The sequence below is a fragment of the Pseudophryne corroboree genome, chromosome 4, assembly GCF_028390025.1.
Source record: "Pseudophryne corroboree isolate aPseCor3 chromosome 4, aPseCor3.hap2, whole genome shotgun sequence".
In the NCBI taxonomy this organism is placed as follows: domain Eukaryota; kingdom Metazoa; phylum Chordata; class Amphibia; order Anura; family Myobatrachidae; genus Pseudophryne; species Pseudophryne corroboree.
Window position 1 is genome coordinate 786,226,374 of NC_086447.1, and position 72,089 is coordinate 786,298,462.

The following is a 72,089-nucleotide window of genomic DNA, read 5'->3' on the forward strand; positions in this document are numbered from 1 at the left end:
CGCTGCTGTTCTTGCGGCGGGAGTCCATACATCTACCCAGTGGGCTGTCACAGTCATATAGTCCTGACCCTGCCCTGCTCCACTTGTCCACATGTCCGTGGTTAAGTGGACATTGGGTACAACTGCATTTTTTAGGACACTGGTGAGTCTTTTTCTGACGTCCGTGTACATTCTCGGTATCGCCTGCCTAGAGAAGTGGAACCTAGATGGTATTTGGTAACGGGGGCACACTGCCTCAATAAATTGTCTAGTTCCCTGTGAACTAACGGCGGATACCGGACGCACGTCTAACACCAACATAGTTGTCAAGGACTCAGTTATCCGCTTTGCAGTAGGATGACTGCTGTGATATTTCATCTTCCTCGCAAAGGACTGTTGAACAGTCAATTGCTTACTGGAAGTAGTACAAGTGGGCTTACGACTTCCCCTCTGGGATGACCATCGACTCCCAGCGGCAACAACAGCAGTGCCAGCAGCAGTAGGCGTTACACGCAAGGATGCATCGGAGGAATCCCAGGCAGGAGAGGACTCGTCAGACTTGCCAGTGACATGGCCTGCAGGACTATTGGCATTCCTGGGGAAGGAGGAAATTGACACTGAAGGAGTTGGTGGGGTGGTTTGCGTGAGCTTGGTTACAAGAGGAAGGGATTTACTGGTCAGTGGACTGCTTCCGCTGTCACCCAAAGTTTTTGAACTTGTCACTGACTTATTATGAATGCGCTGCAGGTGACGTATAAGGGAGGATGTTCCGAGGTGGTTAACGTCCTTACCCCTACTTATTACAGCTTGACAAAGGGAACACACGGCTTGACACCTGTTGTCCGCATTTCTGGTGAAATACCTCCACACCGAAGAGCTGATTTTTTTGGTATTTTCACCTGGCATGTCAACGGCCATATTCCTCCCACGGACAACAGGTGTCTCCCCGGGTGCCTGACTTAAACAAACCACCTCACCATCAGAATCCTCCTGGTCAATTTCCTCCCCAGCGCCAGCAACACCCATATCCTCCTCATCCTGGTGTACTTCAACACTGACATCTTCAATCTGACTATCAGGAACTGGACTGCGGGTGCTCCTTCCAGCACTTGCAGGGGGCATGCAAATAGTGGAAGGCGCATGCTCTTCACGTCCAGTGTTGGGAAGGTCAGGCATCGCAAACGACACAATTGGACTCTCCTTGTGGATTTGGGATTTCAAAGAACGCACAGTTCTTTGCGGTGCTTTTGCCAGCTTGAGTCTTTTCAGTTTTCTAGCGAGAGGCTGAGTGCTTCCATCCTCATGTGAAGCTGAACCACTAGCCATGAACATAGGCCAGGGCCTCAGCCGTTCCTTGCCACTCCGTGTGGTAAATGGCATATTGGCAAGTTTACGCTTCTCCTCCGACAATTTTATTTTAGGTTTTGGAGTCCTTTTTTTTCTGATATTTGGTGTTTTGGATTTGACATGCTCTGTACTATGACATTGGGCATCGGCCTTGGCAGACGACGTTGCTGGCATTTCATCGTCTCGGCCATGACTAGTGGCAGCAGCTTCAGCACGAGGTGGAAGTGGATCTTGATCTTTCCCTAATTTTGGAACCTCAACTTTTTTGTTCTCCATATTTTATAGGCAGAACTAAAAGGCACCTCAGGTAAACAATGGAGATGGATGGATTGGATACTAGTATACAATTATGGACGGACTGCCACGGTTAGGTGGTATAAAAAAACCACGGTTAGGTGGTATATATTATAATAATAATACAATTATGGATGGACGGACTGCCTGCCGACTGCCGACACAGAGGTAGCCACAGCCGTGAACTACCGCACTGTACACTGGTTGATAAAGAGATAGTAGTATACTCGTAACAACTAGTATGACACTATGACGACGGTATAAAGAATGAAAAAAAAACCACGGTTAGGTGGTATATATTATAATAATAATACAATTATGGATGGACGGACTGCCTGCCGACTGCCGACACAGAGGTAGCCACAGCCGTGAACTACCGCACTGTACACTGGTTGATAAAGAGATAGTAGTATACTCGTAACAACTAGTATGACACTATGACGACGGTATAAAGAATGAAAAAAAAACCACGGTTAGGTGGTATATATTATAATAATAATACAATTATGGATGGACGGACTGCCTGCCGACTGCCGACACAGAGGTAGCCACAGCCGTGAACTACCGCACTGTACACTGGTTGATAAAGAGATAGTAGTATACTCGTAACAACTAGTATGACACTATGACGACGGTATAAAGAATGAAAAAAAAACCACGGTTAGGTGGTATATATTATAATAATAATACAATTATGGATGGACGGACTGCCTGCCGACTGCCGACACAGAGGTAGCCACAGCCGTGAACTACCGCACTGTACACTGGTTGATAAAGAGATAGTAGTATACTCGTAACAACTAGTATGACACTATGACGACGGTATAAAGAATGAAAAAAAAACCACGGTTAGGTGGTATATATTATAATAATAATACAATTATGGATGGACGGACTGCCTGCCGACTGCCGACACAGAGGTAGCCACAGCCGTGAACTACCGCACTGTACACTGGTTGATAAAGAGATAGTAGTATACTCGTAACAACTAGTATGACACTATGACGACGGTATAAAGAATGAAAAAAAAACCACGGTTAGGTGGTATATATTATAATAATAATACAATTATGGATGGACGGACTGCCTGCCGACTGCCGACACAGAGGTAGCCACAGCCGTGAACTACCGCACTGTACACTGGTTGATAAAGAGATAGTAGTATACTCGTAACAACTAGTATGACACTATGACGACGGTATAAAGAAAGAAAAAAAAATACCACAGTTAGGTGGTATATATTATAATAATAATACAATTATGGATGGACGGACTGCCTGCCGACTGCCGACACAGAGGTAGCCACAGCCGTGAACTACCGCACTGTACACTGGTTGATAAAGAGATAGTAGTATACTCGTAACAACTAGTATGACACTATGACGACGGTATAAAGAATGAAAAAAAAACCACGGTTAGGTGGTATATATTATAATAATAATACAATTATGGATGGACGGACTGCCTGCCGACTGCCGACACAGAGGTAGCCACAGCCGTGAACTACCGCACTGTACACTGGTTGATAAAGAGATAGTAGTATACTCGTAACAACTAGTATGACACTATGACGACGGTATAAAGAATGAAAAAAAAACCACGGTTAGGTGGTATATATTATAATAATAATACAATTATGGATGGACGGACTGCCTGCCGACTGCCGACACAGAGGTAGCCACAGCCGTGAACTACCGCACTGTACACTGGTTGATAAAGAGATAGTAGTATACTCGTAACAACTAGTATGACACTATGACGACGGTATAAAGAATGAAAAAAAAACCACGGTTAGGTGGTATATATTATAATAATAATACAATTATGGATGGACGGACTGCCTGCCGACTGCCGACACAGAGGTAGCCACAGCCGTGAACTACCGCACTGTACACTGGTTGATAAAGAGATAGTAGTATACTCGTAACAACTAGTATGACACTATGACGGTATAAAGAATGAAAAAAAAACCACGGTTAGGTGGTATATATTATAATAATAATACAATTATGGATGGACGGACTGCCTGCCGACTGCCGACACAGAGGTAGCCACAGCCGTGAACTACCGCACTGTACACTGGTTGATAAAGAGATAGTAGTATACTCGTAACAACTAGTATGACACTATGACGACGGTATAAAGAAAGAAAAAAAAATACCACGGTTAGGTGGTATATATTGTAATACAATTATGGATGGACGGACTGCCTGCCGAGTTCCGACTGCCGACACAGAGGTAGCCACAGCCGTGAACTACCGCACTGTACTGTGTCTGCTGCTAATATAGACTGGTTGATAAAGAGATAGTATACAATACATACAACAATATACTACTATACTGGTGGTCAGGCACTGGTCACCACTAGTCACACTGGCAGTGGCACTCCTGCAGCAAAAGTGTGCACTGTTTAATTTTAAATTAATATAATATTATGTACTCCTGGGGGCTCCTGCTATAACAACCTGCAGTGCTCCCCAGTCTCCCCCACAATTATTATAAGCTTTGCCTTTTATACATTGATGTGCAGCACACTGGGCTGAGCTGAGTGCACACAGACTGAGTCACACTGTGTGACTGGCTGCTGCTGTGTATCGTTTTTTTTCAGGCAGAGAACGGATATAGCAGAGAACGGATATATTATATTAAAATAAATAAAAGTTAACTAACAACAACTGCACTGGTCACTGTGGTAAACTCTGTCTGACTCTGCACAATCTCTCTCTCTCTTCTAATCTAATTTCTAATGGAGAGGACGCCAGCCACGTCCTCTCCCTATCAATCTCAATGCACGTGTGAAAATGGCGGCGACGCGCGGCTCCTTATATAGAATCCGAGTCTCGCGAGAATCCGACAGCGTCATGATGACGTTCGGGCGCGCTCGGGTTAACCGAGCAAGGCGGGAGGATCCGAGTCTGCTCGGACCCGTGAAAAAAACATGAAGTTCGTGCGGGTTCGGTTTCAGAGAAACCGAACCCGCTCATCTCTACCAAATATACACATACAGAAATCCACCGCACTCGCCATTCCCAGGTTGGGGTGCAGTGGCCTGTAATCACATTGTTTAAATAAATAATAAACAGAGAGCTCAGCACTCAACATAGTAAGCTCACTCACCTTCATACATAAAATAGGATTTTAATACCTACCGGTAAATCCTTTTCTCTTAGTCCGTAGAGGATGCTGTGGACTCCGAAAGGACCATGGGGTATAGACGGGATCCGCAGGAGACATGGGCACACTATAAGACTTTGAATGGGTGTGAACTGGCTCCTCCCTCTATGCCCCTCCTCCAGACCTCAGTTAGAAAACTGTGCCCAGGGAGATGGACATTTCGAGGAAAGAATTTATTGTTTGAACACGGTGAGTGTCATACCAGCTCACACCTCGAACATGCCGCAGAACGTGGCATTCAATAGAACACCAGCTGACGGCATGGAAAAAACATACAGCAATATGCTGACCAAAATGTAACACAACCTGTGTGTAAACACGACCAATAATCACATATCGCATGCCATGGCATGAATAACAGAGGCAACAGACTTGACTAAAAAGAAACACCACTTGAGTGTAACGACAACCAATAGCTGCAGATATAGTACGCACTGGGACGGGCGCCCATAATCCTCTACGGACTAAGAGAAAAGCATTTACCGGTAGGTATTAAATCCTATTTTCTCATACATCCTAGAGGATGCTGGGGACTCCAAAAGGACCATGGGGTCTATACCAAAGCTCCAGACTGGGCGGGAGAGTGCGGCTGACTCTGAAGCACCGATTGAGCAAACATGAGGTCCTCATCAGCCAGGGTATCAAACTTGTAGAACTTATCAAAAGCGTTTGAACCCGACCAAGTAGCCGCTCGGCAAAGTTGAACTGCAGAGACTCCTCGGGTATCTGCCCCAAGAAGAGCCCACCAACCTGGTAGAATGGGCCATCAACGACTTCGGCAGCGGCAATCCAGCCGTAGAATGAGCATGCCGAATCGTATCACAGATCCAGCGTGTAACAGACTGCTTAGATGCAGGGGCCCCACTACTGTTGGGAACATACAGGATACACAGCGACTGTTTCCCCAATCTGAGCCGTTCTGGCGACATAAATATTCAAAGCTCTGACTACATCGAGAGACTTCGAATCAGCCAAGGCTTTAGTAGCCACAGGCACCACAATAGGTTGGTTCATGTGAAAAGCAGAAACCAATTTTGGCAGAAATTGTTGCCGAGTTCTCAATTCCGCTCTATCTACATGGAAGATCAAATAGGGGCTCTTGTGAGACAAAGCCGCTTATTCCGACACCCGCCTTGCGGACGCCAAGGCCAATAGCATGACCACTTTCCAAGTGAGAAATTTTAGCTCAACCTTTCATAAAGGTTCCAACCAGTGCGGCATAAGAAACTGCAACACCACGTTAAGGTCCCATGGCGCCACTGGGGGCACAAATGGAGGTTGGATGTGCAGAACTCCTTTCACGAAAGTCTGAACTTCTGGAAGGGTGTCCAATTCTTTTGAAAGAAAATTGATAAGGCCGAAATCTGCACTTTAATGGAGCCTAACTTTAGGCCTGCATCCACACCTGCTTGCAAAATAAAAATAAAAATGGAGAAACGACCCAGCTGAAATTCTTCCGTAGGAGCCTTCATGGAAGTTTCATGTTGAGGCGAGACGCCAGCATGTCTAATCGAGGAATTCCCCAAAGACTTGTCACTTCTGTGAAAACTTCTTGATGAAGACCCCATTCTCCTGGATGGAGATCATGTCTGCTGAGGAAGTCTATTTCTCCGTTGTCTTCACCCGGAACGACAACCTCTAATAGAGCGTTTACATGCCTTTCCGCTCCTCGGAAACTTTTTCGCTTTGCTCCTCGTTCCGCCCTAGCAGCTTACTTACGCCACTGCTGTTTAGTCGACAGAAATAAGACGGGCAGAACATGAAGAAGATGTTCCGTTGTGAATAGCTTCTAATCCAAGAATGCTTATTGCAGACAAGCTTCCCGGCTTGATCCTTTCCCCCTGGAAACTCATCCCCTGGAAAGACTGCTCCCCAGCCTCGGAGACTTGTATCCATGGACACCAGGATCTAATCCTGGATCCCGAACTTTCGTCCCTCTAGGAGGTGAGAACTGAGAAGCCACCACAGGAGATATATCCTGGTCCTGGAAAATAGGATTATTTTCCGGTGCATGTGCAGGTAAGACCCGGACCACCTGTACAACTGGTCCCGCAAAACAACTCTGGCATTTGACCTACTCACTGAATGGCCTCGTAGGCCGCAACCATCTTCTGCATCAACGGAACGTATTGACGGGTTTACCCTGTTGCAAATCTGATCCGACTCTGGATCATCAGATCTCTTTCCACAGGAAAAAAGAAACTCTTAACAGATCAGTATCTAATCTTATTCTCAACTCCGAACTCTGCGTCGGAGGGATCAACAGCGATTTTTTTTTCTTGTTAAAGAACTGTCAGAGAGAAACAACGAATTTTACCACTTGTTTCTTGACCTCGCTGTAGTCAGGAGAGCGTCCCAGTACAGGATAATAATGGTTCTTACTATAGAAGGAAAACCATCATACTGCTATCACTCCGGTGAAATGGCAATGACAATCCTGAATAGCAAAACTAGGTAAGCTTAATGCGGATGACCGCATTTAAACCATCTTTCTTCTTTTACAGGATGGAGATCCCTGCCTTGAGAGATTCCATCTTGTAGTTCATTTTCTTGAGTAGAAATCTTTTATCGAATTGTTCTGACCGAGCTGTCCTTGTTCAGAAGCACGAAAAAGCTTGAATAACAGCTTTTTTTTTTGTGACAGGGACAGCAGGACAATGTCCTGATCCTGACCCAACACTTGTAAGGCGTCGCATACTACCTCTTCCGAGGAGAATCGGTAAGATCAATTTGAAAATTCAGTGAGGGGAATTATTTGGACAACTTGAGTATGTCCCCCCTTGGACTCAATTCTTAACTCACTGTGTCAAGTCCATTCTAGGACTGACTGAAGAGTATTAGTCGAGTTCCCACCGGTGTGGGCTCTAGCAAGACACACCCAGCGACCTGCGGTGGATGTGGTAGACACACTAGACACAGGACGATATCAGGTTCTGCAAAGTTGAAAAGGCTGCTTACCTTTCCACCTCCCTCTCCCTACAAAGAAGGGGAATAATAACGGTATCCAACCGGTCAAAATGACTGCATCCCACAACAAATGCGTCACCAACCGTCGTGATGGAACATAGCACAAGAAGGTAGACTTACCAGTGGTATCTGCCAAGATCAACTTAACCAAGTCATCCCCAAACCAGATTATCCCTGCATAGGGAAGATACCCCCGTATTTCTCGGAGTCAGCGCATACCTCTTGTAGTCGCACGGCAGCAAGCTGCAATGTACTAGATAAGACCCAAGGAATATTCCATTTCTTCCCAGGGTAATTATATCGGATAAAAGGCAACCGACCATCCCTGAATAAAAGCACTCCCCCATGCGTATGTAATGCAAATATCATCAAAGCATATAATTAAAATATCACTTAGCTTCCTGTATACGATCCGTTGTGACAGGGCCCCGTGCAGACCAGGGATTGACTTTCACTTTATCCTATCCACGGCGGGAAAAGAATAAACGCTCGGACTCCTCGTGAGGATTCGAGACCATCTTGTCACGGCTGACCTAGAGCTTCATCAACACAGCGACCAGCACATGAGAAGGAATAACTTTACTTCAGCATTCATAATAAACTGTAATATAAATGTACACATTTAAATACACATATAGCTATATATACATCTCATATATATATATATATATATATATAATCTGTCAGGAACATCAGAGTCCCTAGTGACATTAATGTGTATGAACATGTACTGGATGCCAATGTTGCGGATCTAATCAGGAAACATTATGGCCGACATAGAACACAGTATTCGTGTCGACAACAGGGAGTAGTAACTGGGCAAAGTAACATTTTTGTGACCCCGAGGGGTCTGAGGGAAACATATACCTAAGTTCACTAGGACGCCCCCATATACTATTGTACTCGAGCTACAGCTCAATGCAAACGTACCATACATATATAAATATACAGGTATAGGTTTTTACATTATTGTACACCCAGTCCTAATAGTTGGTGCCGACAGGGTCACCCACATACGTCTTTGTCTCCCAAACAGTGTGTACTTTAGAAAAGCTTACACTACTGACCTACTGACACTTAACCACATGAATCAAGTACCATCTGAAGTCGGCAAAGCCGACAGAGGGATTCCCCTATCTGTTTGTTGTAGAGCACTCACACATGTCGACACACGTGTACTAAACCCCCACCAACATTGTTAAAAAGGCAGATTTCTGACAGGGAAAACAGAAATTTTAAGCAACTCACTTTACACACGCCCCTTATATATATATATAGTGCGTCATGCCTATTACTGCACTAAATAACTGTGCCCCCCTCCTTTTACACTGGTAACTGTTTTAGCAGTGTTTTGGCGGGACCAGCATCTCTGTGAGGAGAAAATGGCGCTGTATAGAGTTGTAAGGGCTAAGCCACGCTCCCTTATCGGCGCGCTTCAGTCCCTATATTCCTGTATATTTTTATACTGGCGGGGGTCATTATACAGTGCCTAAGCACTGTATAATACTTTGCCAGGTCAGAGCCAAGAGGTATATTGCTGCCCAGGCCCCCCTGCGCCCTGCACCCATATAGTGCTGCCTGTGTGTGTGGGAGCTATGGCGTGCAGCGCGACCGCTGCTTAGTACCTCCAAGATCTGATGTCTTCTGCCTTCACTGAAGTCTTCTGATCTTCTTTATACTCCCCCGGCTTCTTTCTTCTGGCTCTGTGAGGGGGTTGACGGCGCGGCTCCGGGAACAAGCAGCTAGGCGCACCAAGTGATCGAACCCTCTGGAGCTAATGGTGTCCAGTAGCCTAAGATTGACTTCTCTCCCCTCACTCCCACGAAGCAGAGAGCCTGTAGCCAGCAGGTCTCTCTGAAAATAAAAAATCTTACATAAAGTCTTTTCAGAGAAACTCAGTAGAGCTCCCCTAGTGTGTGTCCAGTCTCTTCTGGGCACAGAATCTAACTGAGGTCTGGAGGAGGGGTATAGAGGGAGGAGCCAGTTCACACCCATTCAAAGTCTTATAGTGTGCCCATGTCTCCTGCAGATCCCATCTATACCCCATGGTCCTTTTGGAGTCCCCAGCATCCTCTAGGACGTATAAGAAATAATGTTGTTTAATTTGTTCATGGATTCTGTTTTGTGTTTTGTTAAGCAATGTGGTCACAGGCCATTGCAGTCGCATACACATATACAAGTGTCACATATCAATTTATTCAGTGAAGTCTACAGGTGTGTGCTAGTTGCATCACATTGTGACTGACACACATTTCTGGGCAAAAAAGACGCATAATAGAGGTTTGGGAATAGCAGAGTCGCACAGGACCTGGCACACCAAGAGAAGCTGTTTGGCGCAACTGCAACAATAGTGTATAAGGACAAATTTGGTACAAATATATTCTCATTTATTTAACTGTCTCCGCTGAATTTCAACTAAAAGGGAACTTTAAATACTAGCAATGAAAATAGTTGAATACAAGCAAAACAAAAATATTCATGCCTCCATTTTTTACACATATTTTTGTTTCAACACTTTCTTGTTAGTACACATGGGGTGGATGAGTGCTGTCTAGTCTTGCCTTTGGCAATACTTTATTCACAGGTTGCATTCCTCTAGGGCTTGACACATTCTAGAATCTCTCATCTCGGAGATTAAAAAGTAACCGCTTTATTACATCACATGTAGACATCTAACAGATGCGTGTTCAGACTAATCAATCATCTGTTAGACCAATTTATTCTCCCTTGTGCTTATTTTCTTCTAGTTCTAGAATGTTTGCATCTTTATTAACAACATTGGCATTTATTAAACAATTGCCCTGGGTCAACCGACATATGCAGCTAACCACAAAAATACCTTTACAAGTTCTTATTCAAATCCATGTAAAGGTATTTATTTACACTGTAGATGCTGAGTAACTGAGTATATGCAAATTTAAAAAAGCTGTTGGCCGAGAACTTTCATACAGGACAAGCAAATCCAAAGTGACGTCTAATATACTGCAATTATTGTATGTTTTGACTAAGTATTTGTAATAAACATTAAAGAGACAGCATCATTACTTTGTAGAGATGTAATAGTTCAATAGTTAGTGTTTATACTCATACTAGTATCATGGACCCATCATTTGCCAGGACATGAGATTTTGTGTCCAGCACTGCAGATCTTTTTTCTGTCTCCTCTGCATCCACCTTTTACCCTTTGACTCTCTCTCCCCATCTCCTATTACATCTTTTCTCAGCCTACATCTTCACCTCTCTCTCTTTCTCTCTCAATCTCTATCTCTTTTTACCGTCTCCTCATTCCCTGTCTTTCTCCGCCTCTTCTCACCATCTCTCTGCCTCCAACTGTCTCTCTGCTTCTACACTTTAAGAATTCAATGAATTGACAGGCGGCAGTAAATATAAAGGCAAAATATGGCTTTATGATATTTGGGTTTCCTACTTCTGTTTCTGGGGGTGTATAATGGGGGTCATTCCGAGTTGTTCGCTCGCAAGCTGCTTTTAGCAGCTTTGCACACGCTAAGCCGCCGCCCTCTGGGAGTGTATCTTAGCTTATCAAAATTGCGAACGAAAGAATTGCGAATAGAAAATTCTTAGCAGTTTCTGAGTAGCTCCAGACTTACTTGGCATCTGCGATCAGTTCAGTCAGTTTCGTTCCTGGTTTGACGTCACAAACACACCCAGCGTTCGCCCAGACACTCCTCCGTTTCTCCAGCCACTCCCGTGTTTTTCCCAGAAACGGTAGCGTTTTTTCGCACACACCCATAAAACGGCCTGTTTCCGCCCAGAAACACCCACTTCCTGTCAATCACATTACGATCACCAGAACGAAGAAAAAACCTCGTAATGCCGTGAGTAAAATACCTAACTGCATAGCAAATTTACTTGGCGCAGTCGCACTGCGGGCATTGCGCATGCGCATTAGCGACTAATCGCTCCGTTGCGAGAAAAAAATACAGAGCGAACAACTCGGAATGACCCCCAATATGTGACTGTTTGAGGAGCTATTTGCTCTCACCATATACAGTACATTATAGACACTCAAAGCTGTATTCTCTATACTTTATAGGGAATGTTAGTTTCAATTATTGCAACATTTGTTAAACTGACCAACTGCGCCAACTTCTCCATCTGGTCAGTCTCACTCTATCACTCAGAGGTAAAAACTAGAGATGAGCGGGTTCGGTTTCTCTGAAACCGAACCCGCACGAACTTCATGTTTTTTTCACGGGTCCGAGCAGACTCGGATCCTCCCGCCTTGCTCGGTTAACCCGAGCGCGCCCGAACGTCATCATGACGCTGTCGGATTCTCGCGAGACTCGGATTCTATATAAGGAGCCGCGCGTCGCCGCCATTTTCACACGTGCATTGAGATTGATAGGGAGAGGACGTGGCTGGCGTCCTCTCCATTAGAAATTAGATTAGAAGAGAGAGAGAGATTGTGCAGAGTCAGACAGAGTTTACCACAGTGACCAGTGCAGTTGTTGTTAGTTAACTTTTATTTAATTTAATATAATATATCCGTTCTCTGCTATATCCGTTCTCTGCCTGAAAAAAAACGATACACAGCAGCAGCCAGTCACACAGTGTGACTCAGTCTGTGTGCACTCAGCTCAGCCCAGTGTGCTGCACATCAATGTATAAAAGGCAAAGCTTATAATAATTGTGGGGGAGACTGGGGAGCACTGCAGGTTGTTATAGCAGGAGCCCCCAGGAGTACATAATATTATATTAATTTAAAATTAAACAGTGCACACTTTTGCTGCAGGAGTGCCACTGCCAGTGTGACTAGTGGTGACCAGTGCCTGACCACCAGTATAGTAGTATATTGTTGTATGTATTGTATACTATCTCTTTATCAACCAGTCTATATTAGCAGCAGACACAGTACAGTGCGGTAGTTCACGGCTGTGGCTACCTCTGTGTCGGCAGTCGGAACTCGGCAGGCAGTCCGTCCATCCATAATTGTATTACAATATATACCACCTAACCGTGGTATTTTTTTTTCTTTCTTTATACCGTCGTCATAGTGTCATACTAGTTGTTACGAGTATACTACTATCTCTTTATCAACCAGTGTACAGTGCGGTAGTTCACGGCTGTGGCTACCTCTGTGTCGGCAGTCGGCAGGCAGTCCGTCCATCCATAATTGTATTATTATTATAATATATACCACCTAACCGTGGTTTTTTTTTCATTCTTTATACCGTCATAGTGTCATACTAGTTGTTACGAGTATACTACTATCTCTTTATCAACCAGTGTACAGTGCGGTAGTTCACGGCTGTGGCTACCTCTGTGTCGGCAGTCGGCAGGCAGTCCGTCCATCCATAATTGTATTATTATTATAATATATACCACCTAACTGTGGTATTTTTTTTTCTTTCTTTATACCGTCGTCATAGTGTCATACTAGTTGTTACGAGTATACTACTATCTCTTTATCAACCAGTGTACAGTGCGGTAGTTCACGGCTGTGGCTACCTCTGTGTCGGCAGTCGGCAGGCAGTCCGTCCATCCATAATTGTATTATTATTATAATATATACCACCTAACCGTGGTTTTTTTTTCATTCTTTATACCGTCGTCATAGTGTCATACTAGTTGTTACGAGTATACTACTATCTCTTTATCAACCAGTGTACAGTGCGGTAGTTCACGGCTGTGGCTACCTCTGTGTCGGCAGTCGGCAGGCAGTCCGTCCATCCATAATTGTATTATTATTATAATATATACCACCTAACCGTGGTTTTTTTTTCATTCTTTATACCGTCGTCATAGTGTCATACTAGTTGTTACGAGTATACTACTATCTCTTTATCAACCAGTGTACAGTGCGGTAGTTCACGGCTGTGGCTACCTCTGTGTCGGCAGTCGGCAGGCAGTCCGTCCATCCATAATTGTATTATTATTATAATATATACCACCTAACTGTGGTATTTTTTTTTCTTTCTTTATACCGTCGTCATAGTGTCATACTAGTTGTTACGAGTATACTACTATCTCTTTATCAACCAGTGTACAGTGCGGTAGTTCACGGCTGTGGCTACCTCTGTGTCGGCAGTCGGCAGGCAGTCCGTCCATCCATAATTGTATTATTATTATAATATATACCACCTAACCGTGGTTTTTTTTTCATTCTTTATACCGTCGTCATAGTGTCATACTAGTTGTTACGAGTATACTACTATCTCTTTATCAACCAGTGTACAGTGCGGTAGTTCACGGCTGTGGCTACCTCTGTGTCGGCAGTCGGCAGGCAGTCCGTCCATCCATAATTGTATTATTATTATTATAATATATACCACCTAACCGTGGTTTTTTTTTCATTCTTTATACCGTCGTCATAGTGTCATACTAGTTGTTACGAGTATACTACTATCTCTTTATCAACCAGTGTACAGTGCGGTAGTTCACGGCTGTGGCTACCTCTGTGTCGGCAGTCGGCAGGCAGTCCGTCCATCCATAATTGTATTATTATTATAATATATACCACCTAACCGTGGTTTTTTTTTCATTCTTTATACCGTCGTCATAGTGTCATACTAGTTGTTACGAGTATACTACTATCTCTTTATCAACCAGTGTACAGTGCGGTAGTTCACGGCTGTGGCTACCTCTGTGTCGAAACTCGGCAGGCAGTCCGTCCATCCATAATTGTATTATATACCACCTAACCGTGGTTTTTTTATACCACCTAACCGTGGCAGTCCGTCCATAATTGTATACTAGTATCCAATCCATCCATCTCCATTGTTTACCTGAGGTGCCTTTTAGTTCTGCCTATAAAATATGGAGAACAAAAAAGTTGAGGTTCCAAAATTAGGGAAAGATCAAGATCCACTTCCACCTCGTGCTGAAGCTGCTGCCACTAGTCATGGCCGAGACGATGAAATGCCAGCAACGTCGTCTGCCAAGGCCGATGCCCAATGTCATAGTACAGAGCATGTCAAATCCAAAACACCAAATATCAGAAAAAAAAGGACTCCAAAACCTAAAATAAAATTGTCGGAGGAGAAGCGTAAACTTGCCAATATGCCATTTACCACACGGAGTGGCAAGGAACGGCTGAGGCCCTGGCCTATGTTCATGGCTAGTGGTTCAGCTTCACATGAGGATGGAAGCACTCAGCCTCTCGCTAGAAAAATGAAAAGACTCAAGCTGGCAAAAGCAGCACAGCAAAGAACTGTGCATTCTTCGAAATCCCAAATCCGAATTCCGAGCCCACCCGCTGGCGGTGATGCAGGGCAGTCTGGAGCGACTGCTGATGCTGACATCTGGTCCGGACTGAAGGACCTGACAACCATTACGGACATGTCGTCTACTGTCACTGCATATGATTCTCTCACCATTGATAGAATGGTGGAGGATTATATGAGTGACCGCATCCAAGTAGGCACATCACACAGTCCGTACTTATACTGGCAGGAAAAAGAGGCAATTTGGAGGCCCTTGCACAAACTGGCTTTATTCTACCTAAGTTGCCCTCCCACAAGTGTGTACTCCGAAAGAGTGTTTAGTGCCGCCGCTCACCTTGTCAGCAATCGGCGTACGAGGTTACATCCAGAAAATGTGGAGAAGATGATGTTCATTAAAATGAATTATAATCAATTCCTCCGCGGAGACATTGACCAGCAGCAATTGCCTCCACAAAGTACACAGGGAGCTGAGATGGTGGATTCCAGTGGGGACGAATTGATAATCTGTGAGGAGGGGGATGTACACGGTGATATATCGGAGGATGATGATGAGGTGGACATCTTGCCTCTGTAGAGCCAGTTTGTGCAAGGAGAGATTAATTGCTTCTTTTTTGGTGGGGGTCCAAACCAACCCGTCATTTCAGTCACAGTCGTGTGGCAGACCCTGTCACTGAAATGATGGGTTGGTTAAAGTGTGCATGTCCTGTTTTGTTTATACAACATAAGGGTGGGTGGGAAGGGCCCAAGGACAATTCCATCTTGCACCTCTTTTTTCTTTTATTTTTCTTTGCGTCATGTGCTGTTTGGGGAGGGTTTTTTGGAAGGGACATCCTGCGTGACACTGCAGTGCCACTCCTAGATGGGCCAGGTGTTTGTGTCGGCCACTAGGGTCGCTAATCTTACTCACACAGCTACCTCATTGCGCCTCTTTTTTTCTTTGCGTCATGTGCTGTTTGGGGAGGGTTTTTTGGAAGGGACATCCTGCGTGACACTGCAGTGCCACTCCTAGATGGGCCCGGTGTTTGTGTCGGCCACTAGGGTCGCTTATCTTTCTCACACAGTCAGCTACCTCATTGCGCCTCTTTTTTTCTTTGCGTCATGTGCTGTTTGGGGAGGGTTTTTTGGAAGGGACATCCTGCGTGACACTGCAGTGCCACTCCTACATCGGCCAGGTGTTTGTGTCGGCCACTAGGGTCGCTAATCTTACTCACACAGCTACCTCATTGCGCATCTTTTTTTCTTTGCGTCATGTGCTGTTTGGGGAGGGTTTTTTGGAAGGGACATCCTGCGTGACACTGCAGTGCCACTCCTAGATGGGCCCGGTGTTTGTGTCGGCCACTAGGGTCGCTTATCTTTCTCACACAGTCAGCTACCTCATTGCGCCTCTTTTTTTCTTTGCGTCATGTGCTGTTTGGGGAGGGTTTTTTGGAAGGGACATCCTGCGTGACACTGCAGTGCCACTCCTAGATGGGCCAGGTGTTTGTGTCGGCCACTAGGGTCGCTAATCTTACTCACACAGCTACCTCATTGCGCCTCTTTTTTTCTTTGCGTCATGTGCTGTTTGGGGAGGGTTTTTTGGAAGGGACATCCTGCGTGACACTGCAGTGCCACTCCTAGATGGGCCCGGTGTTTGTGTCGGCCACTAGGGTCGCTTATCTTTCTCACACAGTCAGCTACCTCATTGCGCCTCTTTTTTTCTTTGCGTCATGTGCTGTTTGGGGAGGGTTTTTTGGAAGGGACATCCTGCGTGACACTGCAGTGCCACTCCTAGATGGGCCCGGTGTTTGTGTCGGCCACTAGGGTCGCTAATCTTACTCACACAGCTACCTCATTGTGCCTCTTTTTTTCTTTGCGTCATGTGCTGTTTGGGGAGGGTTTTTTGGAAGGGACATCCTGCGTGACACTGCAGTGCCACTCCTAGATGGGCCCGGTGTTTGTGTCGGCCACTAGGGTCGCTGAGCTTAGTCATCCAGCGACCTTGGTGCAAATTTTAGGACTAAAAATAATATTGTGAGGTGTAAGGTGTTCAGAATAGACTGAAAATGAGTGTTAATTATGGTTATTGAGGTTAATAATACTATGGGATCAAAATGACCCCCAAATTCAATGTTTTAAGATGTTTTTTAGGGTTTTTTGAAAAAACCACCCGAATCCAAAACACACCCGAATCCGACAAAAAAAATTCGGTGAGGTTTTGCCAAAACGCGGTCGAACCCAAAACACGGCCGCGGAACCGAACCCAAAACCAAAACACAAAACCCGAAAAATTTCAGGCGCTCATCTCTAGTAAAAACATGGCAATTGCTATCACATTAGTGTTAAACATAAGGGGCCTGATTCAGGTCCTGATGCAGTAAGGCCGCATGCCGCAAAGTGCGATGCTCGTTACTTTGCGCCAGACCCATACTATGCTTGTGCAGTACGGATCTGCTGGGCAGAATGTTATGAAATCTGAGATCACTGAAGGTGTGGGATGCATAGTTTTGCTTTGTAAGTGACTGCCCCTTTAAAAAAACCTCCAAGATCGTCCGACATCCCTCACCTCCGTCGATCTTAGGCTGCATTACATCACGCCGGCTATGTCAGTGATTGACAGTCTAAAGCCTTTTGGGGTTGGGGCTGTGACAGCCTCTGTTTCCCAAAACGGAGGCGTCACTGGTGTTGTTTGGAATAACCTTGGGGATGGAGATTTCCTGGCCTTTTAGTAGCTGATGGGGCAGCCAGCTTGTACAACCCAATGGATCATGCAACCAGCCGCTAGTAGTGCAGATGATCCAATGTTGGGTTCTAGGACGCAGCACAGATCAGTAATGCATGCAGGAGGCGTGACATCTCCTGCTGCATTACTATGGTAGTGCGGTCACTGCTGTACCCTGTAAGCAGCAGCGATAACTTCTCCATCCACATATGGATCAGACCCAAAATATGCTTCCTAGTTTGAAGCTCAGCTGCACACTGGCTGTTAAAGGTGAGACCTCCACCAAGTATATCAGATATAAAACACCTAGGAAAGCAGCTGACACAAGTTGGATTAAATGTGCTAACACTGAGGTGCATGAGAAGATGCGATCACAAAAAGATTAAATAAAAATGTTTTCAAATTAACAAAAGGCATTGATCCACTGCACTCACCACTCCTATATACTGTATGGAGTACATGTGGTATGTGACCACATTGTGGCCCTCATTCCGAGTTGTTCGCTCATTAGTGGTTTTCGCAACGGAGCAATTTGTCGCAAACTGCGCATGCGCAATGTTCGCAGTGCGTCTGCGCCAAGTAAATTTGCCAAAAAGTTAGGTATTTTACTCACGGCTTAACGAAGAAATTTCTTCGTTCTGGTGATCGGAGTGTGATTGACAGGAAGTGGGTGTTTCTGGGCGGAAACTGGCCGTTTTATGGGTGTGTGCGAAAAAACGCTGACGTTTCTGGGAAAAACGCGGGAGTGGCTGGAGAAATGGGGGAGTGTATGGGCGAACTCTGGGTGTGTTTGTGACGTCAAACCAGGAACGAAACTGACTGAACTGATCGCAGTGACAGAGTAAGTCCCGAGCTACTCAGAAACTGCAAAGAAATTTCTATTCGCAATTATGCAAATCTTTCGTTCGCAATTCTGCAAAGCTAAGATTCACTCCCAGTAGGCGGTGGCTTAGCGTGTGCAAAGCTGCTAAAAGCAGCTAGCGAGCGAACAACTCGGAATGAGGGCCTGTATACATAAAAATCACAGAATCTCTGCACTTTATGGCCCTCATTCCGAGTTGTTCGCTCGTTAGTGGTTTTCGCAACGGAGCGATTTGTCGCAAACTGCGCATGCGCAATGTTCGCAGTGCGTCTGCGCCAAGTAAATTTGCCAAAAAGTTAGGTATTTTACTCACGGCTTAACGAAGAAGTTTCTTCGTTCTGGTGATCGGAGTGTGATTGACAGGAAGTGGGTGTTTCTGGGCGGAAACTGGCCGTTTCATGGGTGTGTGTGAAAAAACGCAGCCGTTTCTGGGAAAAACGCGGGAGTGTTTGGAGAAACTGGGGAGTGTCTGGGCGAACGCTGGGCGTGTGTGTGACGTCAAACCAGGAACGAAACTGACTGAACTGATCGCAGTGGCAGAGTAAGTCTCGAGCTACTCAGAAACTGCAAAGAAATTTCTTTTCGCAATTCTGCTAATTTTTCGTTCGCAATTCTGCAAAACTAAGATTCACTCCCAGTAGGCGGCGGCTTAGCGTGTGCAAAGCTGCTAAAAGCAGCTAGCGAGCGAACAACTCGGAATAAGGGCCAATGTTATTTAAACAACATAGGTGGTCATTCTGAGTTGATCGCAGGCAGCAACTGTTTGCTGCTGCTGAGATCAACTAGTCCACGCCTATGGGGGAGTGTATTTTAGCTTAGCAGGGCTGCGATTGCTTGTGCAGCCCTGCTAAGCTAAAAAAAATTAAAGTAAAACAAGACTAGCCCTGGACATACTTACCCTGTGCAACGATCTCAGCGATGCTGGGGCCGGCTTTGACGCCAGACATCCGCCCTCCTGGACATGCCTGCATTTTCTTCTCCACTCCCCGAAAACGGCTGGCAATGGTCCGATGACGCCCAGGTACGCCTTCTTTCTGTCAATCTTCTTGTGGTCGGCTCTGCGACCGCTTTCTTCAGTGTCCTGGACGTAACATGGCGACCCCTGACGCCGGGCAATGTCGCGCATGTGCGTGCGGCCGTCGCGCATGCGCATTCCGGACCAATTCGCACTGCAGCAACAAACCACTGCGTGCGAACGGGTCGGAATGACCCTCCTAGTTACATACAGTGCATCTGGAAAGTATTCACAGCGCTTAACTTTTTCCACATTTTGTTATGTTACAGCCTTATTCTGTATCTTTGGACAGTTTCGCCCCATTCCTCTTTGCAGCACCTCTCAAGCTCCATCAGGTTGGATAGCGTCGGTTCACAGCCATTTTCAAATCTCTCCAGAGATGTTCAATCGGATTCAAGTCTGGGCCACTCAGGGACATTCACAGAGTTATCCTGAAGCCACTTGTTTGATATCTTGGCTGTGTGCTTAGGATCGTTGTCCTGCTGAAAGATGGATGTCTCTGTACATTGCTGCATTCATCTTTCCCTCTATCAGGATTAGTCTTCCAGTTCCTGCTGCTGAAAAACATCCCCGCAGCATAATGCTGCCACCACCATGCTTCACTGTAGGGATGGTATTGGCCTGGCGATGAGCGGTACCTGGTTTCCTCTAAACAGGATGCCTAGCATTCACGCCAAAGAGTTCAATCTTTGTCTCATCAGAACAGAGAATTTTGTTTCTCATGGTCTGAGAGTCCTTCAGGTACATTTTGGCAAACTCCAGGTGGGCTGCCATGTGCTTTTTACTAAGGAGTGGCTTCCGTCTGGCAACTCAAGGCCTGATTGGTGGATTGCTGCAGAGATGGTTGTCGTTCTGGAAGGTTCTCCTCCCTCCACAAAGGAATGTTGCAGCTCTGACAGAGTGACTAGGGCCCTTCTCCTCCGATCGCTCAGTTTAGATGGCCGGCCAGCTCTAGGAAGAGTCCCGGTGGTTTCGAATTTCTTCCATTATGGATGATGGAGGTCACTGTGCTCATTGGGACCTTCAAAGCAGCAAATATTTTTCTGTACCCTTCCCCAGATTTGTGCCTCGAGACAATCCTGTCTCGGAGGTCTACAGATAATTCCTTTGACTTCATGCTTGGTTTGTGCTCAGACACGCACTATCAAGTGTGGGACCTTTTATAGACAGGTGTGTGCCTTTCCAAATCATGTCCAATCAACTGAATTTACCGCAGGTGGACTCCAATTAAGCTGTAGGAACATCTCAAGGATGATCAGTGGAAACAGGATGCACCTGAGCTTAATTTTGAGCTTCATGGCAAAGGCTGTGAATACTTATGTACATGTGATTTCTTAGTTTTTTATTTTTAATACATTTGCAAAAATCACAAAAAAACTTTTTTACGTTGTGATTATGGGGTATTGTGTGTAGAATTTCGAGGGGGAAAAATAATTTATCCCATTTTGGAATAAGGCTGTAACATAACAAAATGTTGAAAAAGTGAAGCTCTGTGAATACTTTCTGGAAGCACTGTATCACAATCAGACAGAGATATATACAGTATCTACTGCATAGCTCTGCCTATGTCATATATATTTTTTATTGAATGCGTTTTATAGTTATTTTACTGCTTTGATTTTCTATCAGTTGTCATTTGGTTATTTTCCTTTTTCTTTATAACAATTGTGTTCATATTTCATTCTGATTAGAGATGAGCGGGTTTGGTTCTCCGAGATCCGAACCCCCCCGAACTTCACCCATCTTACACAGTTCCGAGGCAGCCTCGGATCTTCCCGCCTTGCTCGGTTATTCCCGAACGCGGCCGAACGTCATCATCCCGCTGTCGGATTCTTGCGAGATTCGTATTCTATATAAAGAGCCGCGTGTCGCTGCCATTTTCACTCGTGCATTGGAGATTGAACGGAGAGGACGTGGCTGCGTTCTTTCCCTGAAAAGCTCCGTAATCTGTGCTCAGTGTGCTGCAAATATCTGTGCTCAATTTGCTGAAAATATCTGTGCTCAGTGTGCTGAAAATATCTACGTTCTCTGCCTGAAAACGCTCCATATCTGTGCTCAGTGTGCTGCAAATATCTGTGCTCAGTGTGCTTTATTGTGGGGACTGGGGACCACCAGTATATAATTATACTTATAGTAGTACAGTACAGTAGGCCATTGCTGTATCTTGCAGCTGTGTCACTGCAAGTATCCATTCCATATCTGGGCTGCATTTTTGTGAGCAGTATATATAGTATTACAGTGCAGCATTTTGGTGACCCAACAGTATATAGTTGTGTACAATAGGCCATTGCTGTATCTTGCAGCTCTGTGTCACTGCAAGTATCCATTCCATATCTGTGCTGCATTTTTGTGAGCAGTATATATAGTATTAAAGTGCAGCATTTTGGTGACCCAACAGTATATAGTTGTGTACAGTAGGCCATTGCTGTATCTTGCAGCTGTGTCACTGCAAGTATCCTTTCCATATCTGTGCTGCATTTTTGTGAGTATAGTATTACAGTGCAGCATTTTGGTGACCCAACAGTATATAGTTGTGTACAGTAGGCCATTGCTGTATCTTGCAGCTCTGTGTCACTGCAAGTATCCATTCCATATCTGTGCTGCATTATTGTGAGCAGTATATAGGACCGTGCAGCATTTTGGTGACCAGCAGTATACATATATAGTACAGTACAGTAGGCCGTTGCTGTATCTTGCAGCTCTGTGTCACTTCTAGTATCCTGATCAGTGCTCAATATCTGCTGCATTGTTGTGACCAGTATGTATACTGTACTGTGAGACGTGTGTTATACACCTGGTGATTATACATCCTGTAATCTGTACTGAGCGATGTGTGAGATACACCTGGGGATTATACACCCTATATACTGTACTGTGAGAGATACACCTGGGGATTATACACCCAATATTATTATTATTATTATCCTTTATTTATATGGCACCACAATGGTTCTGCAGCGCCCAATTACAGAGTACATAAATAATCAAACAGGAAAACAGCAACTTACAGTTGATGACAGTATAGGACAAGTACAGGGTAAATACACATAGTTACATCAGCAGATGACACTGGAATAAGTATCAGGTGGCAGAAGACTGCTGGATGTGGTACAGTTGAAGATTATTAAAGTAAGACAAAGGATAAGCACATGAGGGAAGAGGGCCCTGCTCGTGAGAGCTTACAATCTAAAGGGGAGGGGTAGACAGACATGGGTGACACAGATGGGGTACAGAGAGAACGTGGAACAGAGGATTAGGATGAGATTTGGCTGGGTTTGGTGAAGAAGTGGACCCCCAGAAGGCACAAGTCAATACTTAACATTGCAACATTTTACTGGGCTATGCAGGAGACAATTAAAAATAGGGGAAAATAAAAATAAAATAAAAAGAATCAATAACTTCTACCGCTTTCAAAAAGGTCAATGGAAGCTGAAATAATGGACAACTATCTCATGGAAGCCAGATACAGTATACCAAACAGTACTTAGCAGAGTTAGGAATGAGTGCTTATGAAATACAGTAACATTTTGTCATAATATTTCAGAAACTGCATGGCTGGTCTCTTGCACTCTTTTGCTCTAATACACCACCTGCTTTAGGATTTATATTCAAAAACATTATGTCTCCATAATCCCCAAAACGTCAGTCTTCTTGGAAAGTGGTTTGTTCCTTTGTAAGGGAAAGAGAACAAACGTTCTCAAACAACGTCCAGCGACCACAGTGCACCTCTTTTTCTATTTTCTTTGCATCATGTGCATTTTGGGGCCAATTTTTTTAAGTGCCATCCTGTCTGACACTTCCGTATATGTCCAGTGGTACTGCCATTTGATATAATTCCCGACATTACTGCCATTTAATTCCAGTGATTTGGACCAATAATACCATTGATTAGAACGAATAATTCCAGTGATTTTGTCATTTTCTTCCAGTGATTTGGACAAATAATACCATTGATTAGAATTAATAATTCCTGTGATATTGAGGTGTTTGTGTCGCTTAGCTTAGCCGTCCAGCGACCACAGTGCACCTCTTTTTCTCTTTTCTTTGCATCATGTGCTGTTTGGGGCCAATTTTTTGAAGTGCCATCCTGTCTGACACTGCAGTGCCACTCCTAGATGGGCTAGGTGTTTGTGCTGCCCTCTTGGGTCGCTTTGCCTAGTCATCCAGCGACCTCGGTGTAAATTTTAGGACTAAAAATAGTATTGTGAGGTATGAGGTGTTCAGAATAGACTGGAAATGAGTGGAAATTGTGGTTATTGAGGTTAATAATACTATAGGATCAAAATTACCCCAAATTATATGATTTAAGCTGTTTTTGAGGGGTTTTTGGAAAAAAAACACCCGAATCCAAAACACACCCGAATCCGACAAAAAAATTTCAGGGAGGTTTTGCCAAAACACGTCCGAATCCAAAACACGGCTGCGGAACCGAATCCAAAACCAAAACCCGAAAAATTTCCGGTGCACATCTCTAATTAAGATATGTCTTTGTTTTAATAGACTTGTATACTTCAGTATGGCTACAGCAAGTTAATCATTTTAAACTAATATAAGCTTTACTAAAGATCATGAAAGCAGCTCCGTTCTTGTTTTCTTATTTTTTTCGTTATTTAATGGCCTGCATCCAATGAACAGCAGCTGTTTCATTTGTTGTTGTGTTTATTTTTATATATAGAAAAAACGTTTTCATATTAACGATTACATCACAGAGCCTTGGGTGTCTAGTTGTTATTCATCTTGACAAGAAAATTGTACAAAGTAATAGCAAAAATGACATAACACATAGGTCACATAACCTCTCATATGTCACATAACCACTCCCTACATTCCAGCCCCTCACAATCCTGACGGTAGGCTAGCTGACCAACAGGGACTATTCCCACTCGTGGGTGTCCACGACACCCATAGAGTGGGAATAGAACCCTTGGTGACCGCAGTCCGCCACCAAGCCCGCAGCATGGCGAACGCAGTGAGGCTGCAATGGGTTTGTTGCACTCGCGCCCCCCCCATGCCAGGATTCCGCTGCTGGAAAACATGTGCCTACTGCCCCCCCCCCCCCCAAAAAAAAAAAAAAAAAAAAAAGCGACCAGGCTCTAAAAAATATATTTAAAACCCCCACTATGCAATGGGGCAAGTATTTATGCTATGTAATTGAGTGCTGGATATGAACAGAATATATAAATATATATATATATATATATATATATATATACACACACACACACACACCCCAAATCACAACCTCAAATCCAATTCTGCCACAGTAGAGGAATGGAGAACTGAGCTTGCAATATAAGGGCACCTTTATGGCTGCAGTAGAGGGAGTGTCAGTGAAGAGATTCTGCCCATAATAGTGTACTGTATAATAGGGACCAGTCCAAGGCGATTAGATTGCCGGAATAGGAGACTGTGATCTGCTCAAACAGGGAACAGCAGCAGGGGACAGGGAACAGCAGCAGGGGAGCCGCCCTCACTCTGCTCTACAGTGTAGCCCAAGTCCCTCACTTAGCTCAACATAAGCATCCCCGCAGGAAGAAGGCGGGCAGGGATTAGAAGACAGCACTGGCATCCAAGAAAAGATGAGTGGCGCTCCGTTTCTGGGGGAAGGAATGGCCCGGAGCAGCGGACAGGGGTTCTAACTCACAGGAAAGAGGCGACGGGCAGGCAGTCACAGCTGGAGGGCAATCGTTAGGGTGGTGCTGGAAATAGATCAGGAGGCAGCGGTGCTTATGAGAAATGCATCTGTCAAGCAGCCTCAACGCCCCCCCGCTCAGGTCCCAGCGCCCGTAGGCAGCAGCCTAAAGCTCGCTAGTGGAAGCGCCAGCCCTAAGAGTATGGCATTGTAAATTGTTCTTCCTGGTTATGTCATTTTTGGGACACAATGTAAAGTGGCAGCAGTTTGGCACACTAACATTTAAATGTTCTCTAAATATTGCAACATCCTATATTTACTGGGGAAAGTAAGAGATCTCTGCTGAAGCTACTGTATTTTTGTTACCTTCTGGTGTACTTGAATGTCACATTGTTATTACGTCACAGCCAGTACCAGTCAGTGGATAGGAGCTCCTTCCATTTAATTGTTTTTGTCTTTGTTTTTAGTTCAATGCACCCATTCTGCTTTCTTTTTTTCCTTAATGTTCTGTGCAATCTTCCCACATTTATCTTGCACACCAGGGGCCTAATTCAGATGTGGTTGGAGAGTGCATCAGTGCTGGGACACCATTGGCTGGCTGCGTGACCCATGGGGTCCCATATAGCTGGGTAAACACTTTGTGATGTGTACCAAGCAATATGCCGGTCTGGCGGGCCAACGTATCGGATCCTGGGTACACACCAGAATGAATAATGAAGGACGGAGGTAAATATTGCTCCATCCTTCATTTACATATAACTAGGTCGCTAGTGTTATCACCCGGTTGGCCGTGCAGCAGGACCGACCGGGCGACATCGCCAGCGGCCAAGGGTACCCGGTTAGCGGCCAACACAAATCACCTGATTAACTGCTTGCTACATTTGCTGGTGTCTGTCATGCATTAGTTGATAAAAATTAACAATATAAAACTAAAAGTGCTTTATGTTGTATTAATTTGTTTATTTTATTTTTTACATATATTTTAAACATAATGGTTATTTTGCCTCATGTGGCAGAATTTAAAACATATTCACATTACAAGCGGCAAGTTTAAGAGAATGAAGGACATTTTTGAAAACCAGTGAACAAGAAACGGGATGGGATATATCTGCCTGTTACAGTGTCCTTGATGAAATCACAATCCCCACATCTATTCTCTACCATATTATTGGTACCGCAGTTTGTATGGAGCACACTTTGGTTTAATTGGACTTAGATTATTCCATATTGTTAAGGAAGCAAATCTTTTCTTTATCGACATTACAGCAATATCAGAAAATAATTCAGAATACAGTATACTAGTATATATGTGTTGGGCTTATTATTATTAAATGGGCATTTTGTATTAGTAATGTTATGTTTAATTATAATAAGTATAGGCTAGTTGGCAGACATGTAAGCATAAAAAATAATATTACATTGGAATTGAAGTTAACAATTCTTAGAGATGAGCGCCGGAAATTTTTCGGGTTTTGTGTTTTGGTTTTGGGTTCGGTTCCGCGGCCGTGTTTTGGGTTCGACCGCGTTTTGGCAAAACCTCACCGAATTTTTTTTGTCGGATTCGGGTGTGTTTTGGATTCGGGTGTTTTTTTCAAAAAACCCTAAAAAACAGCTTAAATCATAGAATTTGGGGGTAATTTTGATCCCAAAGTATTATTAACCTCAAAAAACATAATTTACACTCATTTTCAGCCTATTCTGAACACATCACACCTCACAATATTATTTTTAGTCCTAAAATTTGCACCGAGGTCGCTGTGTGAGTAAGATAAGCGACCCTAGTGGCCGACACAAACACCGGGCCCATCTAGGAGTGGCACTGCAGTGTCACGCAGGATGGCCCTTCCAAAAAACCCTCCCCAAACAGCACATGACGCAAAGAAAAAAAGAGGCGCAATGAGGTAGCTGACTGTGTGAGTAAGATTAGCGACCCTAGTGGCCGACACAAACACCGGGCACATCTAGGAGTGGCACTGCAGTGTCACGCAGGATGTCCCTTCCAAAAAACCCTCCCCAAACAGCACATGACGCAAAGAAAAAAAGAGGCGCAATGAGGTAGCTGACTGTGTGAGTAAGATTAGCGACCCTAGTGGCCGACACAAACACCGGGCCCATCTAGGAGTGGCACTGCAGTGTCACGCAGGATGTCCCTTCCAAAAAACCCTCCCCAAACAGCACATGACGCAAAGAAAAAAAGAGGCGCAATGAGGTAGCTGACTGTGTGAGTAAGATTAGCGACCCTAGTGGCCGACACAAACACCGGGCCCATCTAGGAGTGGCACTGCAGTGTCACGCAGGATGTCCCTTCCAAAAAACCCTCCCCAATCAGCACATGATGCAAAGAAAAAGAAAAGAAAAAAGAGGTGCAAGATGGAATTATCCTTGGGCCCTCCCACCCACCCTTATGTTGTATAAACAAAACAGGACATGCACACTTTAACCAACCCATCATTTCAGTGACAGGGTCTGCCACACGACTGTGACTGATATGACGGGTTGGTTTGGACCCCCCCCAAAAAAGAAGCAATTAATCTCTCCTTGCACAAACTGGCTCTACAGAGGCAAGATGTCCACCTCATCTTCACCCTCCGATATATCACCGTGTACATCCCCCTCCTCACAGATTATCAATTCGTCCCCACTGGAATCCACCATCTCAGCTCCCTGTGTACTTTGTGGAGGCAATTGCTGCTGGTCAATGTCTCCGCGGAGGAATTGATTATAATTCATTTTAATGAACATCATCTTCTCCACATTTTCTGGATGTAACCTCGTACGCCGATTGCTGACAAGGTGAGCGGCGGCACTAAACACTCTTTCGGAGTACACACTTGTGGGAGGGCAACTTAGGTAGAATAAAGCCAGTTTGTGCAAGGGCCTCCAAATTGCCTCTTTTTCCTGCCAGTATAAGTACGGACTGTGTGACGTGCCTACTTGGATGCGGTCACTCATATAATCCTCCACCATTCTATCAATGTTGAGAGAATCATATGCAGTGACAGTAGACGACATGTCCGTAATCGTTGTCAGGTCCTTCAGTCCGGACCAGATGTCAGCATCAGCAGTCGCTCCAGACTGCCCTGCATCACCGCCAGCGGGTGGGCTCGGAATTCTGAGCCTTTTCCTCGCACCCCCAGTTGCGGGAGAATGTGAAGGAGGAGATGTTGACAGGTCGCGTTCCGCTTGACTTGACAATTTTGTCACCAGCAGGTCTTTCAACCCCAGCAGACCTGTGTCTGCCGGAAAGAGAGATCCAAGGTAGGCTTTAAATCTAGGATCGAGCACGGTGGCCAAAATGTAGTGCTCTGATTTCAACAGATTGACCACCCGTGAATCCTTGTTAAGCGAATTAAGGGCTGCATCCACAAGTCCCACATGCCTAGCGGAATCGCTCCGTGTTAGCTCCTTCTTCAATGCCTCCAGCTTCTTCTGCAAAAGCCTGATGAGGGGAATGACCTGACTCAGGCTGGCAGTGTCTGAACTGACTTCACGTGTGGCAAGTTCAAAGGGCATCAGAACCTTGCACAACGTTGAAATCATTCTCCACTGCACTTGAGACAGGTGCATTCCATCTCCTATATCGTGCTCAATTGTATAGGCTTGAATGGCCTTTTGCTGCTCCTCCAACCTCTGAAGCATATAGAGGGTTGAATTCCACCTCGTTACCACTTCTTGCTTCAGATGATGGCAGGGCAGGTTCAGTAGTTTTTGGTGGTGCTCCAGTCTTCTGTACGTGGTGCCTGTACGCCGAAAGTGTCCCGCAATTTTTCTGGCCACCGACAGCATCTCTTGCACGCCCCTGTCGTTTTTTAAAAAATTCTGCACCACCAAATTCAAGGTATGTGCAAAACATGGGACGTGCTGGAATTTGCCCATATTTAATGCACACACAATATTGCTGGCGTTGTCCGATGCCACAAATCCACAGGAGAGTCCAATTGGGGTAAGCCATTCCGCGATGATCTTCCTCAGTTGCCGTAAGAGGTTTTCAGCTGTGTGCGTATTCTGGAAAGCGGTGATACAAAGCGTAGCCTGCCTAGGAAAGAGTTGGCGTTTGCGAGATGCTGCTACTGGTGCCGCCGCTGCTGTTCTTGCGGCGGGAGTCCATACATCTACCCAGTGGGCTGTCACAGTCATATAGTCCTGACCCTGCCCTGCTCCACTTGTCCACATGTCCGTGGTTAAGTGGACATTGGGTACAACTGCATTTTTTAGGACACTGGTGAGTCTTTTTCTGACGTCCGTGTACATTCTCGGTATCGCCTGCCTAGAGAAGTGGAACCTAGATGGTATTTGGTAACGGGGGCACACTGCCTCAATAAATTGTCTAGTTCCCTGTGAACTAACGGCGGATACCGGACGCACGTCTAACACCAACATAGTTGTCAAGGACTCAGTTATCCGCTTTGCAGTAGGATGACTGCTGTGATATTTCATCTTCCTCGCAAAGGACTGTTGAACAGTCAATTGCTTACTGGAAGTAGTACAAGTGGGCTTACGACTTCCCCTCTGGGATGACCATCGACTCCCAGCGGCAACAACAGCAGCGCCAGCAGCAGTAGGCGTTACACGCAAGGATGCATCGGAGGAATCCCAGGCAGGAAAGGACTCGTCAGACTTGCCAGTGACATGGCCTGCAGGACTATTGGCATTCCTGGGGAAGGAGGAAATTGACACTGAGGGAGTTGGTGGGGTGGTTTGCGTGAGCTTGGTTACAAGAGGAAGGGATTTACTGGTCAGTGGACTGCTTCCGCTGTCACCCAAAGTTTTTGAACTTGTCACTGACTTATTATGAATGCGCTGCAGGTGACGTATAAGGGAGGATGTTCCGAGGTGGTTAACGTCCTTACCCCTACTTATTACAGCTTGACAAAGGGAACACACGGCTTGACACCTGTTGTCCGCATTTCTGGTGAAATACCTCCACACCGAAGAGCTGATTTTTTTGGTATTTTCACCTGGCATGTCAACGGCCATATTCCTCCCACGGACAACAGGTGTCTCCCCGGGTGCCTGACTTAAACAAACCACCTCACCATCAGAATCCTCCTGGTCAATTTCCTCCCCAGCGCCAGCAACACCCATATCCTCCTCATCCTGGTGTACTTCAACACTGACATCTTCAATCTGACTATCAGGAACTGGACTGCGGGTGCTCCTTCCAGCACTTGCAGGGGGCATGCAAATAGTGGAAGGCGCATGCTCTTCACGTCCAGTGTTGGGAAGGTCAGGCATCGCAAACGACACAATTGGACTCTCCTTGTGGATTTGGGATTTCAAAGAACGCACAGTTCTTTGCGGTGCTTTTGCCAGCTTGAGTCTTTTCAGTTTTCTAGCGAGAGGCTGAGTGCTTCCATCCTCATGTGAAGCTGAACCACTAGCCATGAACATAGGCCAGGGCCTCAGCCGTTCCTTGCCACTCCGTGTGGTAAATGGCATATTGGCAAGTTTACGCTTCTCCTCCGACAATTTTATTTTAGGTTTTGGAGTCCTTTTTTTTCTGATATTTGGTGTTTTGGATTTGACATGCTCTGTACTATGACATTGGGCATCGGCCTTGGCAGACGACGTTGCTGGCATTTCATCGTCTCGGCCATGACTAGTGGCAGCAGCTTCAGCACGAGGTGGAAGTGGATCTTGATCTTTCCCTAATTTTGGAACCTCAACTTTTTTGTTCTCCATATTTTATAGGCAGAACTAAAAGGCACCTCAGGTAAACAATGGAGATGGATGGATTGGATACTAGTATACAATTATGGACGGACTGCCACGGTTAGGTGGTATAAAAAAACCACGGTTAGGTGGTATATATTATAATAATAATACAATTATGGATGGACGGACTGCCTGCCGACTGCCGACACAGAGGTAGCCACAGCCGTGAACTACCGCACTGTACACTGGTTGATAAAGAGATAGTAGTATACTCGTAACAACTAGTATGACACTATGACGACGGTATAAAGAATGGAAAAAAAACCACGGTTAGGTGGTATATATTATAATAATAATACAATTATGGATGGACGGACTGCCTGCCGACTGCCGACACAGAGGTAGCCACAGCCGTGAACTACCGCACTGTACACTGGTTGATAAAGAGATAGTAGTATACTCGTAACAACTAGTATGACACTATGACGACGGTATAAAGAATGAAAAAAAAACCACGGTTAGGTGGTATATATTATAATAATAATACAATTATGGATGGACGGACTGCCTGCCGACTGCCGACACAGAGGTAGCCACAGCCGTGAACTACCGCACTGTACACTGGTTGATAAAGAGATAGTAGTATACTCGTAACAACTAGTATGACACTATGACGACGGTATAAAGAATGAAAAAAAAACCACGGTTAGGTGGTATATATTATAATAATAATACAATTATGGATGGACGGACTGCCTGCCGACTGCCGACACAGAGGTAGCCACAGCCGTGAACTACCGCACTGTACACTGGTTGATAAAGAGATAGTAGTATACTCGTAACAATTAGGATGACACTATGACGGTATAAAGAATGAAAAAAAAAACCACAGTTAGGTGGTAGGTATATAATAATAAATAATACAATTCTGGTCGGACGGACTGCCTGCCGTGTGCCGACACAGAGGTAGCCACAGCCGTGAACTACCGCACTGTACACTGGTTGATAAAGAGATAGTAGTATACTCGTAACAATTAGGATGACACTATGACGGTATAAAGAATGAAAAAAAAAACCACGGTTAGGTGGTAGGTATATAATAATAAATAATACAATTCTGGTCGGACGGACTGCCTGCCGTGTGCCGACACAGAGGTAGCCACAGCCGTGAACTACCGCACTGTACACTGGTTGATAAAGAGATAGTAGTATACTCGTAACAATTAGGATGACACTATGACGGTATAAAGAATGAAAAAAAAAACCACGGTTAGGTGGTAGGTATATAATAATAAATAATACAATTCTGGTCGGACGGACTGCCTGCCGTGTGCCGACACAGAGGTAGCCACAGCCGTGAACTACCGCACTGTACACTGGTTGATAAAGAGATAGTAGTATACTCGTAACAATTAGGATGACACTATGACGGTATAAAGAATGAAAAAAAAAACCACGGTTAGGTGGTAGGTATATAATAATAAATAATACAATTCTGGTCGGACGGACTGCCTGCCGTGTGCCGACACAGAGGTAGCCACAGCCGTGAACTACCGCACTGTACACTGGTTGATAAAGAGATAGTAGTATACTCGTAACAATTAGGATGACACTATGACGGTATAAAGAATGAAAAAAAAACCACGGTTAGGTGGTAGGTATATAATAATAAATAATACAATTCTGGTCGGACGGACTGCCTGCCGTGTGCCGACACAGAGGTAGCCACAGCCGTGAACTACCGCACTGTACACTGGTTGATAAAGAGATAGTAGTATACTCGTAACAATTAGGATGACACTATGACGGTATAAAGAATGAAAAAAAAACCACGGTTAGGTGGTAGGTATATAATAATAAATAATACAATTCTGGTCGGACGGACTGCCTGCCGTGTGCCGACACAGAGGTAGCCACAGCCGTGAACTACCGCACTGTACACTGGTTGATAAAGAGATAGTAGTATACTCGTAACAATTAGGATGACACTATGACGGTATAAAGAATGAAAAAAAAAACCACGGTTAGGTGGTAGGTATATAATAATAAATAATACAATTCTGGTCGGACGGACTGCCTGCCGTGTGCCGACACAGAGGTAGCCACAGCCGTGAACTACCGCACTGTACACTGGTTGATAAAGAGATAGTAGTATACTCGTAACAATTAGGATGACACTATGACGGTATAAAGAATGAAAAAAAAAACCACGGTTAGGTGGTAGGTATATAATAATAAATAATACAATTCTGGTCGGACGGACTGCCTGCCGTGTGCCGACACAGAGGTAGCCACAGCCGTGAACTACCGCACTGTACACTGGTTGATAAAGAGATAGTAGTATACTCGTAACAATTAGGATGACACTATGACGGTATAAAGAATGAAAAAAAAACCACGGTTAGGTGGTAGGTATATAATAATAAATAATACAATTCTGGTCGGACGGACTGCCTGCCGTGTGCCGACACAGAGGTAGCCACAGCCGTGAACTACCGCACTGTACTGTGTCTGCTGCTAATATAGACTGGTTGATATTTAAAGAGATATTAGTAGTATACAACAATACTATACTGGTGGTCAGGCACTGGTCACCACTCCTGCAGCAAAAGTGTGCACTGTTAATTAATATAATTGTACTCCTGGCTCCTGCTAACAACCTGCAGTGCTCCCCAGTCTCCCCCACAATTAATTATAAGCTTTTAATTTATACATTGATGACTGTGCAGCACACTGGGCTGAGCTGAGTGCACACAGACTGAGTCACACTGTGTGACTGACTGTGCTGTGTATCGTTTTTTTTTTCAGGCAGAGAACGGATATAGCAGAGAGAAGTGAACGGATATATTATATTAAATAAAAGTTAACTAGCAACTGCACTGGTCACTGACTGTGGTAAACTAACTCTGTCTGCGACTCTGCACAATCTCTCTCTCTCTATCTAATCTATCTCTATTCTAATGGAGAGGACGCCAGACACGTCCTCTCCCTATCAATCTCAATGCACGAGTGAAAATGGCGGCGACGCGCGGCTCCTTATATAGAATCCGAGTCTCGCGATAGAATCCGAGCCTCGCGAGAATCCGACAGCGTCATGATGACGTTCGGGCGCGCTCGGGTTAACCGAGCAAGGCGGGAAGATCCGAGTCGCTCGGACCCGTGAAAAAAAACATGAAGTTCGGGCGGGTTCGGATTCCGAGGAACCGAACCCGCTCATCTCTACAATTCTGTATATATTGTTTCAGATTTTGGTCATATAAGAACAACTTTGTGAACAGTGCTAATCTGTTTATACTGGACACAGCTGTAGCTCTTTGCTAACAAACATCACCAAAATGCAGCAATAGAATGGATGCAATGTTTTTGCTGGGGATAAACTTGAACAAGAAATATCCAGTATAATATTTTGAAAAACCTTGCATTAAAATTATGTATATCTTATGCACTCACCAAATTGACTGGGGCAAGAACCTAGAATGCATATAGATGTCCTTCTGGTTATATTAAAAGCATAAGCTTTCTGTAGCGGAAACCCCACCAAAGATGTATGATTGTGATTGCTCTTTTCACTCAGTCAGAGCTCTTTATTAGTGGATCTCATTCTTACTCCTGACCAGGGCCGAATTAAGGAGTCTGGGGGCTCCTGAGCAACTATCTTGTGGCACCTCTCACCACAAATGAGGTTCTCAAGCATCCAGCTGTTCTCCTTCCTGAAGTTAACTTACCTCTGTCTCTGGAGACTGACTGGAATCAGTGACACCTCTGACTGTACCTCAGCTCATCCTGCTCTGTCTATGGACTTGAGTCCATATTTGGACTGCTGTTCACTGATGGCAGTGTCACAACATAATTACATCACATCAGTGATACTGTGATGGGAACATCATTTTCACTCTAAAGCTAAAGCGAGTCCTGTCTTTAATATAGTCACGATTTGAAGGTGTGCGCACCCTCTGGGATAATGCGGAGTCTGATGTTTATCTCTTACTGATCTTTCTTCCTGGATTAATCAGTACCAAACGATTCAATTCTTCCGGAGAATATTCACAATCAAAATTCCACTTTTTTCCCTCCAAAAGAATAAAGATGGAGGGATATATATGGTGAAGTACAGTTTTATTTCATACATAAAAACACTATAATAAAAATCCACCAAATTAATGGGGCAAGGTGTGCGTACCAAAACTCGTGGGGTGATAAGTCGTGTTCACCCTTATGCGCATATGTGATGTAAGTACCGGTACCTCCCCGGATATCAGCACCGTCTTACCACTGGCTCAGTGAATCTTAGTCGCTCCCACTGACTCCTCAGTCTGCTACAGTCTGTCACCAATATCACCGACGCGTTTCTGCTTGTAAATGAGCCTTTATCAAAGTGTCAAACACAGACTGGGACAGACTGTAGCAGACCAAGGAGTCTAAGACTTATGGGCCCTACAGACACGGCGATATGCCGCGAGCTGCCCGACCGCTGATCCCCCGTCTGAACGCAGACGGGCGACCCGGTGGCGGGGGGGGGCATGTCTGGCACATCTGGCACTGTGGGGCATATCTGGCACTGTGGGGCATATCTGGCACTGTGGGGCATATCTGGCACTATGAGGTCTGTGTACGGGTAGAGCTGCATTTTCACACCCTAGGCTTATACTCAAGTCAATAAGTTTTCCCAGGTTATTGTGGTAAAATTAGGTGCCTCGGCTTATATTCGGGTCGACTTATACTCGAGTATATACGATATATATATATATATATATTTGTCCTATATTGTGGCCACATCGCGTCATTCAAAACATTTAATGTTCCCACTATCCATTATCTGCGACTGAGCGTGGCATACCATTGATGTATACGCATCGCACTGCTGCTATTAACTGCTGCTATATGCAGCCCTAATATAGCAACACACACACAGAAACCTCCCCTCCTTATAAATCCTGCGGTTGCCCCTGCTTGTCCAATCTACCATGAGTAGCTAAGTAACAAAGAGGTGAAGATTAAATTCTGGGTGCTACACCTGTATAGACTGAGAGAGTGTAGTAGATCACATAGGTGGTCATTCCGAGTTGTTCGCTTGTTGCTGTTTTTCGCAAAGCAGCGATTAGGTGGAAAATGCGCATGCGCTAAGTAATTTAACACAAAACTTTGGAGATTTGCACAAGCTCGAGCAACGTTTTTTCAACGCTCGAGTGATCGTAGTGTGATTGACAGGAAGTGGGTGTTTCTGGGCAGCAACTTGGCATTTTCAGGGAGTGTGTTAAAAAATGCAGGCGTGCCAGGCAAAAACGCAGGAGTGGCTGGAGAAACGGGGGAGTAGCTGGCCGAACGCAGGGCGTGTTTGTGACGTCAAACCAGGAACTAAACGGACTGATCTGATCGCAGTCTAGGAGTAGGTCTGGAGCTACTCAGAAACTGCAGGGAATTATTTAGCAGCAGTTCTGCTAATCTTTTGATAAGCTAAGATACACTCCCAGAGGGCGGCGGCCTAGCATTTGCAATGCTGCTAAAAGCAGCTAGCGAGCGAACAACTCGTAATGAGGGCCATAGACCCCTGTTAAATCCTACACTAAACATACACACAGGGCCAGATAGAGTAACAATGGGGCGGATAGTACTATAGCCCCAGGCCTCCACATAAATTTGGCCCATCATCATGCCAGCCTAATGATGACCAATTAGCTGCCCAGCCAGTCACCCAGAAATTATAATGATCAAAATCGTATTTCCTCACAAAATGATGCAACTTTTTTCTATTTTTACATATATAGGGAGACATTGAGGCTGATAGTGTAGGGGGTGTACATGCTGACACAGCACTGGTCACCAGGGGCGTTTTAAGAGAGGAGGAGGCCCGTGTTCAGCCTCCTCCGTCGGTCCCCCTCCTCTCTGCCCGTAGCGCTGTAGAGTCTGAGCACTAGAGGGCTCAGAAACTACTGCGCATGCGTAGATCTCCGGGAAAATGGCGCGGCGGCCATTTTCTCTACTGCGCAGAACTCCGTGAAAATGGCCGCTGGGCCATTTTCACTGTGTTCTAACAACGCTGCGGATGCCAGCGCTGGACTTCGGAGGGGTGAGTATTTTAAAAATGGGTGCAGTGTGTGCGGTGAGGGCCCCCTCTGGACTCAGGGGCCCGTGTGCACCGCACACACTGCCCCCATTATAGAAACGCAAGTGCTGGTCAACCCTCCTCCAGGCCTGTGTGCCCCTTATTACGGTGCTGTATACAATTGAAGCAAAACAATATATGGGAGAAATTAACATTAAACAGAAGTTCATTTTATGATTTGTATGAGACATCTCAAAAGTTTAAAGTACGTACAATGTATCACTGTTAATAATTCATCAGCTTAATCCTCTCATTCATTCTTAATACGGCGTGTGTGAGCAGATTATACAGCTCCCTTTTCACATTGTTCTTATTTACACAATAGACTTTTCAAGGGAAACTCATAAAATCTATACATAAATATTATTTTATGGTCTTCTAATATGTATATGGTTCCAAAAATGCATACATTTTTGGTGGATATTATAACAGAATGGCTACACATCCTCCCACGCTTTCCTTTCCCCACTTATCCTCTTCTCAACTCTATTATCTACTATGCACCAAGGATTCACACACATTAAATACACAGTAACTGTAGAATATTGACAGAGCCAAGAAATTCTGAAGATAATGGAACTTGTAGCAGATGGTGACACAAGAGAAAACAATTCCTCTCTATGACGAGCACCAACAGTAAATCGAGCTGTGTGTAAATCAACTGTAGCATTCTTTTGTACTATCTTTAATGGTAGAGAGTGTAAGAAGCATTAAGAACGGTAACACAGGTAAAACTGTTCATTCTGGGCGTTTGAGCTCTGAAACCAGAGCAGCCAGTGGCGGAACTACCGCCAGTGCAAGCAGTGCCTTGCACTGGGGCCCGTCTCTGTCCAGGGGCCCAAATCTAGCGCATGTAATGAGTCAAACTGACTCATTACATGCTACTGTCCACCGCCCACCGAGAGGAGCGCTGCGCCACGGAGGTGGGGTGGGGGGGGTTGGGGGAAGGTGGAGGAGGGAGTTGCAGCAGCGCAGTGTAATTGGTGGAGGCGCTGCTGCTGCTGCTATCCCTCTCCTTCACCACAGGCTGCCCTCCGCCGCTGGGAAGCGCATCCCAGCATTCACAGCGGCGGAGGACAGCCTATGGTGAAGGAGAGGGACAGCAGCAGCAGCGCCTCCACCAATTACACTGCGCTGCTGCGGCTCCCTCCTCCACCTCCTTCTCCCCTGCCCGGGATCATCATCCGCCATCAAGCTGCACAGAGGAACCTTTCTTTCTGTCTTTCTATCTACAGTTGTGCTCATAAGTTCACATACCCTAGCAGAATTTGTGATTTTCTGGCCATTTGTCAGAGACTATGAATGATAACTCACAAACTTTTCTTTCACTCATGGTTAGTGGTTGGGTGAAGCCATTTATTGTCAAACAACTGTGTTTACTCTTTTTAAATCATAATGAAAACAGAAACTACCCAAATGAACCTGATCAAAAGTTTACATACCCCAGTTCTTAATACTGTGTATTGCCCCCTTTAACATCAATGACAGCTTGAAGTATTTTCTGGTAGTTGTGGATGAGGCTCTTTATTTTCTCAGATGGTAAAGCTGCCCATTCTTCTTGGAAAAAAGCCTCCAGTTCCTGTAAATTCTTGGGCTGTCTTGCATGAACTGCACGTTTGAGATCTCCCCAGAGTGGCTCAATGATATTGAGGTCAGGAGACTGAGATGGCCACTCCAGAACCTTCACTTTATTCTGCTGTAGCCAATGACAGGTCGACTTGGCCTTGTGTTTTGGATCATTGTCATGTAGGAACGTCCAAGTACGTCCCATGCGCAGCTTCCGGGCTGATGAGTGCAAATTTTCATCCAGTATTTTCTGATAACATGCTGCATTCATCTTGACATAAATTTTGACCAAGTTTCCAGTGCCTTTGTAGCTCACACATCCCCAAAACATCATCAATCCACCTCCGTGTTTCACAGTAGGAATGGTGTACCTTTCATCATAGGCCTTGTTGACTCCTCTCCAAATGTAACGTTTATGGTTGTGGCCAAAAAGTTCAATTTTGGTCTCATCACTCCAAATGACTTTGTTCCAGAAGTTTTGAGGCTTGTCTCTGTGCTGTTTGGAGTATTGTAAGCGGGATGCTTTGTGGCATTTGCTTAGTAATGGCTTTCTTCTGGCGACTTGACCATGCAGCCCATTTTTCTTCAAATGCCTCCTTATTGTGCATCTTGAAACAACCACACCACTTTTTTTCAGATAGTCCTGTATTTCAGCTGAAATTATTTGTGGATTTTTCTTTGCATCCCGAACAATTTTCCTGGCAGTTGTGGCTGAAATTTTTGTTGGTCTACCTGACATCGATTTGGTTTCCACAGAATCCCTCATTTTCCACTTCTTAATTAGAGTTTGAACACTGCTGTTGGCATTCTCAATTGCTTGGATATCTTTTTATATCCCTTTCCTGTTTTATACAGTTCAATTACCTTTTCCCGCAGATCCTTTGACAATTATTTTGCTTTCCCCATGACTCAGAATCCAGACACGTCAGTGCAGCACTGGATGAAAGATGCAAGGGTCTTTCAGGAGTCCAGAAACTCACTGACCTTTTATACACACACTGATTACAAGCAAACAGATCACAGGTGAGGATGGTTACCTTTAGTAGCCATTCAAACCCGTTTGTGTCAACTTGTGTGCATGTTATCAGGCCAAAATCTCCAGGGTATGTAAACTTTTGATCAGGGTCATTTGGGTAGTTTCTGTTGTCATTATGATTTAACAAGAGTAAACACAGTTGTTTGACAATAAATGGCTTCACCCAACCACTAACCATGAGTGAAAGAAAAGTTTGTGAGTTATCATTCATATTCTCTGACAAATGGCCAGAAAATTACAAATTCTGCTAGGGTATGTGAACTTATGAGCACAACTGTATGTATATATTCTGTCTGTCTGCCACAATGTGTAAAAAGGGGGACTGGGTGCCTTAATGTGTAAAAAGGGGCGCTGTCTGCCGTAATGTGTAAAAAGGGGGACGCAATCAGCCGTAATGTGTAAAAAAGGGAACGCTGTCTGCCTTAATGTGTAAAAAGGGGACGCTGTCTGCCGTAATGTGTAAAAAGGGGACGCTGTCTGCCGTAATGTGTAAAAAGGGGACACTGTCTGCTGTTATGTGTAAAAAAGGGGACGCTGTCTGCTGTAATGTGTAAAAAAGGGGGACGCTGTCTGCCGTAATGTGTAAAAAGGGGACGCAGTCTGCCGTAATGTGTAAAAAGGGGAATCTGTTTACTGTAATGTGTAACAGGGGCTCTACCTGGTGTAGTGGTGCTACTGTGTGGCGTAATTTGAATAATGGAGACTACTGTGCACCGTTATATGAATTGGTATTATTTTTTTGCACGCGCCTACGGCGCGCACTACCCGGTTTACGTAGAGGGAGGCGCTCCAATGCCATTTCTTGCACACAGCGCTAAAATGTCTACTTACTGCACTGTTGCTAGATATCCATTTCCCTGGCCCCGAGCAAGTCCCTGTCACCAGATCCTCTCCAGGGGTGAGGGGGTGGACCTGGATGGGGGGGCCAAAGCATTTTGTCGCACCTGGGCCCACCGCTCGCTAGTTTCACCACTGAGTGCAGCAGTAATGAAATTCCCCTGTGCACTAAAATTGAGGGCAGAGTGGTCCTCTTCTGACGAATCTGGATCTGAAAATAAATAACTAAGGATTTATCTTATTGCACATTTGCAGAGTAATGAATAACACTCAACTTGGCCTCCTTGATACCAACTAGGTTTGCCTATTTCCGGTGCACTTGTCACAAGTAACAAAAAGATATCCTGGCGCCCTGCAGTAGAAACATATTTTATTTATCATACATTTCTCACGTTCTTATGGAGTAATGCAGGAATGACCAACTTGCATATGTTCTTCTGAGGTTTGAGCAGGAGGTAAAAAATGAGTTACGAGACCAGCATTTCCAATTTCAGATTTCCTGGGCTCTACCTGATTTTTGTCCTGGTTTTCCTGGTCAATTGGCAGTAAATTCACAGTCAAATTTTGTATCTAAAAAACTGTGGTAAATGTACCCCATAAAGTCTTCACCTTTAATTGGCAATTCTCTGGATGCAAGTTTATCCTTGAAATAATCAAATAATCCCTGTCAAAAGCAGCTTTAAACACTTCAAAGCTTGGATACAATACAGTCGTTCTAAACAGATGCCATACAGTAGTTGGAATTTTGGGCAACCAACAGAATGCCTTGTCTATAGACAGGTACACAATAGCCGATAGGTGCTGCTGATCTGATAAACTCTTCAATCTGACCGAACGATTATGGGATCTGTGGGCACCCACACACACTGCACTATTTCTTGTTCCTCTGATCTATCCATTTTACCTATTTAAACGTATAAATACTATACGCTCTTTGCTCTTTTTATTGTGTTTCTCATGTTTCGAAGGAATGATGTTCACACCCTGCTTGCGGAGTAGCATCATCATTTCCGCCATTACCTTGGTAAACACCCTCGGTGCTGTGGAGAGGCCGAATGGCTGGGCCTGGAACTGAAAATGACAGTCCAGCAATGCGAAGCGGAGATAAGCCTGATGCGGCAGCCAAATCGGAATGTGAAGGTACGCATCCTTGATATCCAGTGATACCAGGAATTCCCCCTCTTCCAGACCTGATATCACCGCCCTGAGAGACTCCATCTTGAACTCCTTTAGAAAGGGGTTCAACGATTTTAGGTTCAGAATGGGCCTTACCGAACCATCCGGTTTCGGTACCACGAAAAGGTTCGAATAGTAACCCTTTGCCAGCATGTGAGGTGGTACCGGCACAATGACCTGTGCCTCCACCAGCTTTTGGACAGCGTCTTGAAGCACTGTGCTGTCCTCCAACAGAGTTGGTAAGCCCGACTTGAAAAAACGATGAGGAGGGAGACTTTGAAATTCCAGCCTGTATCCCTGAGACACAATATCTATCACCCAGGGATCCACGGCGGACGATACCCAGACATAACAGAACTGTCTGAGTCTCACCCCCACAGGCCCCACCTCCGGGCCAACCCGTCCACCGTCATGCGGAGGACTTTGGGGTACCCGAAGCAGGCTTTTGCTCCTGGGAACTGGCAGCGGCAGGTTTCTTGGACTTAACCTTACCTCCCCTGAAGAAGGTGTTGGATGATCTGGCCTTTCTGGGCTTGTTAGGCCGAAAGGATTGCTGTGCAGCTGAGGAGAAGGATTTCTTCGGAGCAGGTGCTGCTGAGGGAAGAAACGGAGACTTACCCGCTGTAGCGGTGGATAACCACGCGTCTAGAGCTTCCCCAAAGAGAGCCTGACCTGTATAGGGTAGCGACTCCACACTCCTTCTGGATTCCGCGTCGGCCGACCACTGGCGGTGCCACAGTCCCCGACGAGCTGTAAGAGACATGAAAGAAATTCCCGCAGCCATGGAACCCAGGTCTTTCATGGATTCTACCATAAAACCTGCAGAATCATGAATGTTGCGTAAATACAATGCAACGTCATCCCTATCCATTGTATCCCAATCCTCAATTAAGGTAGCCGACCACTTCACTATTGCCTTTGCAATCCATGCACTAGCAATAGTGTGACGTAATATGGCCCCTGAAGCAGTGTACATTGATTTAAGTGTGTTATCAATTTTTCTATCTGCCGGCTCCTTTAAGGCGGTAGATCCCAGTACAGGTAAAACCACCTTTTTTGAGAGTCTGGATACAGATGCGTCAACAATCGGAGTGTTTTCCCACCTTTTCCTATCCTCCTCTGGGAAAGGAAAAGCCACCAGAATCCTCTTAGGGATCTGAAACTTCTTTTCAGGGTTTACCCATGCATTTTCAAATATAGCATTCAGCTCCTTTGACGCAGGGAAGGTTAGCGAGGCTTTCTTATTTTCAGTGAAAAAAGCCTCCTCAACCTGCTCAGGTGTGGTATCATTTACATTTAACACATCCCTGATAGCCTCTATCAACAATTACAAGCGATGCAGACCCGCGCAACACATCCCCATCTGTAGTGTCAGAATCGGTATCCGTGTCGTCTTGTGTGACATGCACAAGCGCACGTTTGTGGGAGTATATAGCGGGGTGTCCTGAGGTACAAGACACAGGCCATACTGCCATAGAGCTTTGTAATACCTGGGTTGCAGATTCAGTACTAGCAACCCTGCCAGAAATTTGAGAAATCCAAGTTTTGATAGAGGAAAACCACTGCTGGTATCTGTGCTAAACCAGTGCTAACCTGATTACATGGAATGGGATCATCCTGGGAGGATAAATCCTCTGCAGCATATGACACAGTGTCCCTGGACATAGCTAAAGGTGAGCACCAAACACTCCACACACACACACACACACACACACACACACACACACACACACACACACACACACACACACACACACACAGGTGGGGGTAGACAGAGTTTTCCCCCAAGAATGGCAAGAGTCAGAGATTGGAGCCAACCCACACACAGCGCTTTTTAACAAGGAAAAAACCCTGGTCAGAGCTGACCGTGTTCCTTAATAGGATACACAGTCTAATTACAGCCTCCCCTCCCTTCTACAACCCCCTGGTACAGTGTACAGTAAGCTGGAGTTGCTGTGGAGGGACCTGAATCTTCACCTCAGCGCTTGCAGCCAGGAAAATGGCGCTGGAACGCTGCTGGGTCCGCACTGAGAAGCTCCGCCCCCTTAATGGCGCAGTCTTCCCGCTCTTCAGGTGATTATACTGGCCTGAGGAAAGTTGCTGGCTGAGATCCGCGGACCCCGACAGGCTTGCTGACCAGTGTGGGGGGAAAGCGCTGGCCCAGTGCGCCCCCCACAGCGCCGCACTATGTGCCTCTGGTACCATCCCGGAGCGCAGTTAATACCGCGCTCCCTCCCCATTGCCGCCATCTCCACACCGGCCCCCCGCTTGCTAGGGGGTCCGTGACTAACTCACCACTCTCTTCAGCTCTGTAAGGGGTCGGCGGCATGCTGCTGGGGCGAGCTGTTTCCTTGTGGCGGAGACCGATCAGACCACTCTGGAGCTCAGTGTCCAGTCAGCGGAGTCAGTGGCTCAGACCCCGCAGGACGGACAATGCTCCTCCCCTTAGTCCCACGCTGCAGGCAGGCTGTTGCCAACAGCCTCCTGTAAAAAAATAAACTCTAAAATAAAACTTTACTAGAAAAGCTCAGGAGAGCTCCCCTAGCTGTGACCGGCTCCTCAGGGCACATTTTCTAAACTGAGTCTGGTGGGAGGGGCATAGAGGGAGGAGCCAGCCCACACTCTCAAACTCTTAAAGTGCCAATGGCTCCTGGTGGACCCGTCTATACCCCATGGTACTAATGTGGACCCCAGCATCCTCTAGGACGTAAGAGAAATATAATTTTGCTTCTCTTCCATAGAGTTTAAATAACAAGTATTCTTTTTGTATGTAGTCATTATGTTGACATCCAGAAGGCTGTCATCATAATGTCAACATGGCCTGAATGTCACCATTTAGGAAAGGGGCGGATTGGCTTGCCAGGACAGATTCCATTTAACCGATATGGACGTCCTTTCAGCTCAGCTCTGATTTAGCAAGTGGACAGGTGGAACTCTAGATGGCTTAAATAAATACAATAGAGTAGACCCCAATGGTAACAGAAAATTGTGGCATCTACATGCACAATACAGATCCAGAGTCTCAGTTCAGATCTGCCCGCAGTTTGGAGTTCCAATTGCAAATCCAAATTTCGGGTTTTGGATTGCAAATATGAAATAATTTCAGCATTTTTTAATGTTTTTTTTCCCAGCTCTGCGTCACAGCCTGCACTCACATACGCCAACCTGACAAAGGTGGGCAGTCGTGACATTGGTTTCTCTCAAGCTTCCTCCAGCTCTCCCACCCATGATTCCTAACCTTTGCTTCCCTTACATGGCTCACTCCTTATGACTTTCATTTGTCTACCCCCTTCCATTTAGACTGTCAGCTCCATGAGCAAGGCCCTCCTCCCTCCTGCTCTCATTACCTACGTCTCTTGCATACCAATTACACACTTCACCTTCTCCTTGGGCTGTTTTGAAGCAGGCTGACAGGTGGCCCAAGATTGCTTGGACTTGGGCTTGGTGGTTTTGGAAGTATGAGCTTGTCTCGGATACGCCTGACCCTTTGCTTTACCTGGAGGTCGAAAGGAATGAAAAGTGGTACTCTTAGCCTTTGGAGCAGAAGGATTAGTACTTGGGAGAAATGCAGTCTTGGCTGTTGCCAAGTCAGTCACGATCTTGTTCAGATCCTCCCCAAATAGTATATCCTCCCGTAAAAGGGAGCACCTCAAAGGTCTTTTTGGAGTCCAGGTCCACTTTCCAGGACCGTAACCACAAAATCCGGCGAGTCAGTATAGACGTAGCCGCTATTACACATGCATCAGAGGCCGCCTCCTGAATATACTAGTAGGCTGTGGTAATATACAACAGATATTATCTGAACCAATGCTTCAATAGCTTTTGCAGCCCAAGAGGCTGCCATAGTGGGTCTATGTACAGCACCAGTAAGTGTGTAGATAGACTTCAGGCATCCCTCCACACGCTTATCCGTCGGTTCCTTCAGTGAAGTGACAGTGGTGACAGGCAGAGTTGAAGACACCAATAGACTGGCGACATGAGAATCCACCGGCGGTGGAATTTTCCACTTGTTACTTAGCTCCGCAGGGATAGGATAGCGAGCCAACATCCTTTTAGACAGGGAAAATGTCTTTCCTGGAGACGACCAGGACTCCTGATGTATGTCAATTAAGAGGTAAAACCACTTTAGCAACCTTCTGATGTTTAAACTTATCAGGTATCTTAGACGTAGCAGGAGGTTCAATATCATCATCAATCTGGAGAATCAGCTTGAAAGCCACCACTAGTTCAGGAACATCAACTTGAGTTGTAGATTCCACATCAGAAACAACTGTATAAGTATTTGACGGATCAGTATAATCCCCATCCTCATAGGAAAAATCATCCGAAATATTAGTGGATTGTGAGGAAAAAATGGCCCGCTTAGATGACCCTTTGGTCACAGCAGGGCGAGGGACAGGTTTTTGTTTTACCAAGGACTGATTTAATTGCTGTAACTGGGTTGACAGAGTATCTGCCCATGGCGGATTAACTACTGGGACAATATGTGGCTGCAATGGCATAGGAGGTCCCACAGGGGGCGTAAGTCGTTTTACAAGAGTAGTCAGCATATTTGAGAATGTGGCCCAAGGTGGATCCTGATTTGCCACAGGTGCTGCGGGATGACTGGAAGGTGCAGAGCACACAGTACCTGATCCCTCAGCTTAAATCTTTTCCTCAGGTAAATCCATGGTTCTAGCACTGCATGATGCAGGAGCGTCTGCAGAGTTCCAACCCTGTATAGCAGACATTATTGGGAAAGTAGCCTTAGGGCGTAACAGTACAATATAGCCAGACAAACACAATTCCCGACAAAAAAACCCTGGTATGTGACCGCAAATGCAGAGCACAAACAGAGGATTTAAGCGGTATGAGGTGACTAAGACACAGAGAAAAAATAAGATTTTACTCACCGGTAACTCTATTTCTCGTAGTCCGTAGTGGATGCTGGGGACTCCGTAAGGACCATGGGGAATAGCGGCTCCGCAGGAGACTGGGCACAGCTAAGAAAGATTTAGGACTACCTGGTGTGCACTGGCTCCTCCCACTATGACCCTCCTCTAGACCTCAGTTAGGATACTGTGCCCGGAAGAGCTGACACAATAAGGAAGGATTTTGAATCCCGGGTAAGACTCATACCAGCCACACCAATCACACCGTATAACTCGTGATATGATACCCAGTTAACAGTATGAACATAACAGAGCCTCTCAACAATTCACAAAGAAAATTTTACACCAAAAAGAAATTGCGCTATCGAGCTGCAGGTCAGTGGACACTCAGAGGTGGGATGTTACCCTCATCCCTAGAAAGAATACCTAAAACTGTTGAAATTTCTGAGCGTCCTCTATCCCGCGCTCCCCTTAATTTATGAAAAACAAACAAAGGAGGTGGATCTCTACTTATCTTAGATCAGGTCTTTTTCTCTCAAAGATATACCTTCTTCATACCCCCTTGTGCTGTCAAACGGGGTGTATGTTCATTCAGAGGTAATACATGGGGTTTCATAAGTGCACCAAAATTTGTCGCTGTATTGATGTTTCCAACGTCCCCGGGAACGGTCAGCTCCAAGCAATGGGCACCTCGTCCTCTCCTCGTCCAGGTAATCAGCCACCGGAATGTCACAAGTCAGTTATGAAACCCCAAATCTGGTAGGAAGCCACCCTCATATTTTGCTTGGATATGAGAATCTTGTTCTATGTGATGAAGATTTTATGCTTGGATTTTATCGTTTGATCATCTTTTTGAACTTCATTGAACTATTAAAAAGATAAACTTTTATCATAAATATTTCCTGTCATTATAATCCACAATTTCTGACAAGGGATTGTGGTTTAAGTTGTTAAAAGGTTAATACACTAGAGTGTTTTCTCTGACCTCTCTCTTACATGTATTACCTCTGAATGAACATACACCCCGTTTGACAGCACAAGGGGGTATGAAGAAGGTATATCTTTGAGAGAAAAAGACCTGATCTAAGATAAGTAGAGATCCACCTCCTTTGTTTGTTTTTCATAAATTAAGGGGAGCGCGGGATAGAGGACGCTCAGAAATTTCAACAGAGCCTCTCAACAGATGGCTCAACAATAACCCTTTTAGTTAATGATAACCATATACAAGTATTGCAGACAGTCCGCACTTGGGACGGGCGCCCAGCATCCACTACGGACTACGAGAAATAGATTTACCGGTGAGTAAAATCTTATTTTCTCTGACGTCCTAGTGGATGCTGGGGAGGTCCGTAAGGAGGACCATGGGGATTATACCAAAGCTCCCAAACGGGCGGGAGAGTGCGGATGACTCTGCAGCACCGAATGAGAGAACTCAAGGTCCTCCTCAGCCAGGGTATCAAATTTGTAGAATTTTGCAAACGTGTTTGCCACTGACCAAGTAGCAGCTCGGCAAAGTTGTAAAGCCGAGACCCCTCGGGCAGCCGCCCAAGAAGAGCCCACTTTCCTCGTGGAATGGGCTTTTACAGATTTAGGGTGCGGCAGTCCAGCCGCAGAATGTGCAAGTTGAATCGTGCTACAGATCCAGCGAGCAATCGTCTACTTAGAATCAGGAGCACCCAGCTTGTTGGGTGCATACAGGAGAAATAGCGAGTCAGTCTTCCTGACTCCAGCTGTTTTGGAAACATATACTTTTCAGGGCCCTGACTACGTCCAGTAACTTGGAATCCTCCAAGTCCCAAGTAGCCGCAGGCACCACAATAGGTTGGTTCACATGAAAAACTGATACCACCTTAGGAAGGAATTGGGAACGAGTCCTCAATTTCGCCTTTCCCATATAAAATACAGATAAGGGCTTTTGTCAATTCTGATACACGCCTGGCCGACGCCAAGGCCCACAGAATGACCACTTTCCACGTGAGGTATTATAGCTCCACGGATTTAAGTGGCTCAACCCAATGCGACTTCAGGAAATCCAACACCACGTTGAGATCCCACGGTGCCACTGGAGGAACAAACGGGGGCTGACTATGCAGCCCTCCCTTAACAAAAGTCTGAACTTCAGGCAGTGAAGCCAGTTCCATTTTGGAAGAAGATCGATAGAGCCGAAATCTGGACCTTAATGGAACCCAATTGTAGGCCCATAGTCACCTCTGACTGTAGGAAGTGCAGAAATCGACCTAGCTGAAATTTCTCCTTTGTGGCCTTCCTGGCCTCATAGTACGCAACATATTTCCGCCATATGCGGTGATAATGGTTAGCGTTCACTTCCTTCCTAGCTTTAAATAGCGTAGGGATAACTTCCTCCGGAATTCCCTTTTCCTTCAGGATCCGGCGTTCAACCGTCATGCCGTCCAACGCAGCCGCGGTACGTCTTGGAACAGACAGGCCCCCTGCTGCAGCAGGTCCTGTCTGAGCGGCAGAGGCCATGGGTCCTCTGAGATCATTTCTTGGAGTTCTGGTTACCAAGCTCTTCTTGGCCCACCCGGAACAATGAGTATAGTTCTTACTCCTCTCCTTCTTATTATTCTCATTACCCTGGGTAAGAGAGGCAGAGAAGGGAACACATACACCGACTGGTACACCCACGGTGTTACCAGAGCGTCCACAGCTATCGCCTGAGGGTCCTTGACCTGGCGCAATATCTTTGTAACTTTTAGTTCAGGCGGGACGCCATCATGTCCACCTGTGGCCTTTCCCAACGGTGTACAATCATTTGGAAGACTTCTGGATGAAGTCCCCACTCTCCCGGGTGGAGGTCGTGTCTTCTGAGAAAGTCTGCTTCTCAGTTGTCCACTCCGGGAATGAACACTGCTGACAGTGCTAACACATGATTTTCCGCCCATCGGAGAATCCTTGTGGCTTCTGCCATCGCCATCCTGCTTCTTGTGCCGCCCTGTCGTTTACATGAGCGACCGATGTGATGTTGTCTGACTGGATCAGCACCGGCCGGTGTTGAAACAGGGTCTAGCCTGACTTAGGGCATTGTAAATGGCCCTTAGTTCCAGAATATTTATGTGTAGGGAAGTCTCCTGACTTTTCCATAGCCTTGGAAGTTTCTTCCCTGTGTGACTGCCCCCCAGCCTCGAAGGCTGGCATCCGTGGTCACCAGGACCCAGTCCTCTATGCCGAATCTGCGGCCCCCTAGAAGATGAGCACTCTGCAGCCACCACAACAGCGACACCCTGGCCCTTGGAGACAGGGTTATCCGCCGATGCATCTGAAGATGTGACCCGGACCACATGTCCAACAGATCCCACTGGAAAATCATTGTATGGGACCTGGCGAATGGAATTTCTTCGTAAGAAGCTACCATCCTTCCCAGGGCTCGCGTGCATTGATGCACCGACACCTGTATACGTATTAGGAGGTCTCTGTCTAGAGACGACAACTCCTTGGACTTCTCCTCCGGGAGAAACCCTTTTTATCCTGTTCTGTGTCCAGAACCATACTCAGGAACAGTAGACGCGTCGTAGGAACCAGCTGCGACTTTGGATATTCAGAATCCAGCCGTGCTGTTGTAGCACTTCCCGATATAGTGCTACTCCGCCGAACAACTGCTCCCTGGACCTCGCCTTTATAAGGAGATCGTCCAAGTACGGGATAATTATTTCGGCCATTACCTTGGTAAATACCTCGGTGCCGGGGACAGACCAACGGCAACGTCTGGAATTGGTAATGACAATCCTGTACCACAATTTTGAGGTACTCCTGGTGAAGAGGGAAAATAGGGACATGCAGGTAAGCATCCTTGATGTCCAGTGATACCATGAAATTCTCCAGGCTTGCAATAATCGCCCTGAGTGATTCCATTTCGAACTTGAACCTTCGTATATAAGTGTTCAAGGCTTTCAATTTTAGAATGGGTCTCACCGAACCGTCTGGTTTCGGTACCACAACACTTTGGAATAGTAACCCCGGCCTTGTTGAAGGAGGGGTACCTTGATTTCACCTGCTGGAAGTGCAGCTTGTGAATTGCCGCCAGTACTACCTTTCTCCGAGGGCAGCAGGCAAGGCTGAGGTGAGGTAACGGCCTCGAACTCCAGCCTGTATCCCTGTGATACTATTTGCAGAACCTAGGGATCCACCTGTGGGCAAACCCACTGGTCCCTGAAGTTCCCGAGACGCGCCCCTACCGCACCTGTCTCCACCTGTGGAGCCCCAACGTCAAGCGGTGGACTCAGAGGAAGCGGGGGAAGATTTTTGATCCTGGGAACTGGCTGCTGGTGCAGCTTTTTCCTTCTTCCCTTGTCTCTGTGCAGAAAGGAAGCGCCTTTGACCCGCTTGCTTTTCTGAAGCCGAAAAGACTGTACCTGAAAATACGGTGCTTTCTTAGGCTGTGAGGAAACCTGAGGTAAAAAAAAAATTCTTCCCAGCTGTTGCTGTGGATACGAGGTCCCAGAGACCATCCCCAAACAATTCCTCACCTTATAAGGCAGAATCTCCATGTGCCTTTTATAGGCAGCATCACCTGTCCACTGCCGGGTTTCTAATACCCTCCTAGCAGAATGGACATTGCATTTATTCTGGATGCCAGCCGGCAAATATCCCTCTGTGCATCCTTCCTATATAAGACGACGTCTTTAATATGCTCTATGTTAGCAAACTATTATCCCTGTCTTAGAGTATTAATATTATCTGACAGGGTATCAGACCACGCTGCAGCAGCACTATTTATGCTGAGGCAATTGCAGGTCTCAGTATATAACCTGAGTGTGTATATACAGACTTCAGGATAGCCTCCTGTTTTTTATCAGCAGGCTCCTTCAAGGTGGCCATATCCTAAGACGGCAGTGCCACCTTTTTTGACAAACGTGTGAGCGCCTTATCCACCCTAAGGGATATCTCCCAACGTGACCTATCCTCTGGCGGGAAAGGGTACGCCATCAGTAACTTTTTAGAAATTACCAGTTTCTTATTGGGGGAACCCACGCTACTTTACACACTTCATTCATTCATCTGATGGGGGAACAAAACACTGGCTGCTTTTTCTCCCCAAAAATAAAACCCCTTTTATGTGGTACTTGGGTTCATGTCAGAAATGCGTAACACATTTTTCATTGCCGAGATCATGTAACGGATGTTCCTAGTGGATTGTGTATATGTCTCAACCTCGTCGACACTGGAGTCAGACTCCGTGTCGACATCTGTGTCTGCCATCTGAGGTAACGGGCGCTTTTTTGAGCCCCTGATGGCCTTTGAGACGCCTGGGAAGGCGCGGGCTGAGAAGCCGGCTGTCCCACAGCTGTTTTACGTCATCCAGCCTTGTAAGGAGTTGACGTTGTCGGTTAATACCTTCCACCTATCCATCCACTCTGGTGTCGGCCCCACAGGGGACGACATCCCATTTATCGGCCTCTGCTCCACCTCCACGTAACCTTCCTCATCCCACATGTCGACACAGCCGTACCGACACACAGCACACACACAGGGAATGCTCTGACTGAGGACAGGACCCCACAAAGTCCTTTGGGGAGACAGAGAGAGAGTATGCCAGCACACACCAGAGAGCTATATAATGCAGGGATTAACACTATAACTGAGTGATTTTCCCCCCAATAGCTGCTTGTATAAACAATATTGCCTAAATTTAGTGCCCCCCTTCTCTTTTTAACCCTTTGAGCCTGAAAACTACAGGGGAGAGCCTGGGGAGCTGTCTTCCAGCTGCACTGTGAAGAGAAAATGGCGCCAGTGTGCTGAGGGAGATAGCTCCGCCCCTTTTTCACTGACTTTTCTCCCGCTTTTTTATGGATTCTGGCAGGGGTATTTATCACATATATAGCCTCTGGGGCTATATATTGTGATATATTTGCCAGCCAAGGTGTTTTTATTGCTGCTCAGGGCGCCCCCCCCCCCCCCCCCCCAGCGCCCTGCACCTTCAGTGACCGGAGTATGAAGTGTGTATGAGGAGCAATGGCGCACAGCTGCAGTGCTGTGCGCTACCTTGGTGAAGACTGATGTCTTCTGCCGCCGATTTTCCGGACTCTTCTTGCTTCTGGCTCTGTAAGGGGGCCGGCGGCGCGGCTCTGGGACCGAACATCAATGGCCGGTTCCATGCGGTCGATCCCTCTGGAGCTAATGGTGCTAATGGTGTCCAGTAGCCTAAGAAGCCTAAGCTACCACCAGTTAGGAGGATCGCTTCTTCTCCCCTTAGTCCCTCGCTGCAGTGAGTCTGTTGCCAGCAGATCTCACTGTAAAATAAAAAACCTAAAATATACTTCTCTCTAGGAGCTCAGGAGAGCCCCTAGTGTGCATCCAGCTCAGCCGGGCACAGGATTCTAACTGAGGTCTGGAGGAGGGTCATAGTGGGAGGAGCCAGTGCACACCAGGTAGTCCTAAATCTTTCTTAGCTGTGCCCAGTCTCCTGCGGAGCCGCTATTCCCCATGGTCCTTACGGAGTCCCCAGCATCCACTAGGACGTCAGAGAAATACAAAACAGTATATCCTGTGGAATACTATGTGGTATATGAGACCATGACGCACTTAGCCCCCAGGGTAAAGATTATAGTGATAGCAATATGTGTGATACACAGAATAGAATCCACACAGCAGCTACAGGCACACACAGTCACAGGTACAATTCAGAAATTATGACATATAAACAATAAAACTGCACTGGACTAGTAATACTACATATACATATGTATGTATACAGATATAACTGAATGCACAGTAACCATTGTATGTATATCACAGAATACTTGTACTAAATATTCATATAGAAATGCACTTGTTCTTAACTAACGCTGTCTAAACGACATGTAGAATACTTAAGTGTTCTGTAAATGCACAGTGCTGATGAGACAGGCGGCTTTACAGAGGAGACAGTGCCCAGCAGTCCCAGGATCAGAGCCGGCCTCAGGCATATGCCTAGGGCATTTGATATGCCTAGGGGCATAAGCAGCTTCTGCTGATTAAAATGATATGCAGCATGCCTATGGTCTGTGTGTGTGCAGCTGTATCTGCATACGAAATGCTACGTTACAGTGTATTCCTGGAAATCACTGTAACATAGCATTTCATATGCAGATACAGCCACAGTCGCACACAGAATATAGGCATGCTGCATATAATTTTAATGAGCAGAAGCTGCTTGTGCATCCTAGCCACATAGTAATGCAAATAAGATGAATTTTTATTAAAAAAAGGTGCCCGACATTAGCAGAGCTGCCAGCTGACTCACGCCAGGCATCTCCTGCTGCATGGCATATTGAGGTAAAATGTATGAGGACACATCTGTATCCAGGCAGAGGTCACAGTGTTAGCGGCCGTGTGAGTGCTGTGTGCAGGTGGGTTTCTTGTGCAATAGTGTTCGGCATATGTGTAAGTATGGGGCATTATGTGTGTCGTGTATAAATGCATTAATAATGTGTGGCATATGTGTAAGGGGCACTATGTGTGTCAATTTATATATAAGTGAACTAATAACGTACGGCATATGCGAAAGGGACATTATGTGTATAAGGACATTAATAAAGGTTGGCATAATGTGTAAGGCGCATTATGTTTATAAGGACATTCATAATGTGTGTCATATGTGTAAAGGGCATTACTGTGTGGTATTATGTGTATAAATGCATTACTAATTAACGGTATTATGTGTATAAGGTGCTCTACTGTGTGGCATAACATATAGAAAGGGCACTACTGTGTGGTCTAATGTGAATAAAGAGCAATATGGTGTGGTGTAATGTGAATAAGATGCAATTCAGTGTGATGTAATGTGAATCAGGGGCACTACTGTGAGGAGTAACATATATAAGGTAAAGTGGTACTACTGTGTGATGTAACATGAATTAGGGACACTATCGCATGACAAAATGTGAATAAAGTTGTAATACTGTGTGGTGTAATTTGAACTGGGGGTACTATGGTGTGGCCATGCCCCTTCCCAGCAAGAACACGCCCCTTTTTGAGCTGTGCATCGAATGTGCGCACTGTTCCTATTTAAAATATAGGTGGTAGAAACATCAAAATGAGGGCTGCTACGGGTGATGGTGCTGGGAAAGGAGTGCAGGGTCAGAGGCAGAGCTGGCGGTGGTACCAGCCAAAATCTTGCCTAGGGCATCATATTGGTTAGGGCCGGCTCTGCTCAGGAGGTTGGTTCGGTCCCCTCTCTAAGTCCCACGAAGCAGGTAGTCTGTTTGCCATATAAAGCTACCTGAAAATGGTAAACTAAATCAAATTTAAAGGAAAAAATCTCTGGAGCTCCAGAGAAGTGCACCTGGCTACTTGGGCACATTTTACTAAACTGAGTCTGGTAGGAGGGGCATAGAGGGGAGGAGCCCAGGGCCGGATTAACAATGGGGTGGATGGAGCTGCAGCTCCGGGCCCCCCCATAAAAATAGTCCCAAAGCATCTGCTGTGCTGTAGACTGAAATTTTTTTTCCTGCTACAACAGCTTTCCAAAGGCCGTCCGAGGACCCGCATCCCCCGGATGAGACTTCCCCCCTTCATCTCCTCCTGCAGCACTGTGTACTCATAGCAGCGTAAGGAAGGCTTGCTCAGTAGCCCTGACCTCCCTGCACCGTGGCGCATACACAGTGATATCAGGCAGAGGCAAGCTGGGCAGGGTGACATATTCCCCTCTGGGACCAACACACTTTTAAGCATTTGGGGCCGGCAATCTCTGCCAGACGTCAAACACATGCAGCATACTGTATGTGGCACTGCGGTACTGCAGGCTGTACTAGTAAATACACTGCAGCCGGTGCGATCATGATCCCAGGGAACATCACAGCCAGTGGCGCAACTTCCTATGCATCAGACTCCCGCAGTGCGGGAAAAAAGCCAGACACCCGCTGCTGTATAATATACAATCGGTGCGCATTGCTATGCTGTCATCTCCTCATCCTTTCTACTTCAAGTTCTCTATTGGCGCTCTAGTGACACTGGGCTGGGAGATGAGACGTCATGACATCTCATCATCCCAAGAAGAACGCGGCAAGTAGGAGGACTCACTCAGCAGCACTGCAGAGCTTGGAAGTGTGGCGAGGTAAGATTCTGCAGTTCACTCAGCAGTAGATACCAGGCCAGCCTGCTGTTGCAGCAGCTTGAGACTACCGCTGAAACATAACTGACTACAGTTGTTTTAGATGAGCTGGGAGTGTGTAAGTGAAAGCAGGGGGTGGTGGTTACGGGGTCACAAAAAATAATTACATACACAGGATAAGGGGTGGGGTGTTGAGGCAAAAAAAACAAAAGATAATAAAAAAAGTTAGTTTATTGTGAAGTCATAACATTTTGATTTCTCATACACTTTTCTCCAACTACATTAATTGTACCTATTGTTACTAATAGTAACTTCAGTCATTATAGCCACTCTTTTGATTTGTCATCTGGGCATCTCTACTATCTTTAGACCTATACTGATTTAATATTGGTTTTATTTATGCTTTTTATAACTTCATATTCAATAGTTGTATTTTAATAATATTTATTTCTAGCACATCAGTGATCACCCACCAAACTCCTGTCCTCTTTGTCCCAGTCATAAATCTTTCTATTTGGCCACTTCATCTATCTATCATATCTAATATCGTACATCTCTATTGCCCACTCCTATAGTTAGCACAAAGGTGTGATTGTGGGATGGTACGGGATCCCAGCGTCTGGGATGCCAGTAGTCAAAATACCGATAGCAACATCCTGACGCTCAGGACCCTGACACTTATTTGGTAAGTAAACTACCCCTAACTTCCCTAACCCTCCCGCAGCCTGACCCTAACCCTTCTCCACTGCAGCCTAACCCTAACCCCGGGCTTGGACTGGCCCACAGGGGTACAGGGGAAACCACCGGTGGGCCCCTCTGCCTGGGGGCCCACCTCCTGCTCTAAGTATCAGGTTCTAGACTGTGCACCTGAATTATACATATGTTACCTTATACTGGACTATGGTGTATTTTCTACAGTGCATTGCAGTTATTAATCTGATACATTATCATGCATGCAGCAGCTGAATTTAATGAAGGGGCCCAGATGTTGCACTCTCTAATGGTTTGTCAAACCAATGTGGTGGCAGGCCACACCCCCTCTGCAGACTGGCCACACCCCTAAACATGGGCCTCTACCACAGCATTCCCCCGGTGGGCCCTACATGCCCCAGTCCGACACTGCCTAACCCTACCCAGTGGTGCCTAACCCTAATCCCCCTCCCTAAACCTAACACTCCCTCCCCCGCAGCGTAACCTTAACATTCCCCTTGGGTGCCTAACCCTCTTTCCCCGCTGCCTAACCCTAATGCCCCCCCATTACCACCGCAGTCTAAACCTAACCTCCCCCCGTGTGGTCATTTGGGATTCCGACGCTGGCATTTCAATCCATGTCGGGATGCCGGTGCCGGCATCCAGAGCAGTGTCAGGATTCCTGACCGGATCCCTGATTAATGAGCCAAGCAACCAGAGCTGTTTATTTCATAGCGATATACAAATGTTGCACTTTTGTATTTCTCATATATTATTGCCTTTTTATATCTAATTTCTATTTTATTTCACTTCACTTATATTTACTGGTGCCTACTGCCTGAGCCTAATAGGGTATCTACCCTACGGTAGATAGATGCTGCAAGAAGAGTCAATATAGGGTGCTGGTAAGGTAGTGATGTACACAGCACATGGACTGGATTAAATTAACATACAAAATGATTTATGGTTTTAGTAACAGTTATTTATATAGCGCACACACATTACGCAGTGCTTTACAGAGACCGTTTAGTCATTCTTATCAGTTTCTGCCCCAGTGGACCTTCCTTAGTATGTGTAGCACACTGATATTAGGGTTACATTTTGGCAGAGTCCAATTAATTTACCAATATGTTTTTGGATTGTAGTAGGACACTGGAGCGCCCAGAGTAAACCAACACAAACTTGGGAGACCATATAAACTCCACACAGATAGGGCATTTGAAATTTTGGTTGTATGTGTAGCAGATTGTTTTAAGGGTTAAATACATATATCTTCTTATGTCAAGTTAGTAATATTCATATTTGTTTTTAAGGGGGGAAAGTGTGCAGGAGATACTGTACCCCAGGCACCCCATTGTCAGGGGACCACTGACACCATTAGCCCTCCCTCTTGTGAAGCAGCAGAACCAGGCAGCCATAATGTGCGCAGGACAGTATGCAGTGCAGGCAGAGACACAGGAGTATCAGGTTTCATGAGCTAACGACGGAGATTCCCCACCAGAGGAGAGATAGGAGGGGGGAGAGAGCTGCAACTGACCCAATGATCCCGGCTTCTCCTCCTCCCCGCCTGAGTGTCTGTGTCCTGTGTAACCTGTTTTCTAATGAGAGAATTCAGGTCTAGAGAGAGACACAGAGAGTACACCCGAGTTCTGACCCAGTGTGTAAGTAGTACAGAGGCTACTGCTTATCTTGCATATGACAAGATATATTATAGATTTTATTTTTCTATGTTTATTATATGGTTAAGTTGTCTTTGTTCCACTTTTGATAGAGTCTGGTGAGTGCCCTCTCCTCCATCTAATGGAATAAGGAGAAAATATAAGATTTTAAACCTACCGGTAAATCTTTTTCTCGTAGTCCGCAGAGGATGCTGGGGACTCCGTAAGGACCATGGGGATAGACGGGCTCCGCAGGAGACATGAGCACTTTAAGAAGGACTTTAGGTATGGGTGTGCACTGGCTCCTCCCTCTATGCCCCTCCTCCAGACCTCAGTTAGAGAAACTGTGCCCAGAGGAGACGGACAGTACGAGGAAAGGATTTTTGTTAATCCAAGGGCAAGATTCATACCAGCCACACCAATCACACCGTATAACTTGTGTATCCATTAAACAGTTAACAGTATGAAAAAACAACGTAGCATCAGTCCAAATCTGATGAAGCTATAACATAACCCTTATGTAAGCAAAACTATATACAAGTCTCGCAGTAGTCCGCACTTGAGACGGGCGCCCAGCATCCTCTACGGACTACGAGAAAAAGATTTACCGGTAGGTTTAAAATCTTATTTTCTCTTACGTCCTAGAGGATGCTGGGACTCCGTAAGGGCCATGGGGATTATACCAAAGCTCCCAAACGGGCGGGAGATTGCGGATGACTCTGCAGCACTGATTGAGCAAACAGGAGGTCCTCCTCAGCCAGGGTATCAAACTTATAGAACTTTGCAAAGGTGTTTGAACCCGACCAAGTAGCAGCTCGGCACAGTTGTGGTGCCGAGACCCCTCGGGCAGCCGCCCAAGACGAGCCCACCTTCCTAGTGGAATGGGCCTTGACCGATTTTGGTAACGGCAATCCAGCCGTAGAATGCGCCTGCTGAATCGTGTTACAGATCCAGCGAGCAATAGTCTGCTTTGAAGCAGGGGCGCCAACCTTGCTGGCTGCATATAGGACAAACAGTGCTTCTGTTTTTCTGACTCTAGCCGTTCTGGCCACGTAAATTTTCAAAGCCCTGACTACATCAAGGGACTCGGAATCCTCCAAGTCTCGCGTAGCCACAGGCACCACAATAGGTTGATTCATATGAAAAGATGACACCACCTTAGGCAAGAACTGAGGACGGGTCCGCAATTCCGCCCTATCCATATGGAAAACCAGATAGGGGCTTTTATGAGACAAAGCCCCAATTCCGACACTCGCCTAGCCGAAGCCAAGGCTAATAACATGACTACCTTCCAAGTGAGATATTTTAACTCCACCGTTTGAAGTGGTTCAAACCAGCGCGACTTAAGGAAACTCAACACCACGTTAAGGTCCCAAGGCGCCACCGGAGGTATAAAAGGAGGCTGAATATGCAGCTCTCCCTTCACAAAAGTCTGTACTTCTGGGAGAGAAGCCAATTCTTTTTGAAAGAAAATGGATAAGGCCGAAATCTGAACCTTATTGGAGCCTAATTTTAGGAAACGGCCCAGATGGAATTCTTCCGTAGGAGCATTCCTGGCCTCACACCAATAAACATATTTTCGCCATATCCGGTGATAATGTTTCGCTGTCACGTCTTTCCTAGCCTTTATCAGAGTAGGAATGACCTCATCCGGAATGCCCTTTTCCGCTAGGATCCAGCGTTCAACCGCCATGCCGTCAAACGCAGCCGCAGTAAGTCTTGGAGCAGACAGGGCCCCTGTTGCAACAAGTCCTGACGTAGAGGAAGAGGCCACTGATCTCCCGTGAGCATTTCCAGCAGATCCGGATACCAGGTTATTCGTGGCCAATCTGGAACAATGAGAATTGTTCTAACTCCTCTTTTTCTTATTATTCTCAACACCTTGGGTATGAGAGGAAGAGGAGGAAACACATAGATCGACTGGAACACCCACGGTGTCACTAGGGCGTCTACTGCTATCGCCTGAGGGTCTTTTGATCTGGCGCAATACCTCTGTAGCTTTTTGTTGAGGCAGGACGCCATCATGTCTATCTGGGGCAGTCCCCACTGACTTTCAGTCTGTGCGAAGACTTCCTGATGAAGTCCCCACTCTCCTGGATGCAGGTCGTGTCTGCTGAGGAAGCCTGCTTCCCAGTTGTCCACTCCCGGAATGAACACTGCTGACAGTGCGCTTACATGATTTTCCGCCCAGCGAAGAATCCTGGTGGCTTCCGCCATTGCCCCTCTGCTCCTTTTGCCGCCTTGGCGGTTTACATGAGCCACTGCGGTGATGTTGTCTGACTGGAACAGAACTGGTTGGTCGCGAAGTAAGTTCTCCGCTTGACGTAGGGCGTTGTATATGGCCCTCAGTTCCAGGATGTTGATGTGAAGACAAGTCTCTTGACTTGTCCAAAGTCCTTGGAAGTTTCTTCCCTGTGTGACTGCTGCCCACCCTCTGAGGCTCGCGTCCGTGGTCACCAGGATCCGTCCTGAATGCCGAACCTGCGGCCTTCTAAAAGGTGAGCACTCTGCAGCCACCACAGGAGAGATACCCTGGCTCTGGGGGACAGGGTGATCAGCTGATGTATTTGTAGATGTGACCCGGACCACTTGTCCAATAGGTCCCATTGGAAAGTCCTTGCATGGAACCTGCCAAAGGGAATGGCTTTGTATGTTGCCACCATCTTTCCCAGGACTTGAGTGCAATGATGTACTGACACTTGTTTTGGCTTCAATAGGTTCTTGACTAGAGTCATGAGTTCCTGAGCTTTTTCTTTTGGAAGAAAAACCCTTTTCTGGTCTGTGTCCAGAATCATGCCCAAGAAGGTCAGACGAGTCGTAGGAACCAGCTGCGACTTCGGGATATTGAGAATCCAGCCGTGTTGCTGTAACACCTTCAGTGAAAGTGACACGCTGTTCAGTAACTTCTCTCGTGATCTCGCTTTTATGAGATCGTCCAAGTATGGGATAATTGTGACACCCTGCTTGCGCAGGAGCACCATCATTTCCGCCATTACCTTGGTGAAAATCGTCGGGCCGCGGAAAGCCCAAACGGCAATGTCTGAAATTGGTAATGACAATTCTGTACCGCAAATCTCAGGTACGCCTGGTGAGGTGGATAAATGGGAACATGAAGGTATGCATCCTTTATGTCCAGAGATACCATAAAATCCCCCCCTTCCAGGCTGGCGATGACCGCTCTGAGCGATTCCATCTTGAACTTGAACCGTTTTAAGTATAGGTTCAGGGATTTTAAATTCAAAATGGGTCTGACCGAACCGTCCGGTTTCGGGACTACAAACAGAGTTGAGTAGTATCCCTTCCCTCTTTGAAGCAGGGGAACCTCGACCACCACTTGTTGAAGACACAATTTGTGAATAGCATTTAACACTATCTCCCTTTCTAGGGGAGAAGTCGGTATAGCCGATTTGAAAAACCGGCGAGGAGGCACCTCTTCGAATTCCAGCTTGTATCCCTGAGAAACAATTTCCATTGCCCAGGGATCCACCTGTGAGTGAACCCAGATGTGGCTGAAAAGTCGAAGACGTGCCCCCACTGGGGCGGACTCCCTCAGCGGAGCCCCAGCGTCATGCGGTAGATTTTGCAGAGTCCGGGGACGACTTCTGTTCCTGGGAACTAGCTGTGTTGTGCAGCTTTTTTCCTCTGCCCTTACCTCTGGCAAGAAAGGACGATCCACGTACTCTTTTGCTTTCATTTGAACGAAAGGACTGCATTTGATAACTTTCTTAGACTGTGAGGGAACATAAGGCAAAAAATTAGATTTACCTGCCGTAGCTGTGGAGACGAGGTCCGAGAGACCTTCCCCAAACAATTCCTCACCCTCGTAAGGCAAAACCTCCATATGCCTCTTTGAGTCGGCATCACCTGTCCACTGCCGGGTCCATAAGACTCGCCTAGCAGAAATAGACATAGCGTTTATTCTGGAACCCAGTAGACTAATGTCTCTTTGAGCATCTCTCATATATAAGACAGCATCTTTTATATGCACTAGGGTCAATAAAATGGTATCCTTATCTAGGGTCTCAATTTCCACTGATAAAGAATCTGTCCATGCTGCTACAGCGCTACAAACCCAGGCCGACACAATTGCCGGTCTGAGTAACGTACCAGAATGTGTGTAAATGGACTTCAAGGTAACCTCCTGCTTGCGGTCAGCAGGATCCTTGAGGGTAGCCGTATCTTGGGATGGCAGCGCTATCTTTTTTGATAAGCGTGTCAATGCTTTGTCTACCCTAGGGGAGGATTCCCACCGTATCCTGTCCGTTGGCGGGAAAGGATACGCCATAAGAATCCTTTTGGGAATCTGCAGTTTTTTGTCTGGAGATTCCCAAGCTTTTTCACATAATTCGTTCAACTCATGTGAGGAGGGAAAAGTTACCTCAGGTTTCTTTCCCTTATACATGTGTACCCTCGTGTCAGGGACAGGGGGTTCCTCTGTGATATGCAAAACCTCTTTTATTGCAATAATCATATAACGAATACATTTAACCACTTTTGGCTGTAACTTTGCATCATCGTAGTCGACACTGGAGTCAGAATCCGTGTCGGTATCTGTGTCTCCTATTTGGGATAATGGGCGCTTTTGAGACCCCGAAGGTCCCGGCGACATAGGGACAGACATGGGTTGACTCCCTGACTGTTCCCTAGCTACAGCTTTGTCTAATCTTTTGTGCAATAAATTTACATTAGCACTTAAAACATTCCACATATCCATCCAGTCAAGTGTTGGCGCTGTCGACGGAGACCTCACATTCATACGCTCCCCCTCCTCCCTAGGCGAGCCTTCTACCTCAGACATGACGACACACGTGTACCGACACACCACACACACAGGGAAACTCTTATCTGAAGACAGTTTCCCCACCAGGCCCTTTGGAGAGACAGAGAGAGAGTATGCCAGCACACACCCCAGCACTATATGACCCAGGAAGAAACACAAAATGTTTACCCAGTAGCGCTTTTTATATGTATATGCGTCAATTATGTGCCCCCCCCCCCCCCCTCTTGAAAACCCTCTGTCACCGTGAGTAAGCAGGGGAGAGTCCGGGGAGCTTCCTCTCAGCGCTGTGCTGTGGAGAAAATGGCGCTGGTGAGTGCTGAGGGAGAAGCCCTGCCCCCTCGGCGGCGGGCTTCTGTCCCGCTCAAAAATCTTAAAAACTGGCGGGGGCTCTTTATATACATGTACAGTGCCCAGCTGTACATGTATATATGTATTTTTGCCAAAGGATAGCTTTATATGCTGCCCAGGGCGCCCGCCCTGCGCCCTGCACCCTTACAGTGACTGTTGTGTGTGAGGTGTATGGGAGCAATGGCGCACAGCTTTACTGCTGTGCGTTACCTCTGTGAAGATCAAGAAGTCTTCTGCTGCCTCTGAAGTTTTCTTTTCTTCTCATACTCACCCGGCTTCTATCTTCCGGCTCTGCGAGGAGGACGGCGGCGCGGCTTTGGGACGGACGGCGAGGGTGAGACCTGCGTACCAATCCCTCTGGAGCTAATGGTGTCCAGTAGCCTAAGAAACAGAGCCTTGAAACTCACAGAAGTAGGTCTGTTTCTCTCTCCTCAGTCCCTCGATGCAGGGAGTCTGTTGCCAGCAGGCTCCCTGAAAATAAAAAACCTAACTAAAATACTTTCTGACAGGAAACTCAGGAGAGCTCCCTGTAATGCCCCCAGTCTCCTCTGGGCACAGTATCAAACTGAGGTCTGGAGGAGGGGCATAGAGGGAGGAGCCAGTGCACACCCATACCTAAAGTCTTTCTTAAAGTGCCCATGTCTCCTGCGGAGCCCGTCTATCCCCATGGTCCTTACGGAGTCCCCAGCATCCTCTAGGACGTAAGAGAAATCACTAAAAACTGGTAAAGCGCATGTGTTACATTGTGTACACTCATAGGCGCTGTTGTACAGTAGTTGAGATGAATGGCATCAGAAATGTGTTGAAAAAGTGTCCAGCATTTCTGGGTAGTGATTGGAAGGTTGCTGTTAATGTGCACAAAATTGGTCTGTGTGGTGTGCTTGTTATGGGAGTGTCATGGACGTGACGCTAAAGTGCTTTCCTACACAGACGCTTCAACATTCACATTGGCGGCCATACGCAGATGGGAAATCTGCACCTGCCATAGGTCTGATGCAAGTTCCCATGGTGTGACTGATGGCGGTTTCTAAAGTTGGGCATACACGCTACGATTATCTGGCCGATGCTCCCGATATTGGTAGATCGCCTAGATATTTGTAGCATGTATGCGACTGAGTAATCCAAAAATATATATTGGTAAGGCATGCCAGATCGTCCAGCATGTCTTTCTGATGTAATATTTTCCAAGTGTCAAGTTGACCACATTGGGCAATGTATGTCCTACCGTGGCTGACCGATGGACATTTTTTCTGTTCCTTCACATGAGAAGGAATAGGTCAATGTCTCCTTTCTGGGGGTGGAGCGCCGATATCATGTGACATACACTGTGAGAGATCTCACAATGTATGTCCCTGATATCTGCACTTACAGAGGCTGCCTGATAAAACGCCTGTCGGTCTGATAGGCATTTTATCTGTACGTGGAAAAAAGGTGTCGGGATGGTCCTAACTGGCGCTAAGCTGCTCAGGTGTCACAGATTTCAAAAATAAATGTCACCACATTTACATCAAGAAATAGAAAACCAGCAATATGAAACACTGTCATACACCACAAGCGCTAAAACAAGATATCACCATAACGTCCCTTTTAGGCTGAGTGACGGGTCCTTTCCTCTCAGGTATAACTCCCATTCAAGTTATCAACCATAGGATTCACAGGTGTAGATATCATAAAAAGAGATAAAATACAAAAAACAAACAATATGTAGTACGTAATGTCAAGTCCTATTGATGTATATATAATGACTTTGGATGATTTAAGCTGGATTCGGAGCGTACCCCACTCACACTAAAAGTGGAAATGTAACACACATCAAGGTTTCTTTTATAAAGGCGGCTTTCATTTATTCATATGGCGGCCGATGTGTTAGAGATAGGGTATCACTCAGTTTCACAGATGTATTTAAATCATTCCCTGGAGCAGGCAGAGAGATGCGTACCCCAAAACTCACACTCTATAAGTGGGCTGTAAACACATAAAGGTATCTTTCTCTCTTTCAAAGGTAATCCAAGATCGCGTACCCCAACTCACAATTTGGATAAAATTGTGAGTTGGGGTACGCGATCTTGGATTACCTTTGAAAGAGAGAAAGATACCTTTATGTGTTTACAGCCCACTTATAGAGTGTGAGTTTTGGGGTACGCATCTCTCTGCCTGCTCCAGGGAATGATTTAAATACATCTGTGAAACTGAGTGATACCCTATCTCTAACACATCGGCCGCCATATGAATAAATGAAAGCCGCCTTTATAAAAGAAACCTTGATGTGTGTTACATTTCCACTTTTAGTGTGAGTGGGGTACGCTCCGAATCCAGCTTAAATCATCCAAAGTCATTATATATACATCAATAGGACTTGACATTACGTACTACATATTGTTTGTTTTTTGTATTTTATCTCTTTTTATGATATCTACACCTGTGAATCCTATGGTTGATAACTTGAATGGGAGTTATACCTGAGAGGAAAGGACCCGTCACTCAGCCTAAAAGGGACGTTATGGTGATATCTTGTTTTAGCGCTTGTGGTGTATGACAGTGTTTCATATTGCTGGTTTTCTATTTTATCTGTACGTGTATGCCCAGCATAAGGACTATGTGTATAGATGCTGAAAGTAGGAATCTCAGTCCTTGCACATCTGGACATATACTTGGACACAAGGGAAGGGCTTTGTAGCAGCATTTGCATAAATGCGCAGATGTGCAACTGTCAAAATACGCAGCAGTGACTACTGCTGAATCCGTTTCTATGTGTGCTCTCCTGTTCTGTTTGTTTTATCATTGAGATTTGAGATACAGTATAGGGGGTAATTCTGAGTTGATGGCAGCAGGAACTTTGTTAGCAGTTGGGCAAAACCATGGGGGTCATTCCGAGTCATTCGCTCGGTAATTTTCTTCGCATCGCAGCGTTTTTCAGCTTAGTACGCATGCGCAATGTTCGCACTGCGACTGCGCCAAGTATTTTTGCTATGAAGATAGTTTTTTTACTCACGTCTTTTTCTTCGCTCCGGCGATCGTAATGTGATTGACAGGAAATGGGTGTTACTGGGCGGAAACACGGCGTTTTATGGGCGTGTGGATAAAAACGCTACCGTTTCCGGAAAAAACGCGGGAGTGGCTGGAGAAACGGGGGAGTGTCTGGGCGAACGCTGGGTGTGTTTGTGACGTCAAACCAGGAACGACAAGCACTGAACTGATCGCAGATGCCGAGAAAGTCTGAAGCTACTCTGAAACTGCTAAGTAGTTTGTAGAGATGAGCGCCGGAAATTTTTCGGGTTTTGTGTTTTGGTTTTGGGTTCGGTTCCGCGGCCGTGTTTTGGGTTCGACCGCGTTTTGGCAAAACCTCACCGAATTTTTTTTGTCGGATTCGGGTGTGTTTTGGATTCGGGTGTTTTTTTCAAAAAACCCTAAAAAACAGCTTAAATCATAGAATTTGGGGGTCATTTTGATCCCAAAGTATTATTAACCTCAAAAACCATAATTTCCACTCATTTTCAGTCTATTCTGAATACCTCACACCTCACAATATTATTTTTAGTCCTAAAATTTGCACCGAGGTCGCTGTGTGAGTAAGATAAGCGACCCTAGTGGCCGACACAAACACCGGGCCCATCTAGGAGTGGCACTGCAGTGTCACGCAGGATGTCCCTTCCAAAAAACCCTCCCCAAACAGCACATGACGCAAATAAAAAAAGAGGCGCAATGAGGTAGCTGTGTGAGTAAGATAAGCGACCCTAGTGGCCGACACAAACACCGGGCCCATCTAGGAGTGGCACTGCAGTGTCACGCAGGATGTCCCTTCCAAAAAACCCTCCCCAAACAGCACATGACGCAAAGAAAAAAAGAGGCGCAATGAGGTAGCTGACTGTGTGAGTAAGATAAGTGACCCTAGTGGCCGACACAAACACCGGGCCCATCTAGGAGTGGCACTGCAGTGTCACGCAGGATGTCCCTTCCAAAAAACCCTCCCCAAACAGCACATGACGCAAAGAAAAAAAGAGGCGCAATGAGGTAGCTGACTGTGTGAGTAAGATAAGCGACCCTAGTGGCTGACACAAACACTGGGCCCATCTAGGAGTGGCACTGCAGTGTCACGCAGGATGGCCCTTCCAAAAAACCCTCCCCAAACAGCACATGACGCAAAGAAAAATAAAAGAAAAAAGAGGTGCAAGATGGAATTGTCCTTGGGCCCTCCCACCCACCCTTATGTTGTATAAACAGGACATGCACACTTTAACCAACCCATCATTTCAGTGACAGGGTCTGCCACACGACTGTGACTGATATGACGGGTTGGTTTGGACCCCCACCAAAAAAGAAGCAATTAATCTCTCCTTGCACAAACTGGCTCTACAGAGGCAAGATGTCCACCTCATCATCATCCTCCGATATATCACCGTGTACATCCCCCTCCTCACAGATTATCAATTCGTCCCCACTGGAATCCACCATCTCAGCTCCCTGTGTACTTTGTGGAGGCAATTGCTGCTGGTCAATGTCTCCGCGGAGGAATTGATTATAATTCATTTTAATGAACATCATCTTCTCCACATTTTCTGGATGTAACCTCGTACGCCGATTGCTGACAAGGTGAGCGGCGGCACTAAACACTCTTTCGGAGTACACACTTGTGGGAGGGCAACTTAGGTAGAATAAAGCCAGTTTGTGCAAGGGCCTCCAAATTGCCTCTTTTTCCTGCCAGTATAAGTACGGACTGTGTGACGTGCCTACTTGGATGCGGTCACTCATATAATCCTCCACCATTCTTTCAATGTTGAGAGAATCATATGCAGTGACAGTAGACGACATGTCCGTAATCGTTGTCAGGTCCTTCAGTCCGGACCAGATGTCAGCATCAGCAGTCGCTCCAGACTGCCCTGCATCACCGCCAGCGGGTGGGCTCGGAATTCTGAGCCTTTTCCTCGCACCCCCAGTTGCGGGAGAATGTGAAGGAGGAGATGTTGACAGGTCGCGTTCCGCTTGACTTGACAATTTTGTCACCAGCAGGTCTTTCAACCCCAGCAGACTTGTGTCTGCCGGAAAGAGAGATCCAAGGTAGGCTTTAAATCTAGGATCGAGCACGGTGGCCAAAATGTAGTGCTCTGATTTCAACAGATTGACCACCCGTGAATCCTTGTTAAGCGAATTAAGGGCTCCATCCACAAGTCCCACATGCCTAGCGGAATCGCTCCGTGTTAGCTCCTCCTTCAATGTCTCCAGCTTCTTCTGCAAAAGCCTGATGAGGGGAATGACCTGACTCAGGCTGGCAGTGTCTGAACTGACTTCACGTGTGGCAAGTTCAAAGGGCATCAGAACCTTGCACAACGTTGAAATCATTCTCCACTGCGCTTGAGACAGGTGCATTCCACCTCCTATATCGTGCTCAATTGTATAGGCTTGAATGGCCTTTTGCTGCTCCTCCAACCTCTGAAGCATATAGAGGGTTGAATTCCACCTCGTTACCACTTCTTGCTTCAGATGATGGCAGGGCAGGTTCAGTAGTTTTTGGTGGTGCTCCAGTCTTCTGTACGTGGTGCCTGTACGCCGAAAGTGTCCCGCAATTCTTCTGGCCACCGACAGCATCTCTTGCACGCCCCTGTCGTTTTTTAAAAAATTCTGCACCACCAAATTCAAGGTATGTGCAAAACATGGGACGTGCTGGAATTTGCCCATATTTAATGCGCACACAATATTGCTGGCGTTGTCCGATGCCACAAATCCACAGGAGAGTCCAATTGGGGTAAGCCATTCCGCGATGATCTTCCTCAGTTGCCGTAAGAGGTTTTCAGCTGTGTGCGTATTCTGGAAACCGGTGATACAAAGCGTAGCCTGCCTAGGAAAGAGTTGGCGTTTGCGAGATGCTGCTACTGGTGCCGCCGCTGCTGTTCTTGCGGCGGGAGTCCATACATCTACCCAGTGGGCTGTCACAGTCATATAGTCCTGACCCTGCCCTGCTCCACTTGTCCACATGTCCGTGGTTAAGTGGACATTGGGTACAGCTGCATTTTTTAGGACACTGGTGAGTCTTTTTCTGAGGTCTGTGTACATTTTCGGTATCGCCTGCCTAGAGAAATGGAACCTAGATGGTATTTGGTACCGGGGACACAGTTCCTCCAACAAGTCTCTAGTTGGCTCTGCAGTAATGATGGATACCGGGACCACGTTTCTCACCACCCAGGATGCCAAGGCCTCAGTTATCCGCTTTGCAGTAGGATGACTGCTGTGATATTTCATCTTCCTCGCAAAGGACTGTTGGACAGTCAATTGCTTGGTGGAAGTAGTAAAAGTGGTCTTACGACTTCCCCTCTGGGATGACCATCGACTCCCAGCAGCAACAACAGCAGCGCCAGCAGCAGTAGGCGTTACACGCAAGGATGCATCGGAGGAATCCCAGGCAGGAGAGGAATCGTCAGAATTGCCAGTGACATGGCCTGCAGGACTATTGGCATTCCTGGGGAAGGAGGAAATTGACACTGAGGGAGTTGGTGGGGTGGTTTGCGTGAGCTTGGTTACAAGAGGAAGGGATTTACTGGTCAGTGGACTGCTTCCGCTGTCGCCCAAAGTTTTTGAACTTGTCACTGACTTATTATGAATGCGCTGCAGGTGACGTATAAGGGAGGATGTTCCGAGATGGTTATCGTCCTTACCCCTACTTATTACAGCTTGACAAAGGGAACACACGGCTTGACACCTGTTGTCCGCATTTCTGTTGAAATACTTCCACACCGAAGAGCTGATTTTTTTGGTATTTTCACCAGGCATGTCAACGGCCGTATTCCTCCCACGGACAACAGGTGTCTCCCCGGGTGCCTGACTTAAACAAACCACCTCACCATCAGAATCCTCCTGGTCAATTTCCTCCCCAGCGCCAGCAACACCCATATCCTCCTCATCCTGGTGTACTTCAACACTGACATCTTCAATCTGACTATCAGGAACTGGACTGCGGGTGCTCCTTCCAGCACTTGCAGGGGGCGTGCAAATGGTGGAAGGCGCATGCTCTTCACGTCCAGTGTTGGGAAGGTCAGGCATCGCAACTGACACAATTGGACTCTCCTTGTGGATTTGGGATTTCGAAGAATGCACAGTTCTTTGCGGTGCTACTGCTTTTGCCAGCTTGAGTCTTTTCATTTTTCTAGCGAGAGGCTGAGTGCTTCCATCCTCATGTGAAGCTGAACCACTAGCCATGAACATAGGCCAGGGCCTCAGCCGTTCCTTGCCACTCCGTGTGGTAAATGGCATATTGGCAAGTTTACGCTTCTCCTCCGACAATTTTATTTTAGGTTTTGGAGTCCTTTTTTTACTGATATTTGGTGTTTTGGATTTGACATGCTCTGTACTATGACATTGGGCATCGGCCTTGGCAGACGACGTTGCTGGCATTTCATCGTCTCGGCCATGACTAGTGGCAGCAGCTTCAGCACGAGGTGGAAGTGGATCTTGATCTTTCCCTAATTTTGGAACCTCAACATTTTTGTTCTCCATATTTTAATAGGCACAACTAAAAGGCACCTCAGGTAAACAATGGAGATGGATGGATACTAGTATACAATTATGGATGGACTGCCGAGTGCCGACACAGAGGTAGCTACAGCCGTGGACTACCGTACTGTACTGTGTCTGCTGCTAATATAGACTGGTTGATAATGAGATGTAGTATGTATAAAGAAGAAAAAAAAAACACGGGTAGGTGGTATACAATTATGGATGGACTGCCGAGTGCCGACACAGAGGTAGCTACAGCCGTGGACTACCGTACTGTACTGTGTCTGCTGCTAATATAGACTGGATGATAATGAGATGTAGTATGTATAAAGAAGAAAAAAAAAACCACGGGTAGGTGGTATACAATTATGGATGGACTGCCGAGTGCCGACACAGAGGTAGCTACAGCCGTGGACTACCGTACTGTACTGTGTCTGCTGCTAATATAGACTGGTTGATAATGAGATGTAGTATGTGTGTATAAAGAAGAAAGAAAAAAAAACCACGGGTAGGTGGTATACAATTATGGACGGACTGTCGAGTGCCGACACAGAGGTAGCTACAGCCGTGGACTACCGTACTGTACTGTGTCTGCTGCTAATATAGACTGGATGATAATGAGATGTAGTATGTATAAAGAAGAAAGAAAAAAAACCACGGGTAGGTGGTATACAATTATGGACGGACTGCCGAGTGCCGACACAGAGGTAGCTACAGTCGTGGACTACCGTACTGTACTGTGTCTGCTGCTAATATAGACTGGTTGATAATGAGATGTAGTATGTATAAAGAAGAAAGAAAAAAAAACCACGGGTAGGTGGTATACAATTATGGATGGACTGCCGAGTGCCGACACAGAGGTAGCTACAGCCGTGGACTACCGTACTGTACTGTGTCTGCTGCTAATATAGACTGGATGATAATGAGATGTAGTATGTATAAAGAAGAAAAAAAAAACCACGGGTAGGTGGTATACAATTATGGATGGACTGCCGAGTGCCGACACAGAGGTAGCTACAGCCGTGGACTACCAGACTGTACTGTGTCTGCTGCTAATATAGACTGGATGATAATGAGATGTAGTATGTATAAAGAAGAAAGAAAAAAAAACCACGGGTAGGTGGTATACAATTATGGACGGACTGCCGAGTGCCGACACAGAGGTAGCTACAGCCGTGGACTACCGTACTGTACTGTGTCTGCTGCTAATATAGACTGGTTGATAATGAGATGTAGTATGTATAAAGAAGAAAGAAAAAAAAACCACGGGTAGGTGGTATACAATTATGGATGGACTGCCGAGTGCCGACACAGAGGTAGCTACAGCCGTGGACTACCGTACTGTACTGTGTCTGCTGCTAATATAGACTGGATGATAATGAGATGTAGTATGTATAAAGAAGAAGAAAAAAACCACGGGTAGGTGGTATACAATTATGGATGGACTGCCGAGTGCCGACACAGAGGTAGCTACAGCCGTGGACTACCGTACTGTACTGTGTCTGCTGCTAATATAGACTGGATGATAATGAGATGTAGTATGTATAAAGAAGAAAGAAAAAAAAAACCACGGGTAGGTGGTATACAATTATGGATGGACTGCCGAGTGCCGACACAGAGGTAGCTACAGCCATGAACTACCGTACTGTGTCTGCTGCGACTGGATGATAAATAATGATATAA